The sequence below is a fragment of the Schistocerca nitens genome, chromosome 4 (assembly GCF_023898315.1).
Source record: "Schistocerca nitens isolate TAMUIC-IGC-003100 chromosome 4, iqSchNite1.1, whole genome shotgun sequence".
Classification (NCBI taxonomy): Eukaryota; Metazoa; Arthropoda; class Insecta; order Orthoptera; family Acrididae; genus Schistocerca; species Schistocerca nitens.
Window position 1 is genome coordinate 447,842,842 of NC_064617.1, and position 72,089 is coordinate 447,914,930.

Below are 72,089 nucleotides of genomic sequence, written 5' to 3' on the forward strand. Positions count from 1 at the left end.
GACTCTATTTTTTAATCACCGAAACTAAATCACGTAACTGCCACTTACACAGAACTACCACAGTGTACGATGCAGAAATTTAAATAGGAAGTGTTTCTTTCCTTTTGAGCAACTCTATTGCGCTATCTGTTTGTTGAAAGCGTCGTGCAGTGCAAAAGGAAAGCTTATAAAGGCACATTTGCATGCCGAGCGTGAGTTTCCGCGGAAACGCGAAATATTAATTAAATAAATAATCAGTGACTAATAAATAAAGCCTATGGCACACAACTGCAGCGCTGTGTCGCTGATAAAGACAAAAGAATAATTACGTTACTCTTATGTTTGATTAAGAGAGGGGAGAGCTCAGGTAGAAGTGGTGCGAGAAGCACGTATTTTATTTTATTGTCTGGCACACCGCCATATTTTCATGCTATAGAAGAATACTGCGAGTTGCAACCACACTAGGCACTCGATTCTGTAATGAATTTATATTTATAAAAGTAAGTAGGATTATGAACTGTAGGCTATTTCATTGAATATATCTGATTTAACTAACTGTGTAACTTTTTTATGTTTAGTAGACAATCACCTCTGTACGACGTATTGGCATGGCTGGCAAATCATTGTAATATTGAGATTAGATCATGAGTCCGTACCTACCGCAGCAGTCTTTGGAAACGATTTAATTACGAAGTCCGATTATTTCAGTTTTCTTTCACGGTCAACTACGAGTTACATTGCCTTTTCCAAATAGCCATTGTCAAGCGTCTGATACCGAATAATTAAACGTCCACATTCCAGATAAGCAAATACCAATTACAACCAATCATCATACATACAGAATAATTAATCATTAATATTTTATTCCATTTTATTTTTATTTATTTTATATTGGCGACTGCGTGTCGGACTTGCTATTTTGTCATTTGTTACATTGTTCTTTTTGTTTCATGTCAAAAATCAACTTTCTGGACCTGGACGTGAATGTATGAGAGATAATGAAAATCTGAAGATATTTTCCAATTCTAAAGTTTTGCCGGAAGACGCAATGAAGCTTCCAGCAAAATAAGGTAAGACGCAGTATCTTTGCATTAGCAGGCTTGACCAGACGTATAATTCAGTGTATTAGCTTTTCAGTAAATTCTGTAGTGTTTCTTTCGCGCATAACAGTTTTCAGTAACAAATTTCATTCTTAGCACTTTTTCCTAAACAATAACGTATCCAACAATACCAATACACGAGTGTACAATATGGCCGACTTCTGTAAGATATGATGTAACATGGCCAGCAGCCATTACCAATAATCTCAAATTCAGTTTATATTTTTAAATTAACGGGACAGCCATTGTTGCTACGAGCGATTCATGCTCAACTGCATTTCATTTTAAAATCAGTGTCAAATATTTTCTTGAAACATAAATCACGTGTGGCATGGTAATGACTAGAAATCAATACGCAAAAATGGAACAGCAAAGACGTACTATTCAGACACAATCCGACTCGGACGAGAGACAAATGTTAGAAAATGACTTTACGACAGCAACCGGTAGTGACGATTTATCAAACATTGACGCAAGTGTTGACGGAAATTTTGACAATAGGCCGTCCACCACAAAAATTTCAAAGTCTCAGTCAGAGCCCATGTTAATGCATGACGTCACGTCTAATGACACGGCGGGGGCACAGACGTTGCAAACGGTAAACATTGCCGACATTTTACAAATGATAATGAAACAGAACGCCGAAAACATGGCAACCTTACAGACACAAAATGACGAAATTAAATCTGACCTCATAGCACTCAAGACGAGTAATGACACTTTATGTAAACGTGTGGAACTTATAGACGCCACACTGACCAAACAGATGACTGAACTCAGTACTAAATTTTCCCAGCTTAATACGACACAAGAAAAGACTACAACCGACGTAGCACTTTTACAGACACAAGTAAAAAATCTTAATGTCACGTGTGAAGTTCTTACTGAACAAATTCAAACATATCCTTCAGTACACGACAACCTTGAAAAACGAATTACTGACGTACAGAATAAATTTGACAATGTTGAACAACACCTGACTGACATCTTACAATCTGATGCTACAGCTCATTTTCAAAACATTAATAAAGAATTTCATGATTGGGTAGTGAACAAAGACAAACATTTTGATAGATGCCTACGTGAAAATTTACCAACAATTGTGCACGACTCCGTAGCGCAATACATTACTAATAACAAACAGCTGATCAGTGACGCAGTACAATCCGTCACTGGACCAATGACACAATTCACCGATCGACCACAGTCTGAATGTAACGAAAATATCAGTCAAAATGTACAGTTCAGGAACCAATATACATTCGAGTATGACACACACATACCGCACACGACAAACACACAAGAACAAAACACACCACGACTACAACACATACCACGATGTACAAACACAAACACAAGCTATTATCATGGTAAACCACAGCAACATTATTGTAATTACTCGCCAGCTGAACATTGCAGTAATTACAGTGGAACAAATCCATATCACAATGCGAAGGAAGAAGAAAGCTTAATGAAACACAGGCAATTTCAGATTTTTATCCCAGAAAAACGAACCATTCATCCGGTGATTTTTCTTAAATCTTTTAGTAACGCATTTCCACGCACTTGGAGTGACCGGAAAAAGATTTCATATATTGTCGGTTACATCCAAGGCGATGCAGCTGTCTGGGCATACAGTCAAGCTGACGTATGTACCACGTACAGTGAGTTTGAGCGTGCTTTTCTGAACAAATTCTGGTCGCAATCCGTCCAGGAGCGACTCAGAAGACAAATTCTAGAACCTGAAACTTTTAACAGTAAAAATGGCAACTTACGCAGATATTTTGAAAAATACTTGAACATGGGACACTTTTTAGACGAACCAGTCGCAACACGCGATATACTCCGTGTGTTGAAGGCCAAATTGCCTTTCAACATTAAAGAAAAACTCCTACATATCCCGGATGACGATTCAGATTATTTTCTAACAGCTTTAGATTCGGTTGACATGTTACTTGAAGATCAGCGCTTCGCGCGGCAAAACAGCAGCCACAATGTTTACACTAGTGGAATGCAAAACATGCAGGCTTGCCAACTCAATTCTGGCGCGTCCACAGTTGGATACGCGGTACAACAAAAACAGCAAACTCACATGCCGTCTCAATACGGAAATCAAAATCAACACGCGTATTCCAATACAAACAATAGTTACAACAGTAATAACACTTCATGCGGCAATCCATACAAAAGGCACCGCGGTAATAACTACAGCGGTAACAACGGATACATAGGCAACAACAAAAACACAAACAGAAACAGAAATAATAATAATAACTACGAGCCAAGACAGCGTCAAGGCTGGACTCGTAACGATCAGTACTTTCATTCAAACACTGCTTTAACACAGCAGCCACCAGGACAAAATGGGAGCATACCTTATGACCGACAGGTAAGTTATAATGCGCAACAGCAACAACAACCGCAAAAGTTTGGAGATCACAATAGGCAATATCCGAATGTGAATATAATAGAAATGACACCTGACACACAACCTCAATCTGTGTCAGTACCTAGTACAAATGCTAATCCAACAAACTAGAAACAGTCACTTCTATGCCCCAGGTCGTGGCTGAGGAATTCTTGGGGGGCGACTTCAATGTTAATCAGTTATTTGGCACCACAGTTGAACATCAGAATAATGATATGCCGAATAATTCTAAACAAAAATTACCTGTTTTATTTATAAGATACAACCACAATAACAATATATCAGATGAACTTTTACAAGACAGTACACAATGTCGTTCAAACACAAATGAAATTGTTTTAGCATCTACCACTGGTGTAGTAGGTGGGATTCCAACTACTATTATTCTAGATACAGGTGCAGCTGTGAGCGTTTTGTCTTTTAATTTCTATAAAAAGATGTGTGAATTGGAACCTGTGCCTGAGTTTCCTGCCCAAAACTGTAAAATAACTACTGCACTAGGTAATAAGTCATGTAGGGTTACGAAGCAAGTTTTTGTAAACATTAAAATAGGTAATGGAACCGTACAATGGCCATTCCTGGTTGTACAAAACCTTGTGACAAATTGCATATTAGGAATAGATATTATGAGCGAGAAGGACTGCATTATAGACTTCTCCAAAGGTAAATGAATTTAAATGATAGAGGCAGTGTAATTATTATTGATTTGGACAGGAGAACTCTAAAGCATGACAAACACTGTACAGGGTACAAGGTTCAGTTAGTACTTGACAATGACATTCAAGACACGCACACACACTCATTCGACACAGAGCTAATGGACTTGAAAACATTGCTTGATCATAAGATAAATGAAGCTACAGCTCTCAGTGCACATGAACGTATAAAACTACAGGAAGTGTTATCCAAATATTTACAAGTTTTTGCCAAGCGAATAGGTGTTATCAACACGTATGCGTACAAGATTGAAGTTAAGCCTCACAAGATCTTCTACCACAAGACATATAACGTACCATTATCTCAACGACCTGCTGTGTGGCAAGAATTAAAACAAATGTTAGACTGGAAGGTCATTGAACCATCCACCTCACCTTATTGTAGTCCTCTACTTGTTGTCAAAAAATCAAATGGAAGCATCAGGTTAGTGTTAGACGCACGAGCAATTAATGAAATAATTTTACCAGTTCACACAAAACCCGAAAATTTAGAAGAGCAATTACAGAAATTTCTAGATGCAAAGTATTTTTCCACAATAGATCTCGCTAATTCATTTTGGCAGGTGAGTATCACTCCTGATTCTCGGAAATATACTGCATTTATGTTCGGGGGGCGAACCTATCAGTTTTGCGTTCTACCTTTCGGACTGAATGTCAGTTCTGGGGTATTCATTACAGCCCTGGATACCGTGCTTGGCGATGATTTAGTTGGGACAGTCACACACTATGTTGATAATATACTGATAGCTACACAGTCTTGGAATGAACACGTTGACACACTTCAAAGAATTTTAGAAAAATTTGCACAAGCTGGAGTCACAGCCAATCTTAGAAAATCAAAGTTTGGTTGCAGTGAGATAAAATATTTAGGACATATCATTAATTCACAGGGCATACGTCCTGATCCCAGTAAATTAGATGCTATCAGAAACCTTCCTAGTCCTCGAACTAAAAAGCAGTTAAAATCATTCCTTGGGCTATGTTCATTTTTCAGACGTTTTTTGCCACAACCACTTTTGAACAGTAAACATCTGCTAAATCTACTCAGAAAGAATCAAGTTTGGATCTGGTCGGAACAGTGCCAGAATGACTTTAATACAATTAAACATGCTTTAGTGAATGCAAACATATTGAGCCATCCAGATTTCAATTTAGATTTTTGTATGACTTGTGACGCTTCACGTACTGGTTTGGGATGTTGCTATTTTCAAGTTGTAAAGAATAAAGATAAGGAACAGATAAGAATTATTGGGTTTGCGAGTCGTACTCTATCTGAATGTGAGCGTACATACTCCACTACTTAGTTAGAAACACTTTCCATAGTATGGGCATTCAAGAAATTCAATTATTATTTATTTGGAAAACATACAGTAATTTATACCGACCACCAGGCCCTGACATTTTTGTTAACTTGTAAACTTGTACATCCTAGACTATCACGATGGGCAGTTACACTTCAGAACTACTCTTTTGAAATTAAGTACATAAAAGGTAAGGACAACACCATTGCCGACGCTTTGTCTAGACTTCCACAAGGTATGAATGAAACCAACAGTGACTTAGAAAATATAAATGACTACAGGATTCTCTTAATGCAAGACAAGCAGTATCACCAATATTATATTGATATGTGCAGAAACATGGCTAAATTACAAAAATCTGATCCTCACTGGTATAAGATAATAACATTACTGGTAGAAAAACACAATCATCCTTTGACTAAGTATTACAAGTTACACAATGATGTGTTATTTTATCACCGACATCCAAATGCTACTAACTGGTGTGTGTGCATTCCCAAAGAGTCTGAACGTAATCTAATTTGGCACACACACTTAGTTTGGGGTCATTATGGGACGAAGAAGTGTTTAGCAAAGCTCAGCACATACTGTTATTTTAGCAATATGAGAAGAAAAATTTACAGGGAACTGAAAACATGTGTCATATGTCAAAAATCAAAACCTCAGAATTTACCCACAAAGACAGATTTACATTCTATTTTACCCAGTAAACCCCTGGAAATTCTGTGTACTGACATCAGTGGACCGCATCCAGCAAGCTCTGGAGACGTCAAATATATCTTGGCTTTTTACGATATATTTTCTAAACATGTAAAACTTTATGCTTTAAAATCCGCCACTGCAAGTGCTATAATACGAAGATTCTCAAGTGATTACCTGACGCACGTGGGAAAACCTAAAGCAATTCTGTCAGATAATGCAGCATACTACTCTGGGTACAAATGGAGAAATTTCTTGAAGGACAATAACATTAAAAGTATATCTATTTCAAAGTTTAGTCCACAATGTAACGCGACTGAGAGACTTTTCCGAGAATTAAACCGATTCATGAGGACCTATATTTCATCAAAACATACTAATTGGGTGTCCTACCTAAGTCTTTTCGAAGACGTACACAATAACTTAAATATTTACGATACAAATTACACACCTAACGAGATCATGTTCAATTGCAAACAGAACGATCAGTGGATAGAACCATTACCTAAGTTGTCAGACAAGGAAATCACACCTGAACAGAAAATAAAAGAAGTTTTGACTACGCTGACACATCACGCACAGATACGAAACAAACATCACAGAAACATAATAAAAAGAAAACAAAAATTCGGGGTAGGAATGCTTGTACTACTTCGTACTCATCATAAATCTGTAGCACTCAAACGACGCAACGCTAAGTGGCGTCTGCTATATGAAGGACCTTATATAATTGTTAACATACCGCATCCTGGTGCGTATTTGTTACAACATCGTAGAACTAACAAAATTATTGGGCTATACGCACACCGAGATCTTAGAGCATTTCATGCGGAATAATGTCAAAGTCACATCCATCAAAACATTGCTAAGCAACTCCAAAAAACTCTGTTGCTACAACACAGATAGTAAGTAGTATAGAAATTTTCATTTCAGCGGTTCCAGTGACGCAGTTGAAGGCAGAAGAACTCTTCTTTCAGCGCGCGCCACCACCTGGAAGACGGAATATTAAAATAAAATTTATGTTTACGTAGCAGTGAATGATATATTAATTTTTTCACGGAACATTTGTGACTGTGGGTATCACTGACTTGGCGTGACACCTGACGAACCGACAGACGTCATCTGTGAAGCGAACTTTTACTTTGAGAAATAGATTAGACGCACATCTCTCAACACGAAAAGCATCTATCAGTAGTCAAGGCCACACAGACACTATACACACACGCACAAAACGCGAGGAATCAAACATTTTCTCTCTTACTATTTTGAATATTTATTGAGTAGTGAAAATGCCTGGTCTTGCCTACTCATGTAATGAATGTTGTGTCTAACCTATCTTAATTTCAGATGACATCACAAAATAAACATCGATAAAATCCCAGCAAAACCCTTAAAGAGGACGTAATTATCTGCAATTCATGTAATCAAATGTGACACAATGTAATAACCCATAGCTATGTAATAATGATGTAAACATGTTTATGTGCAACTGTATTATGTTTATGCTAAGAAAATATGTGACGTGTGTATGTATGATTACTTATATTTTTTTTTCTTCTCTTTCAATGATGTATAATGTAACTGTTACTATGTAAAAGAAATTTGAACAAAACGAGTGCAAAAAAGGACATTGCATAGTGAACCATTGTTCACGGACATTAATGAACATTACTAACTCTGTAACTACGCAGAAACCTATGTGAAAGAAACTGTTAATGACATTCATTATGCATCGTACCTATGTAAACGCGATGAACCATTTCTTTGATTAATAACTACGAACATTTAGATGAGCTATATTCAGCAAAAAACTGAAAATGTGAAGTGCATAATTCGTGCATCGTCTAGTGACAATGCTACAGTACCTAGCTTCAAGATGTTAACTGGATTAAACGGACACAAAGTGCCTGTCCAGAAAACAACACGACGGGTGGAAGAATTTTGGTTGGAACTTCAGGGAATGAAATGTTCTCGAAATGTGACGGACACTCTTACCTGGACTGTCCAAGGATCCACGCCAGCTATGTGCCGTCCGAGGTTCTGCAACCAAGCTTCCACGAAATGTAAAAAACGAACTGCACGTGGACCAATTACTAACGGGTCACGTCAGATCTGTAATAAACAACGAACTGCATCACAACGACTATAATGGAAATGGAAATGGACACGCTTATGTTTTAATCACGTTGTTATACAACGATGATACTAACCTGTGAAAAAATTATTGTGCAGCAGATGAATATGAACTGTAATAACGACACGATGTGAATAGGTCGACGCACCTGAAACATACGGACATTTTTCTTTGAAGTATTTCAAAACAATACTATGTAACTAAGAACATTCAACAATCTGAGTTGTATTGTGATATAACAAATATTGTAAATTTAAAACTAAGTTACCTGTTATAGAATGTAGTCTTCATATGTAATCTTGGTTGAATATTTTCTTTGTGCAACGACTAAGATACGCGCGCACACGAACAATATGAACTGCATTACTGTGCCGCGTGATCTAACTGTATGATATAACGGCACTGCCGGAGTCACACAGACGCTTCTGCGCATGCGCGCACTCTATCTGCCAACATAAGAACTTTTACGGCGCACCCGCGTCATTCAAATTTTGTATATAATGTGTATAATGTGTGTAATGTAAGTCATGTGAATAGTTGTAGATAACTTAGATTTTCTTGTGCCTTTAGGTGAATTGCTCGCCTGCAGGTGTGTCCTTTCGCCTCGCAATTCAGGGGGCAATATAAAGGCACATTTGCATGCCGAGCGTGAGTTTCCGCGGAAACGCGAAATATTAATTAAATAAATAATCAGTGACTAATAAATAAAGCCTATGGCACACAACTGCAGCGCTGTGTCGCTGATAAAGACAAAAGAATAATTACGTTACTCTTATGTTTGATTAACAGAGGGGAGAGCTCAGGTAGAAATGGTGCGAGAAGCACGTATTTTATTTTATTGTCTGGCACACCGCCATATTTTCATGTTATAGAAGAATACTGCGAGTTGCAACCACACTAGGCACTCGATTCTGTAATGAATTTATATTTATAAAAGTAAGTAGGATTATGAACTGTAGGCTATTTCATTGAATATATCTGATTTAACTAACTGTGTAACTTTTTATGTTTAGTAGACAATCACCTCTGTACGACGTATTGGCATGGCTGGCAAATCATTGTAATATTGAGATTAGATCATGAGTCCGTACCTACTGCAGCAGTCTTTGGAAACGATTTAATTACGAAGTCCGATTATTTCAGTTTTCTTTCACGGTCAACTACGAGTTACATTGCCTTTTCCAAATAGCCATTGTCAAGCGTCTGATACCGAATAATTAAACGTCCACGTTCCAGATAAGCAAATACCAACTACAACCAATCATCATACATACAGAATAATTAATCATTAATATTTTATTCCAAATTTTATTTTTATTTATTTTATAAGCTGTAACTATCTATCTCTCACAAGTCTACATCCGCCCATATCCATTATCTCACGACACTGTGGAATGCGGAAGTTCTGTAGGATTTGTTGTTGACTTGTTCACCAGTTTTATCTACAGTTCAGCTCGTAGTGTACTGGTAAGTATAATGCACTGTAAACAACATGTCGTGAGTTCAATTATATTCACTGGTACATTTTTTAAAACGAAATTCTGCTGTCTGCTGAAGTTATCAGTCTAATGGAACTTTGAACATAATTCTCTTCACTTCTCAACTCAAAATATTCGCGTGGGGAAAAAGGGCTAACTACTGCAACATTTTGTACTTTTCTGGTTTAATAGACAGCCAGGCAGCAGATGCATCTCGAAACTTTTGTATTATGTTGGGGAGGGTGCATCGTGCCAAAATACGTCAGAAAATAATTTTCTACATTAGCTGTCGTGTGGTAGTGGCATTTTATTCTTCTTCGAACCGTGTTTGACAGCTTTAATTCAGAACAAGTTTTCTACATGCATGTAATCAATAAACAGCATGTGCATTGTCAGACTGTTATACATAACGTCAGAGAATTCGCAAATATCGTTGACGATTAATTTCTCTCTCATGTTTACCACTGTTTAAACAACACTAAAAGAAACCGTACGAAAATTGTGCACTGTATTATAATAAATAAAATAAAACTACCCACAATAACCTTACGACGAAAGTCTGTTTTAATAAAGCTGAGTATCTGTACACAAGCGTGCCTCTATCGAACCGAAATAGTAAAATACTACTCACTTTGATTTCGACTGAGTCTGTGTTTAATTGGTATGCTGTGTCATACTCAAGAGGTATGCAAATGTAACATTTCATGAATAAAGTTATGTATTCCTAGAAACCCAAAATTTGCTTGTCAGCAATGGAAAGAGGCATTACCTGTTGTGCAGCTTTGTAAGTTTTTCACCACTGCACTATGAGCCGAAAGTATTTTCTTGCGTTTTCCTTATCGTTGTTTGATCTGCCTGCTTGCAGCTCTTTCACAGAAGGGATAAAAACGTCACAGTCAGCGAGGCTGGAACCGCGACCCAGGACAGACGCTTTTTTAGAGAGCAGCATGTTACCACAGAGCTAGCGAAGAGATATACCTCTGGGATTCCTATTACGAGGCCAATAGTGACAAGAACTCGTAAATCGCTATTTAAAGGACAAGATTAGTTGCGATTTCCACGTGCAACGACTTTTCTGGGCTGAAAACCGTAAATGTACAGATTATTCAATGGAAATGACAGGAAAAGTCAAGTGAACTTTGAGGCTTAATTCCGTGCACACCAGGAAGTAACTCGTCGGTCACAGAGTTGCCATACATACCTTGCCTTGTTGCCAAATCTCAGTTACTGTACCAGCAGGAAAGACGCACCGATGTGTTCCTACAGAGGGCTGGGAAGCGACCATAGCTGGCATCTCAAAGACGCGGCTGGCACGGCCTCGAATGTGTCTGATTTGCATTTCTGTAACTAGGTTTAACGACTGGAGCGTAGTTACTAATAATAATCAGAACTGACTGTAAACTAAGCATCATAAATCAGTAACTCTCATAGTTGTTTATATATTCCTTTCGTAAGTGTACTCAAAACTAAGATATTCATTCATGGACGTTTTTGTGCCTGGCTGATATTCGAGCACAACAAACAAGAAAAACAAAAAACAATGTGTGTGAAAGAGAGAGAGAGAGAGAGAGAGAGAGAGAGAGAGAGAGAAATATAAAAAAGAATGAGAGAGAGAGAGAGTAAATATTGTTGTAAAGAAATTGCATCATGGTATGTAAAGAAGTCTTTCATTAAAATGACATGTTCCACATTATTGCAATCTTTCGTATTCATGATCTATGGAACAAATATTAATCGAATCAAATCCAATCTAACCTTATCGTATTGCTTACTAGCCATCAAGAGTAATGAATTACCGAAATATTCGCCAATATCGTTAACCAATCTACACTTGAAAATAAAATACCACAGTTTTTGCAATAAACCGGGACTCCTATCAAGACCCTTTCGTCTCTGTTAACTAACCACGAAAGATGTCTGATATACCTCCATTCAGAAGTAACAAAGTGTGCATGCATTTAAAGATGGAACGCATGATGAGAAGTTCTGTGACGGAGATATGAAACCAACACGTAATCGGATTGTTAACTAAGTAAAATCAAATGTTATGTATCGGTTTTTCTTACCAGCTGCTAGGTGTCTAGGAATCTGAAATAAGGATACAAATTTTTGTGCCTGAGCGACAATCGAACTGCACACCTACCATCCTTCTTTATCATCCACGTATATGGCTTAAGTATCAATTGGTTACTCACCAACAGTAAGATGTGTGCGTGTCTGACCAGAAATAACGACACCTATTGGGAATTTTCACTAGCAGGCCGTTATGCACGTGATAGGTCTTGAAATGAAATTATGAATATTTTTGTACTGGATCTGTATTCAGACCCACATACTTACCTTTGGAGTAGACCTAGAGGAGACTGCAGTCTTGGGGAAAGGAACGAAATGACTGAACTATACTGTTCCGAGAGATTCAGATCTTCGAGAGACTAGATACGAATTCAAATCACAGTCCAGCACCAAATTTTTCTACGTCTGCAGTTCAATCAAGTAGAAATAATATAAGAGCCCTGTTCCTTTGAATGGCTATCGGTTCATCAAATAAAATAAAATTTTCTAACGTAAGTAAGTTTACTGGTGACAGTATTACTGTTTACCATTTCTTCCGCCTATGTCATTTTCCAACGTAAACTGGCTCTGCCCAGTTGGTAATGAAGGAACGTGATGTTTAATGTGGATTATGCATTTTAACGTCTTTCTCTTGAGGTTACCAGAGGTAAAGTAAATATGTTTGTGCCTCTTAAAAGTAAATTCCTGAACCCACGCATTGCACCTGAGATAGTTCGTTCCACCAGACCATTGTGGCCACATTTCCCAGCCCAAGGACTGTGCTGTAACGGATGATATGCTTAGCTTACAAAATTAGTCACGGTGGAAAACATGCGAGTCTATTAAATGGTTAAGTAGAAGCAATCTTCTGACACAGAGATTAAGCTGTTCTCATGTCAGCAGGATGTAAAGACTCTTCTGGGCATCATATCCTCGATGTGAAGCCAGTTTGAAATTTTCACTAATTCAGCAAATTTCTTAGTTCGAGAAAATCCACTGCGAAGTCCGAAGTTACCGGATAATTCGAATATTACCGTCGTTATTACTATCATTTGCTTCATACCGCTGCTGGAACACATGTGCTCGAACATTATTTTATTGCCTTTTGTTCAGTATAGAAGTAGTTGCCAGGAACAGGTTCTTTTCCTGTCTACGGAATTCTATTTATGGCTCTGAGCACTGTGGGACTTAACCTCTGAAGTCATCAGTCCCCTAGAACTTAGACAACTTAAACCTAACTAACCTAAGGACGTCACACACATCCATGCCCGAGGCAGTATTCAAACCTGCGACCGTAGCGGTAGAGTGGTTCCAGTCTGAAGCGCCTAAAACTGCTCGTCCACTTTGGCCGGCTATTCCTTTCATTTTAATATCAAATATCAGCAATTACTCGTAGATTACATAAAAACTGAAGTAATTGCTAAAGACGTCAGTTGATAACACAAACCCACTGTCTTTTTTCATTTACTTGCGCCTAGAAATGGCTGTCGAACACTGCCAAACCAAAAGCCAAGGGATCTTACTGCCTTCCGATATACGTCGCTGTCCGTTCTTCCACATGATTTGGTCCACGTGACCTGTTTCAAGTTGTGTATGACAGAGAATGTTTTAGAAAATCAATTACTTTCCTTTGCAATAAACAGAAAGTTTTTCATTCTAAACTACTGAAGTTCAAAATTGTAGCAATATCAGTACAAATTTAATATTCGCTTCTGTAATGTGGGAAAGTATTTCACAGTTGCAAAACCCGCATCCGACCCATCGACCTTACGCCTAGTCGCTGACCATAAATTCTAGCTCAGAGTGACACCAGTTTAAGTAACCTAATGTAGCGAAGACTAATCATAGCGTGTAGGCTTTCACGGCCGGCGTCTTCAGTAATTAAAACTTCCGGGCTAAGAGGCCGTGGTCCAATAGTAGAAATACTTCTCCCTGACGTTTCGTTGCCAGCTGCGGGCAACATCATCTGAGGTGAGTCTAAGAAGTATTTCTACTATTGGACCACGGCCTCTTAGCCCGGAAGTTTTAATTACTGTAGCGAAGACTGTTCGCCGGTGCTTTTTCTCACCGGAAAATACGCAATTAACCCATTGGGCTCCATAAGTACACTGTAACAGTAATTTCTGTGTGTATGCAATGTATACAGATTGTAAAATTTAGTGGTGCTCTCTCTTCCACTTCTATATACAATATGCCTGATCCAGACGGGCCTTTTGTCATCACAGGCCCTGGGCAGTGCGACATTATACTGACAACAGTAATGTGAAACTTCCTGGCAGATTAAAACTTTATGCCGGACCGAGACTCGAACTCGGGACCTTTGCCTTTCGCGGGCAAGAGCTCTACCAACTGAGCTACCCAAGCACAACCCACGCCCCGTCCTCATAGCTTTACTTCTGCCAGTATCTCGTCTCCTACCGTCCAAACTTTACAGAAGCTCTCCTGCGAACCCTGAAAAACTAGCACTCCTGAAAGAAAGGATATTGCGGAGACATGGCTTAGCCACAGCCTGGGGGATGTTTCCAGAATGAGATTTTCACTCTGCAGCGGAGTGTGCGATGATATGAAACTTCCTGGCAGATTAAAACTGTGTGCCGGACCGAGACTCGAACTCATCACCTTTGCTTTTCGCGGGCAAGTGCTCTACCAGCTGAGCTACCCAAGCACGGCAGTAATGTGCTTTTACTGACAACCACACTGTTCGTTTTACCTGATTTTGTAATCATTTAAATAAAACAACATGACCTTCCAGTGGGAGACATTTCGTCGTGCTTTTCCTTCTGTGAAATTTGTCAGTAAGCTTTTTGCCTTCCAACTAGCGAAATGCGGCAGAGTACGGTTGGTAAACGATCCACAAACCACGATTTAGTGCCGTTAAGACGATTTCTTTAAACATTGTCGTAGCTGAAGGAATTTAGTTTCTTCTTAAATCGTCCTATGCAGCTACGTTCACAGATATCTCAAATAGGAAAAGCTCTTTATCCAGGTACGAAGGTTGTAAAAGAAACTTCCCACAGTTTGTGTCAGGTTGATCTTTTCGTCTGATACCACTGCATAAGTATTTTGTCTAAGAGGTATCTCAAGCAGTGTTCATGTAGCTGTGGGAACCATTGGTTGAAAACGAGTTTAACACCAATGGGTGAAAAATGCCGAGTTGCACCGTGGTCTGAAAGCAACGTTAAACTGTAGGTTCCCCTATTAACTGTCTAGGCAAGTCGACTCAAAGGTCGGAGGAAAGCTACGGCATACCACCTCCAACAGGTCTGTGCCTATTAAAGCCCTGTGGTGTTCAAACCAGTCTTCTAACTGATGACTACTTTACTTTACTGTGGGTTCCAAAGTTAATGATCTTCAGGTTATTAACATTTTTGTGTTTTCATGCTTTAGCTTTGATACCAGTAAACGTAAGTAACTGGCTGAGCTCTGTCACCGTTCGAGTCGTCAAGGTGTTAGACGTCGATGCTGCCGACCCCTGTTACAATCTTGTTCATGGCTATGTTTCAGTCGAATACCCCTTTGTGCCTTTCTGTGTATTTCAAAATATACTTTTATACGCTTGGTACGCATCCACATTGATATCTGTTAGAGCTGTATTTAGCAACATGAATCAGATATGTTTTCCAAGCAATATATCAGACAACACGTCAGAACAGCGAGATTTCGTTTGTGTGTTGCGCATGGTGCAAGAAATATTTCTGTTTTGCTTGCTTTTGCCACCTTAAATCCAAATGAATATTTTAAATATCACTTTTGAACAGCGTTCACTTGTCTATTAACTAATGTATGGACCTCAAAACAAGTAATTTGCCTGAGTAGCTATAGAGCATGTTCTGAAAGGTATTGACACAATGTTTTGCTTCCATTTACCATAGGGAATCAAAGTAAATAACCAAACGCATTACATTGCGTTTACTCTCTGTGCCTTGACTAACACATATGGATCCATGACAAAAATAAATTATCTGAAGAATCTCCTGTGAAAGGAAAAAGAACAGGATATGACGCTTTAATTATAGTACACTGGATCAGGAACAATGAAATTAATTCTGTAGCACATTGATTTATTGCATACTAGTAAAATAAAACACTCATCAAATAAAAACAGTTTTGTACCTCTGTTGCTATCGAGTTTGAGACACAAATCGTAGACAGATTTTATGGGTCACCACTAAACAACATTAAAGCATGTTACACTGTCCAGAGTGAGGAGTGGAGCAGACGTTTTCAGCAGAAGGCGAGGCAGCGCAGTGCCTCAGGCCCCGTCGGTAGGTAGCAAATGGGCTCCAGAGAACTCAGACGCATGCGGTGTTCAGAGGCAGATGGCCGGCCAAGAAATCCCTCCCTAAAATAGTGTTGAACCTAACTGTTATTACCAATGTGACAGAAAGCGAAATATATTATAGATTCGCTTGAATTAAACTCATAGCTTCAGCACCGAGAGGAAGGGGTCAGTGAAAGTTTTGTTGACGGGTGCTTTCTGTTGCTAGATGTCGTATTACCTAGTCTCGTGTTTTACCTCAAGACTACGGTTGTAGTCAAGACTGATGAACTCAGACTGCAGTCAAGACTTCCTCCGGGAAGTGCCGCAGTCTTCAATGTTGCCAGACCGAACATATTCCTGGATATAGAATTCTGAGGGGAGCACGACTGTACTGTCCACCTTACGTGAATGACACGGCGGTCAATTTCTTTGTCTAAGACTGTATCTGCAAAACATATTGCACATTGAAGACCCAGAAGAATTAAAAAAAACAAAATTAGTTTGAGAGCAACGTTAACTATAGCGTTCGCAGTATTCATAGTATTGTATACGTGTGGGTAAATGTCTTCCAATGCCTACTCAAGGAAGACAAGGATACACATTCTAACTTCAATATTATAAATACGCTCCATTTTCTGAATGAACTAAGTCTTAGATTGATAATCATTTTGAATATTTAGCAGTACTGTACCCATTGGCGTTAAACTCGTTTTCAACCAATGGTTCCCACAGCTACATGAACACTACTTGTGATCATTCTTAGACAAAATACTTACACAGTGCTATCAGACGAAAAGATCAACCTGACACAAACTGTGGGAAGTTTGTTTTACAACCTCCGTACCTGGATAAAGAGCTTTTCCTATTTGAGATATCTGTGAACGTTGCTGCATAGGACGATTTAAGAAGAAACTAAATTCCTTCAGCTACGACAATGTTTAAAGAAATTGTCTTCACGGCACTAAATCGTGGTTTGTGAATCGTTTACCAACTGTACTCTGCCGCATTTTGCTGGTTGGAAGGCAAAAAGTTTACTGACAAATTTCACAGAAGGAAAAGCAGGACGAAATGTCTCCCACTGGAAGGTCATTTTGTTTTATTTACAAGATTACAAAATCAGGTAAAACGAACAGTGAGGTTGTCAGTAAAAGCACATTACTGTTGTCAGTATAATGTTCCACTGCCCAGGGCCTGTGATGATAAAAGGCCTGTTTAGATCAGGCATATTGTATATAGAAGTGGAAGAGAGAGCACCACTAAATTTTACAATCCGTATGCATTGCATACACACAGAAATTACTGTTATAGTGTACTGATGGAGCCCAATGGGTTAATTGCGTATTTTCCGGTGAGACAGAGCACTGGCAAACAGTCTTCGCTACATTAGGTTACTTAAACTGGTGTCACTCTAAGCTAGAATTTATGGTCAACGACTAAGCGTAAGGTCAATGGGTCGGATGGGGGTTTTGCAACTGCGAAATACTTTCCCACATTACAGAAGCGAATATTAAATACGAACTGATATTAGGAAAATTTTGAACTTCGGTAGCTTAGAATGAAAATCTTTCTGTCTATCGCAAAGGAAAATAATTGATTTTCTAAAACATTCTCTGTCATACACAACTTGAAACAGGTCACGTCGACCAATCATATGGAAGAACGGACAGTGACGTATATCGGAAGGCAGTAAGATCCCTTGGCTTTTGGTTTGGCAGTATTCGACAGCCATTTCTAGGCGCAAGTAAATGAAGAGTCTTTACATCCTCCTGACATGAAAATAGCATAATCTCTGTGTCAGAAGATTGCTTCTACTTAACCATTTAATAGACTCGCATGTTTTCCACCGTGACTAATTTTGTAAGCTAAGCATATCATCCGTTACAGCGCAGTCCTTGGGCTGGGAAATGTGGCCACAATGGTCTGGTGGAACGAACTATCTCAGGTGCAATGCGTGGGTTCAGGCATTTACTTTTAAGAGGCACAAACATATTTACTTTACCTCTGGTAACCTCAAGAGAAAGACGTTAAAATGCATAATCCACATTAAACATCACGTTCCTTCATTACCAACTGGGCATAGCCAGTTTACGTTGAGAAATGACATAGGCGTCGGTTCAGGCATTTACTTTTGCGATGCACAAACAGATTTACTTTACCTCTCGTAACCTCAAGAAAAGACGTTATAATTCATAATCCACATTAAACATCACGTTCCTTCATTACCAACTGGGCAGAGCCAGTTTACGTTGGGAAATGACATAGGCGGAAGAAATGGTAAACAGTAATACTGTCGCCAGTAAACTTACTTACGTTAGAAAATTTTATTTTATTTGATGAACCGATAGCCATTCAAAGGAACAGGGCTCTTATATTATTTCTACTTGATAGAACTGCAGACGTAGAAAAATTTGGTGCTGGACTGTGATTTGAATCCGTATCTAGCCTCTCGAAGATCTGAATCTCTCGGAACAGTATAGTTCAGTCATTTCGTTCCTTTCCCCAAGATTGCAGTCTCCTCTAGGTCTACTCCAAAGGTAAGTATGTGGGTCTGAATACAGATACAGTACAAAAATATTCATAATTTCATTTCAAGACTATCACGTGCATAACGGCCTGCTAGTGAAAATTAATATGCACTTTTTATGTCTGTTCATGTGTTGCCAACATTCCCAATAGGTGTCGTTATTTCTGGTCAGACACGCACACATCTTACTGTTGGTGAGTAACCAATTGATACTTAAGCCATATACATGGATGATAAAGAAGGATGGTAGGTGTGCAGTTCGATTGTCGCTCAAGCACAAAAATTTGTATCCTTATTTCAGATTCCTAGACACCTAGCAGCTGGTAAGAAAAACCGATACATAACATTTGTTTTTACTTAGTTAACAATCCGATTACGTGTTGGTTTCGTATCTCCGTCACAGAACTTCTCATCATGCGCTCCATCTTTAAATGCATGCACACTTTGTTACTTCTGAATGGAGGTATATCAGACATCTTTCGTGGTTAGTTAACAGAGACGAAAGGGTCTTGATAGGAGTCCCGGTTCATTACAAAAACTGTGGTCTTTTATTTTCAAGTGTAGATTTGGTTAACGATATTGGCGAATATTTCGGTAATTCATTACTCTTGAGGGCTAGTAAGCAATATGATAAGGTTAGATTGGATTTGATTCGATTAATATTTGTTCCATAGATCATGAATACGAAAGATTGCAATAATGTGGAACATGTCATTTTAATGAAAGACTTCTTTACATACCATGATGCAGTTTCTTTACAACAATGTTTACTCTCTCTCTCTCTCATTCTTTTTTATATTTCTCTCTCTCTCTCTCTCTCTCTTTCTCTCTTTCACACATATTGTTTTTTGTTTTTCTTGTTTGTTGTGCTCGGCTATCGGCCAGGCACAAAAACGTCCAGGAATGAATATCTTAGTTTTGAGTACACTTACGAAAGGAATATACACTCCTGGAAATGGAAAAAAGAACACATTGACACCGGTGTGTCAGACCCACCATACTTGCTCCGGACACTGCGAGAGGGCTGTACAAGCAATGATCACACGCACGGCACAGCGGACACACCAGGAACCGCGGTGTTGGCCGTCGAATGGCGCTAGCTGCGCAGCATTTGTGCACCGCCGCCGTCAGTGTCAGCCAGTTTGCCGTGGCATACGGAGCTCCATCGCAGTCTTTAACACTGGTAGCATGCCGCGACAGCGTGGACGTGAACCGTATGTGCAGTTGACGGACTTTGAGCGAGGGCGTATAGTGGGCATGTGGGAGGCCGGGTGGACGTACCGCCGAATTGCTCAACACGTGGGGCGTGAGGTCTCCACAGTACATCGATGTTGTCGCCAGTGGTCGGCGGAAGGTGCACGTGCCCGTCGACCTGGGACCGGACCGCAGCGACGCACGGATGCACGCCAAGACCGTTGGATCCTACGCAGTGCCGTAGGGGCCGCACCGCCACTTCCCAGCAAATTAGGGACACTGTTGCTCCTGGGGTATCGGCGAGGACCATTCGCAACCGTCTCCATGAAGCTGGGCTACGGTCCCGCACACCGTTAGGCCGTCTTCCGCTCACGCCCCAACATCGTGCAGCCCGCCTCCAGTGGTGTCGCGACAGGCGTGAATGGAGGGACGAATGGAGACGTGTCGTCTTCAGCGATGAGAGTCGCTTCTGCCTTGGTGCCAATGATGGTCGTATGCGTGTTTGGCGCCGTGCAGGTGAGCGCCACAATCAGGACTGCATACGACCGAGGCACACAGGGCCAACACCCGGCATCATGGTGTGGGGAGCGATCTCCTACACTGGCCGTACACCACTGGTGATCGTCGAGGGAACACTGAATAGTGCACGGTACATCCAAACCGTCATCGAACCCATCGTTCTACCATTCCTAGACCGGCAAGGGAACTTGCTGTTCCAACAGGACAATGCACGTCCGCATGTATCCCGTGCCACCCAACGTGCTCTAGAAGGTGTAAGTCAACTACCCTGGCCAGCAAGATCTCCGGATCTGTCCCCCATTGAGCATGTTTGGGACTGGATGAAGCGTCGTCTCACGCGGTCTGCACGTCCAGCACGAATGCTGGTGCAACTGAGGCGCCAGGTGGAAATGGCATGGCAAACCGTTCCACAGGACTACATCCAGCATCTCTACGATCGTCTCCATGGGAGAATAGCAGCCTGCATTGCTGCGAAAGGTGGATATACACTGTACTAGTGCCGACATTGTGCATGCTCTGTTGCCTGTGTCTATGTGCCTGTGGTTCTGTCAGTGTGATCATGTGATGTATCTGACCCCAGGAATGTGTCAATAAAGTTTCCCCTTCCTGGGACAATGAATTCACGGTGTTCTTACGTCAATTTCCAGGAGTGTATAAACAACTATGAGAGTTACTGATTTATGATGCTTAGTTTACAGTCAGTTCTGATTATTATTAGTAACTACGCTCAAGTCGCTAAACATAGTTACAGAAATGCAAATCAGACGCATTCGAGGCCGTGCCAGCCGCGTCGTTGAGGTGCCAGCTATGGTCGCTTCCCAGCCCTCTGTAGGAACACATCGGTGCGTCTTTTCCCGCTGGTACAGTAACTGAGATTTGGCAACAAGGCAAGGTATGTACGGCAATTCTGTGATCGACGAGTTACTTCCTGGTGTGCACGGAATTAAGCCTCAAACTTCACTTGACTTTTCCTGTCATTTCCATTGAATAATCTGAGTTATTATCGCTTGAGGTGTAACAAAAGTCTGTACATTTACGGTTTTCAGCCCAGAAAAGTCGTTGCACGTGGAAATCGCAACTAATCTTGTCCTTTAAATAGCGATTTACGAGTTCTTGTCACTATTGGCCTCGTAATAGGAATCCCAGAGGTATGTCTCTTCGCTAGCTCTGTGGTAACATGCTGCTCTCTAAAAAGGCGTCTGTCCTGGGTCGCGGTTCCAGCCTCGCTGACTGTGACGTTTTTATCCCTTCTGTGAAAGAGCTACAAGCAGGCAGATCAAACAACGATAAGGAAAACGCAAGAAAATACTTTCGGCTCATAGTGCAGTGGTGAAAAACTTACAAAGCTGCACAACAGGTAATGCCTCTTTCCATTGCTGACAAGCAAATTTTGGGTTTCTAGGAATACATAACTTTATTCATGAAATGTTACATTTGCATACCTCTTGAGTATGACACAGCATACCAATTAAACACAGACTCAGTCGAAATCAAAGTGAGTAGTATTTTACTATTTCGGTTCGATAGAGGCACGCTTGTGTACAGATACTCAGCTTTATTAAAACAGACTTTCGTCGTAAGGTTATTGTGGGTAGTTTTATTTTATTTATTATAATACAGTGCACAATTTTCGTACGGTTTCTTATAGTGTTGTTTAAACAGTGGTAAACATGAGAGAGAAATTAATCGTCAACGATATTTGCGAATTCTCTGACGTTATGTATAACAGTCTGACAATGCACATGCTGTTTATTGATTACATGCATGTAGAAAATTTGTTCTGAATTAAAGCTGTCAAACACGGTTCGAAGAAGAATAAAATGCCACTACCACACGACAGCTAATGTAGAAAATTATTTTCTGACGTATTTTGGCACGATGCGCTCTCCCCAAACATAATACAAAAGTTTCGAGATGCATCTGCTGCCTGGCTGTCTATTAAACCTGAAAAGTATAAAATGTTGCAGTAGTTAGCCCTTTTTCCCCACGCGAATATTTTGAGTTGAGAAGTGAAGGGAATTATGTTCAAAGTTCCATTAGACTGATAACTTCAGCAGAATTTCGTTTTAAAAAATGTAGCAGTGAATGTATTTGAACTCACGACGTGTTGTTTACAGTGCATTATACTTACCACTACACTACGAGCTGAACTGTAGATAAAACTGGTGAACAAGTCAACAACAAATCCTACAGAACTTCCGCATTCCACAGTGTTGTGAGATAATGGATATGGGCGGATGTAGACTTGTGAGAGATAGATAGTTACAGCTTATAAAATAAATAAAAATAAAATTTGGAATAAAATATTAATGATTAATTATTCTGTATGTATGATGATTGGTTGTAGTTGGTATTTGCTTATCTGGAACGTGGACGTTTAATTATTCGGTATCAGACGCTTGACAATGGCTATTTGGAAAAGGCAATGTAACTCGTAGTTGACCGTGAAAGAAAACTGAAATAATCGGACTTCGTAATTAAATCGTTTCCAAAGACTGCTGCGGTAGGTACGGACTCATGATCTAATCTCAATATTACAATGATTTGCCAGCCATGCCAATACGTCGTACAGAGGTGATTGTCTACTAAACATAAAAAGTTACACAGTTAGTTAAATCAGATATATTCAATGAAATAGCCTACAGTTCATAATCCTACTTACTTTTATAAATATAAATTCATTACAGAATCGAGTGCCTAGTGTGGTTGCAACTCGCAGTATTCTTCTATAACATGAAAATATGGCGGTGTGCCAGACAATAAAATAAAATACGTGCTTCTCGCACCACTACTACCTGAGCTCTCCCCTCTCTTAATCAAACATAAGAGTAACGTAATTATTCTTTTGTCTTTATCAGCGACACAGCGCTGCAGTTGTGTGCCATAGGCTTTATTTATTAGTCACTGATTATTTATTTAATTAATATTTCGCGTTTCCGCGGAAACTCACGCTCGGCATGCAAATGTGCCTTTATAAGCTTTCCTTTTGCACTGCACGACGCTTTCAACAAACAGATAGCGCAATAGAGTTGCTCAAAAGGAAAGAAACACTTCCTATTTAAATTTCTGCATCGTACACTGTGGCAGTTCTGTGTAAGTGGCAGTTACGTGATTTAGTTTCGGTGATTAAAAAATAGAGTCGAATGTATGCACTGGGTAGCCGAGGCATCTAGTTCATGGCGATTCAGTCAAGCAAGTTAATGAATGTACTGAACATACTGCAACCACCACAGGGAGCCTGTGTGTCAGAATTGTCATCCAGTGTGACGCAACGGCATTGCAATAGAAATAGAGTCACGGAGATACGTGTCTGGTGGACTGTTGGGTTGCTGAGAGGTTCGTATATTGAAAGTCTGAGTTCAATTCCAACTTTTACCGATGATTTTTGATAAGGAGAGACAGATTCTATTCTCTTCTGGCTACACCAAGTGAAGAAAGTATAATGGCATTGTGGTCTGAAATTCACATTAAACATGATATTCCTTCTCTATCAAGTAGACGTTAGGTTGAACCACAATAAAGTCAGGAGTGGCGACTTGTAGAAACTCTATCACCAGTAACCCTTCCTATACTAGTTATTTATTTCTAGCGACGAAACAAACGCTTTGTAGGGCCACAGGACACTTATTCCATCTTTTATTTGAGCTTTTGTATGTCGATAAAATTGGTACTGAACTGGGAATGCAACTCAGACTGCCCTTAACACGGAATTGGATACCTTCGTGACAATACAGCTCGACTACAATTTGTTGTTTGTGTGGTGTCAAGACACCACACTTGCTAGGTGGTAGCCTTTAAATCGGCCGCGGTCTGTTAGTATACGTCGGACCCGCGTGTCGCCACTAACAGTGATTGCAGACCGAGCGCCGCCACACGGCAGGTCTAGAGAGACTTCCTAGCACTCGACCCAGTTGTACAGCCGACTTTGCTAGCGATGGTTCACTGACAAATTACGCTCTCATTTGCCGAGACGATAGTTAGCATAGCCTTCAGCTACGTCATTTGCTACGACCTAGCAAGGCGCCATTATCATTGGCTATTTATCTTGTGATGCATGTACCGTCAGACCGATGTTTACCAATTATGGATTAAAGTTAAGTATTCCAGAAGCTATGTACTCTTTTTACTAGACTCAACTCCTTCAACTGTTCCAGATCTCACGCCAGCCTGCGTGAGCTTAAACGCGTGCCTTTCGGCTATCTCTTAGTGGCTTGGCTGTCTTGCCAAGTCACAACAGTTTGGCGACGAGGATTTTGCGTTCGTATTGATACCCTGATTTACTTGTCATGGCTTCGCCACCATCTCCAGATGTACTGTCCGAATTTTATCGCTTACAGAATCAGCAGACGCAGGCCTTACTGGATGCCCTTGGACAGCTCGTCCAGGGTCAACGTGCAATGCAAAACGATGCGGCCGCCGCCGCTCCACCGCTCCCGCAGCCACAACACGCAGTTGCACCACCTTTTCGTCCTTTTGATGCGGCACTGGAAAGCTGGACGGAGTGGTCACGCCAATTTGGATTCCATCTCGCCGCCTACAGAATTCAAGGTAATGAGCGGCAGCCTTTATTATTATCGTGTGTCGGAGTGACCACGTACCGTGTGATAGTGAAATTATTTCCCCGACGCGACGTAGCAACTCTGTCCTACGAAGAAATTTTGTCTGTATTAGATGCATATTTCCAAGAATCAGTCAATGTTGTTGCCAAACGGTATACGTTCTTTCGTACGAAACATACGGCCGGTGAGACTAATAGGGAGTGGGTTGCAACCTAGGGATTGTGCTTTTGAGTCTGAATGTGGACTTCCTTATTCAGATACTATGGTACGTGATCCAATTGCACAGAACGTTTCTGATGTTCGTGTAAGGGAACAGATTTTGAAATTAGTCAATCCCTCCCTTCAACAAGTGATGGACATATTGGATCGGCAGGACACACTTGACTTTGCTCAGGAATCATTTGAAACTTCGTCACCTGTGTGTCAGGTTAACCGGCCCACCGGGCGAGCTGCACGGAACAGTAAACAGTCCTCGCGCCCGGCCGTGTCAAAGCCGCCTGACCCTCCGCCACGTGTCCCACGTCGGCAAGCAAATGCAGTGCTATAATCATGCCCGCGGTGTGCTACTAGACATTCGTGTGAGTATTGCCCGTCACGCCAAGCTATTTGCTTTTTCTGTAATAAAAAAGGCCATGTTCAAAGTGTTTGCCAGAAAAAGCTCAGATCGGACACTCACATTCCAGGCCCTTTGCTTCGCACCGGAATCGGAGTCGAACCAAGAATACTCAGGCTCGTGAACCGTCGCCCATGGAAATTCATACAGTTCATTCCACTCCGCCCAGTGCCACTCTCTCTAACAGTGACTGTGTTCGTCCCACAAACAGTGTGCGTCGACGTCGCCGGAAATCACGTCAAGTCACAAGTGATTCTGTACCAGTGTCAGTTCACATTGCACGAGACAGTCGCTCTTGTCGTCAGCAGGACAATAAACTTTTTGTAGATTTGGACATAAACAGCAACGTGATACTTTTCCAGCTCGATACCGGAGCTGCAGTTTCACTGATCAATCAAGACATGTACAAACAGCTGGGCACACCTCCGTTGTGTGCCGCAAATGTTAAGCTAACTATATATTCAGGTCACGGGCTCCCTGTGTTAGGACAGTGCAGCCTTCTTGCAACATACAAGGGACAAACAAAACTTGTCATTTTACGTCCTTCGTTCTTCTTCTGCAGGGAACTTGTTTGGTTTCGATTTATTTCAGTTGTTTAACTTGTCTATAGTCAATCAGGTCCTCTCAGTGACCCAGACTGTGCCTTCAGCCAGTGGTTCTCGTCTATACATCACATTTGGAACTGAAAGTAAACGCGCAACCGAAATTTTTCAGAGCACGGAATGCTCCCCACGCATTGCATGATGAGGTCGCAAGAACATTACACAATTTGGAATCACAAGGTGTAATTGAACGTGTGCAGGCTTCTCTCTGGGCATCACCCTTAGTAATTTTGCAAAAGCCTTCCGGAAAATTGAGACTTTGCGTGGACTTCAAGGCAACAGTGAATCCCCAACTAGTGACTGCAACTTCTCCTTTACCCCGCCCGGAAGATCTTTTTGACAATCTGTGCCCGGGTAAATATTTTTCGAAGTTGGACCTAGCGGATGCGTACTTGCAAATACCGGTGGACGAAGAATCCCAGCGCGTTTTGGTGGTTAACACACATCTTGGTTTGTATCGATTTACACGATTGCCATTCGGGTGTGCATCCGCCCCTGCATTGTTTCAGCAATATCTACAAACTGTTTGTGCGTCGGTCCCTACTGCAGCAAACTATCTGGACGATATTATGATCTCCGGAAAGACGGAAGAAGAACATTTAGCCAATCTCAGAACATTATTTCAGGTCTTGCGACAAAATGATCTTCGCTTGCGGAAGGACAAATGTGTGTTTTTTGCTCGGGACTTACCCTATCTGGGCCATGTACTCAATGCCCAAGGCATACATCCCAGTCCAGAGCACCTCCGTGCCATACAAGACTTGCCTTCGCCGCAGAATTTGAAGCAGCTACAGAGTGTGCTGGGAAAAATAAATCATTATCATCGCTATGTGCGCCACGCCTCTTCCATTTCAGCTCCGCTTCATCGCTTACGCCGTAAAGGTGTTCCGTTCGTCTGGACGACGGAATGCGAACGCGCCTTTCGCCAGTTGAAATCGGCGTTGCTTTCCAATACTTGCCTTACGCTATTCGATCCCCGGAAGCCCCTTTTGTTGATGGTGTATGCATCAGATTTCGGGATCGGTGCTGTGCTTGCGCACAAAGATGGATCGCACTATCGCCCTATTGCCTTTGCGTCAAAATTGCTCTCGTCTGCGCAAAGAAATTATTCACAGATCGAGAAAGAAGCTTTGGCTCTCGTATTTGGTGTTACAAAGTTTCATGATTTCTTGTATGGTCGTCACTTTACCATCATCACAGACCACAAACCTTTGACATCGCTGTTTCACCCGACCAAGCCTGTACCTCCACGTACAGCGCAGAAATTCATTCGCTGGTCTATTTTCCTCTCGCAGTACCGCTACGATATCTTGTATCGGTCCACTGCTAAGCACGGAAACGCCGATGCGTTGTCCCGTTTGCCTGTTGCTGCGGATAGAGCATTCGATTCCTCCGAACTTGCTTACATGTTCATTGATTCGGAAACCGATGACGTGGTCGAATCGTTTCCGATTGATTTTCGTCGTGTAGCTACGGCCACAGCTGCCGACCCTGTCCTTGCTACCGTTCTGCGTTTTGTTGCTACGCAGTGGCCCTTGTCAAAGTCACGGATCGAGGATCCGCTGGTTCGCCGATTTTGTGCTCACAAGGAGAGACTTTTTGTACGACGTGGTGTTTTGCTGTTGCGTTCTGATAATGATCAGTCCAGGGTCGTGGTCCCACGTTCGTTATAGTCCTCTGTCTTACGGTTTCTCCACCAAGGACATTGGGGTATAGTGCCAACGAAACAACTTGCTCGTCAGCACTGTACTTGGTTCGGAATCGATGCTGCGATTACGCATATGTGCTATTCTTGCATGGCGTGTGCCGAACAACAATCCGCACCACCGCGGAATTTCTTTGCATGGCCGAAAGCCACTTCCCCTTGGCAACGCTTACACATCGATTTTGCTGGTTCATTCTGGAATGCTCGATGGTTGGTTGTTCTCGATTCCTTCAGTAATTTTCCTTTTGTTGTCTAGATGTCTTCTACGACGTCATCTGCCACCATCCAAGCGTTATCTGCTATCTTTTGCATTGAAGGTCTTCCACAGACTGTTGTTTCCGACAATGGCCCACAATTCATGTCCGCAGAATTTCAGTCATTCTGCAAGGCCAATGGTATTCAACATCTGACGTCCTCGCCGTTTTCGCCGCAGTCAAACGGTGCCGCTGAACGTTTGGTCAGGACTTTCAAGTCACAGATGTTGAAGCTGAAAGAGTCTCATTCTCGGGAGGACGCGTTATTGCTCTTTTTGTCCACGTATCGCTCTCAGCCCCGAGATGGTCGCTCGCCGGCTGCGTTGTTGCACGGTCGCCCTCATCGCACCTTGATGTTTTTGCTACATCCGCCGCATCAGGTTCCTGTGCAGCGGCAGACACCTGCTTTTGCCCCAGGCGACGTTGTATACTATCCCAACTATCGAGGTTCACGGCGTTGGCTCGCTGGGCGCATTCTTCGCTGCCTCGGCCGCGCTATGTATCTGGTTTTGGGGGCCTCTGGTGAGGTGCGTCGGCATCTCAATCAGCTGCGCCTCTGTCGTCGCACGGGTTCTGCCGCTCCCCGTCTGCTTTCAGCGACGGTGCCGTCCGGTCAGCGCCCTGGGGACCCATCTACTGGCTCGCCTCAGCCCCACGTGTTACCGACGCTGCCTTCCATTTTGCCTTATGGCGACGCGCCGCCGCCTGTTCTCCCGCCGGCGACGCCCGCAGTGGACGCGTCGCCGCAAACCACCGGGCGCCTCCCTGGGTCACGCGCCGCCGATCGCTTCCCGTTACCAGTTGTCCTCCGACATGGAACTCTTGCCCGCTCCGGACCACATGGCGTCTTCGCCCGTCGGGTGCCCCGCCCCGATGGAGGTCAACTCTTCGGCCCGCATGTTGGCGTGCACCCTGGAGTAGGTTTTCAGGCGTTTCCTAGCTCCCCTCGGACCGAATGACAGGGTGCGGGTAGCACGGCCTCGCCTGTTGTTAGGCTCCCCACCTCGTCGCATACGTCAACATGGGGTCCTCCCCACGGCGGGCGGAAGCCTTATAACACAACCGTACGCCGATTTGCGGGGGAGGAATGTGGTGTCACCGCCAGACACCACACTTGCTAGGTGGTAGCCTTTAAATCGGCCGCGGTCAGTTAGTATACGTCGGACCCGCGTGTCGCCACTAACAGTGATTGCAGACCGAGCGCCGCCACACGGCAGGTCTAGAGAGACTTCCTAGCACTCGACCCAGTTGTACAGCCGACTTTGCTAGCGATGGTTCACTGACAAATTACGCTCTCATTTGCCGAGACGATAGTTAGCATAGCCTTCAGCTACGTCATTTGCTACGACCTAGCAAGGCGCCATTATCATTGGCTATTTATCTTGTGATGCATGTACCGTCAGACCGATGTTTACCAATTATGGATTAAAGTTAAGTATTCCAGAAGCTATGTACTCTTTTTACTAGACTCAACTCCTTCAACTGTTCCAGATCTCACGCCAGCCTGCGTGAGCTTAAACGCGTGCCTTTCGGCTATCTCTTAGTGGCTTGGCTGTCTTGCCAAGTCACAACAGTTAGTTCAAACCCGCAGATTCCTCAACATCTCCACATATTGCGCCTGAATGGGTTCGAATCCTGGCCCGGCACTAAAGTTTTCATTATGTAATATCAAGCTCTGGTATGAGAACACCTATCTGCTGGTGGATAATAATTTTGATTTTTAGAGTATTTTCATTCGTTGTCTACACTAACGGTATCAGATGTTTGTGACTCCCAGTGAGACACAGAACTATTTCCGAGATCACTAAAATGGCTCTGAGCACTATGGGACTTAACTTCTAAGGTCATCAGTCCCCTAGAACTTAGAACTACTTAAACCTAACTAACCTAAGGACATCACACACATCCATGCCCGAGGCAGGATTCGAACCTGCGACCGTAGCGGTCGCGCGGTTCCAGACTGTAGCACCTCTAACCTCTTGGCCACCCCGGCCGGCCGCGCGATCGCTGTAAGTTCAAGGATGTTATTCCGTGCTGCTGGTGGAGAAAAATTCGGTAGCTGACGTCTCTTTGTGTGTAGTCAACAACGATATGTGTGGGGTTCGATTACCAGTCAGCACTGAACTCTTTGTCATATTATTTCTAGTTGAAACGTGTTGACATGTTGTTGCTGGTGTAACAAACCCACATTTAACGTTCGCTTTCTCTAGAATATGACAGCGATAGGTGCCGGGTTGGAGTCCTCGGCAGGAAAAAATTAATGTTTCGTCTCGTCATTTCAGTTAAAACATCTTGCTATTGCCGAGAAAATCCTATATGTCACAGTTCATTGTGCTTCGATAACAATCCGATTATGTTCAGGGTTCGAATCCCTGTCCAACACAAAGCTTTACCTCAAGGCATTTCATGTAAGTTACTTGTGAAGAAGCAATATTTAACATCTCTCGTAGTTCGTTAACAGGGACAACTGATGCTGGGTAGGAATTCGCGTCCGTTAATAATGTTTACGTTATGTAATTAAAAGTTGATATTTCCTAACTTATACTGTCTAAAATCGAGGTATATCATTCTCTGTATGCCTAGTCAGGAATGACTGTTAGTTTCCGTCAGTCACGAAATCTTTGCTTATTCTGCTTGACCTGGGTTTGAGTCCATATGCAGAAGGAGACGGTTCCTCGTGTCATTTGAAGTTCATACATATTCTCAACTAGCAGCTCGTGAATAACTTAAATTTTTGATGTCATTTTGTGTTAAATAATAAGTACGGTATGTCACTTTGAAGAGGAAGTCATGAATATGACGAACTTATTACGTGCGTTACCTATCTGATAGAATAATGACAGTGGTAACATTTCAGGTACGACATTTATTGTAATAAATGTGAGCTTACAAGCTTTAAGGACAGTCTTATCTGTGATAAGGTGTTCCATAATATTTGTAGTATCGTGTTACTACTTTACATCTTGAGTTATTGCGATATAGAGCAGTGTTTTCTAGTGGTTATTTGTTGGAACCATTTTCAATAGTCAAACGACTGTACCGAGGAGCGATTAGAGAACCTGCTAGACAGCTGCGTTATGAGGGTTGTATGCGAATCAGGCGAAATGCAAATCAGGTCGTTCGGATACTTTTTTTAGCACGACTGTACATTTGTAACGTGCTCAACGAAGTTGCGTATGTGGTACCGTGGGTGTTGCCGAGCTGGGAGAGGGGGGATCTTAGAAGGAGTCTTCGCTGTTTTATTCATGCACATGTTAATGTTGCATTGTAGCGTGATCAAATTACAGGAGGGATCTAAAAACATAAGTAGCCGTTGCTGCGTTGGTTGATGTTTAAATGTCGTCGAATAGATTTGAACAGTTCCTAATGGTTCCAAACTGTCCATGAGAACAGAAACTGCCGACACGCTGCTCTCCGAAAGCGTGCGATCACGTTCAGTGGAGATGCATGCCAACGATGTCCTTAGAGAAGTACTGGAACGTCCGACGGTGTCAGCAGAGTAAAGGTTGTCAAGAACATCTTCCTGTTGCTCATCGCACAGCGAACTGATGTTTGCGACCGCGAAATGTGTGAGAATCAACGTCCCAGGAAAGGGGGTGGTTTCATTGATGCCCTTCATGCCACCCCATGAGTCCTTCTCGTGTCGGTTCTGAGTGGCGGTGTGTCTGAAATGTTTTCCTGGGCCATCCATAAGGAAACCGCTTGGGTATCGCGTTTCTGACCTCCATCGCAAAAGAAGGGGTGAAATGTGGATAAGAGGGACCATGACGACCTTCTCATCGTGTTACACACCTGTGGTGGCGTTGGGCAGAATTGTGGTGAACTTTGGTGCCAATATGACATTAGTAACCTACCTTACAGATTACATGTACTTCCGAGCTGTGGCCTTTCTTCGCACGTGTCGACACCTTGCCGTTTGAAGCTCCGCCGAGCCCGAGGCTGAGTCGCGGGCTGCCACGCTTTCGCGTCATTACAGAGGAAGAAGTTAGGCATGAATGGGTCTAATTTCCAACTTAAATGTCCCAATGAAAAGCAATTACGGGGTTTCGGAAATAGTGAACTTTAATTTTGTTGCTGCTAGATTGGCCGAGCGGTTCTAAGCGCTACAGTCTGGCATGGATGTGTGTGGTGTCCTTAGGTTAGTTAGGTTTAAGTAGTTATAAGTTCTAGGGGACTGATGACCTCAGAAGTTAAGTCCCATAGTGCTCAGAGCCATTTGAACCATTTTTTAATTTTGTTATGCATTGTAGATTTCTGTTTACAAGTGTTAAAGCCTGCGTCATCTCTGACGAAGTATTTCCTGATATTTTAATTATTGTGGTATTAATTTGCATTTGGACTTGTCATACAGAGCAAAGATTTTTCGTGGTCTCTTGTAATAACCATTTTGTATAGTGTAATGACTCTGCAAAACAGTTACGTTACATGGGTTGCATGCAAATCAGGCGGAACGCTGGAGTCGTTAGGGTCTTTTGAACACGACAGTACGTCTAAATGAGGTCATGGCGTCCTATACTGGCACTGGCTCATTAGCTACCATCTAGTACAGTGGTTCTCAAGCTGAGGTAATTATTACCCTTGAGTGGTAAAACGAAATTTGCTAACGAGTGAAAGCAAAAGGCTTCATTTGTTTTTGTCGTGAAACTAAATTATTTTTAAAAGATCATGACTATTATCAGTACTTCGTAAAAATGTAACCAGTAACAGCTACAGTTTTCAAATACTAGGAATAATACATGACACGATGTGGTGGAGGTTACAGTTGTATCAGTAGACTAGGTGGCAATACAATCAGACATCTACAAAATGGTGACACATTAACAAAGTTGTCTACATTACACACACTTAATAATTGAGTTATGTATGACTTAGACTGCTGTAGGCTCTTCTGTGGTGCTGAGTTATATACAAAAAATAGTAATGTTCTTGATTATAACAAATGGTCTTGAATGCTGATACAAATATGTAAAAATGGTTCAAATGGCTCTGAGCACTATGGGACTTAACATCTGTGGTCATCAGTCCCCTAGAACTTAGAACTACTTAAACCTAACTAACCTAAGGACATCACACACATCCATGCCCGAGGCAGGATTCGAACCTGCTACCGGAGAAATATGTAAATCTCTGAATAATAATAACACTTACTATGTTATGATGCTTGGATGTAATGTGCCTCACTACAGCCTTCCACACTAATACGAGTATTCACAACTCTACAAATTCACTCTATTTGGGGCCGAGCTCTCAGTTGCTGCTGCTTAAAAGGACGCGCCGCGAGCCGGCTGCGGTCGGTCGGGACGCTGTCGACACCAAAGTTACAGTTCGTGAAACGGTCTGAACATCTTCCTCTCACAGTTCACCCATTACACATATACCGCGTACTTTGTCCAATGCATCTCTGACAGCAAGATTGAGACATAAGAGGTGTGACTGGAAAGTTTTAAGAATGGATGCGCTACTGCTTATTGGTTTGGCGGGCAGGTACACGGAGGGTGGGAAATGAGTCATTGCCTTGTCGTTGAACGCCATGTGACAGGAAACTGCGTTTCCTTTATTCAGTTCGTTGTGGCAGCTGGCTGAGTGCGCGATTGTTAGGTCTGCGTGAAAATGGACGTAAAAACGCAGCAACGAGTTTGTGTGAAATTTTGTTTTAAAACTGGGAAATCAGCTTCTGAGACTTACGAACTATTAAAAACAGCTTTTGGAGTGAATTGTACGAGCTAGTCAGATGTTTTTGTCTGGTTCAACAGATTTAAAAATGGCTGCGAATCATTTGAAGATGAACCACGGTCCGGCCGTCCTTCACCTTAAAAACGAATGAAAATGTTGTGAAAGTTCGTGACTTCGTGCGCTCTGATCGTAGACTTACAATTAGGGAGATTGCTGATGAACTTAATTTAAGTTTCTATGCAGTTCAACTGAAGATCTGAACATGCGTCGAGTGTCGGCAAAATTCATTCCAAAAGTGTTGTCAAGTGACCAGAGACAATACCGACTTGAAGTGTGCCAAGAGCTGATTAATCCGACTAAAAACGCCCCAGATTTGTTAAACAGAGTAATTACAGGTGATGAATCGTGGGTATATGGATATGATCCTGAAACCAAAGTGCAATCTTCGCAGTGAAGACTCCAGGTTCACCACGACCGAAAAAAGCACGGTAAAGTCAGTCGAAGGTGAAGACAATGTTGGTGATTTTTTTTTATTCTACCGGTATTGTGCATCACGAATTTACCCCTGGAGAACAGACAATTAACCAGGAATACGGCAAATGTGTCCTTGAGCGTCTGCGCGAAAAGGTGCGGAAAAAAAGGCCTGCATTATGGAAAGACAGGAGTTGGTTGCTACACGATGACAATGCTCTGGTTCATCATGCCTTCTCCATCGTTGAATTTCTGACCAAATTCAAAATTCCTGTGCTTCCACAACCGCCATGTTTCCCTGATTTGGCCCCAGCGGACTTCTACCTGTTTCCTAAAATGAAATTTTCACTGAAATGGAAGCGATGTGAGTCGATTGAAGGCATCCAGGCAAATACGGAGAGCGTCCTTAACACACTTCAGGAAAAAAATTTCCAGGAACGTTTCCAAAAGTGGAAACATCGTTGGAGTCGGTGTGTTCACTCAGAAGGGAACTATTTTGAAGGAGTTGCATCACAGTAGCATATAAGTACCACGATTGTACAATTACTAGCCCATTCTTAAAACTTTCCAACCACACCTCGAATATACGCATGAATATCTCATGAAAATGGCTTCTCCGCAATAGACTGGAAAATGCTTCATCATTCATTTCGCAACAATAAACGAACAGATCGACAGCGCAACGTAACATCAATTATGCCATGGCTACTACACTGCCGCTACGAGGGGAAGCCCGCTCTACAATGCTTTTTAATCTGACTCTTCAAGCAGCCATTCAGAAGCTTCAAATATCTGGTTACATAGCCACAAAGTCAACCCAGATATTTGCATAAGCTGATGGTGTAGCATATATTGGTAGAAAAAGACTTTCGCTAGAGAGAACAATAGATGGAATGTCCCATGCGTCCAGTTCCAACTAGTATTCTGTCTTTTAATTACCGTGGTGCGGTCGTAATCACGTCGGAAAACTTTTCACATGAACCACCTGAGTGCAGATATTTGCATATGCTGATGATGTAGCAGTTATTAGTAGAAGAAGAGAGAACAATAGATGAGTTGAAAGAAGCGACACTACCTATAGGCCTAGTTCTTAATGAAATGAAGACTGAGTACATGAATTTCACAACTACAGAAAATAGTAACTTGCATAAACTATCAGCAGGTGGTTTCAATTTTTAGCATTTACAGAATTTTAACCATCTGGGATGTAATGTTAATAGGACAAATCCCATGTCGACTGAAATAAAATAGCGCATCCTAAGTGGTAACAGATGCTTCCACGAGTTGAAGATATTTTTGGCCTCTAGGTTATTAAAAAGGCAGCTGAAACTTCAAATTTATAAGGCCACGATTAGGCCTGTTACAAACTACGGATGCGAAACATGGACGTTAACGAGTACTGATGAGCAACAGCTCAGGATATTTGAACGCAGGGTTCTGTACAAGATCTACGGGCAGTTCAGGATAACAATGTTTTCTAGAGATCTAGAACCGAATACTGAGCTGGATCGCCTCTTACAAGGAGCATCATAAGAATAAAAAGTAGGTGAATAGCTTGACTTGGACATGTCCTTAGGATGGATACTGGACGAACAACTAAAAACGTTTTTGGATGGAGGCCAACTGGAAGAAGACAGAGATGAACGCCACGAAAGCAGTCGATAGACGACGTGGAAGAAGAAATACAATCTCTCGTTAGAGGATGGCGGAGAATTGCGCTGAGTGGGCAGAATGGAGCAAACTTGAAGAGGCTAAGACGCTTGCAGGGTTGTACGCCATGAGAAGAATAAGATATCGTTTTCTGTCTGTGGAGTTGGAAAGAGCCTTCGAAGAAAATTACAAACACATTAAATTTGTCGATATGATCGAATAGTAACAAGACGACAGCGTCACGCAAACCACTGTTCCACCATCAAGAGATGTCACAACATATACGACAATCGAGAAAGTGGATATGGATTTCGCCGATTTCGAATGCAGCTATATATGCAGCAGCAGTTGGGTTGTTTGCTGCTAGGTATCCTGGTCGTGCCAGACACCCATGATATCTCTTAGTACGCATTATTAAAAGAAACTTATGCCGAAAGCGTGAAGAATAAATTACGAAATTACGCCAACGAAACAGAACAACTCATGACAGTATCGCAACTAACATTTTATCAACGGCAACACAAAATCCACATGTCACAACGACTAGCTTCAGTATGCGATTGGGATGAACCAAGTGAGTTTTACTAATGCACAAAATTGCAGCGCATTTAATCCTTTCCCCAATTCGACCCATCAACAACTCCGTGGCAGTGGCAGTGATTTTCAAAATCAGTTACAGTTCTCCGAATGTTTTCTACGAAAACTGCGAAGAACCACAAAGTTTCTATGCAAGATGATTACGAATGAAACATCGCTTTCTAAGTATGGGCAAATCAGTCTTCGCAATATGCACTAGCAGTGAGCTGAAAATCCACGATGGCTGGGAGAAGTGGGTAAAAAAAGACCTTCGTCTATCGACGTCTGGTGCGGGCTTTTTAAAATGATATCTGTTTCGCTGATAGAATCATAAAAAGCCACGACTATCTACAATTTCTGAAGGATACACTGCCGCAGTTATTAGAAGGCATATCACTGGACATCAGGAGACTTGTGTGGTGCTAATATGATGGGTGTACGTACCGCCCTTTCTGTACTAATAATTACAGACATCCTTAACAGAATGTTTTGGGGATCGTTGGTCGTTCGAGAAACATATAATGGCATGAACGCTCACCTGGCTTAACACTTCTGGATTTTTATCTGTGGAAAAATTTAAAAGTAAGAGGTTTACAACCATGACTCCCTAAATCATGAAATGCAGAATAACACTAGTCTGTGCTACGATAAGTCCAGATTAAATTCAAGTCCAGATTAAATTCAGCGTACACTATTGTCATGCGGAAACATTTTATTGCAAGTATATATTTTGAGCACTTGATATGACTGTCATAATAATAAAGACGCGAACCGTACCAGAATTACATATGTGCTTGGATTTGGAACAACAGGATACATGTTTATCTACCTTTTCTGATGACGGGACAGAGGTTTTGTTATTATTTGATGCAGTTTCCCACTTATATCATGACGCTGAAGTCTTCTTTGAGGGCTCACTCCACTGTCACGGAAAAAAATTATAGGGTTCCATATAAAATAAGGAACGTATCACCCAGCAGCTCTAAATGCTAAAAATTAGTCGCATACGTCATAAAATTGGCAACAATGTCCGCTGTTACTCAGCGAAAACCACACATCGATATATGTACTTGTCCTGAATGAATTTGGGGTGCTCTGTCTTAGCTGTCTCATCTTTTATGTGTATGTGCTGTGATACCATTCGATAATAACATTAATTTTTCTTATTGTGTCTATGGTGCGCTCGTGCTCAAAAATACCAGAACGACCGGAATGGTTTCCATCTGACTAGCGCGTAGCTCATATAAATACGTTTCTTGCAAGTGCAGTCGTTTGAATGTACGTAATGGTTATACAAGAGACCTTTAAGGAACACTGTTCTGTACGGTAATCAATCGACAAGTAAATTAATACCATAACATTGCGAATATCAGGAGATACATTACTAGAGATGATACTGTGCTTAATGCTTGCCAATAAGTGACAAATAATACCCATAACTCTACTATGTAAATTATTCAGTAATTCTTAAACTAATCTCAATTTTTTGTGAGTTAGATATTTTGCAAGACTATCTGAACTCCCGAAGTTCTATGATAATTCGAAGTTTTATCGCTCTTTAAAAAGTTTCCCAGCCGCCTGTTAACCGCCCATGACATAATAAGCTAGAAAAACGACGATTAGCAGTGCCAAGCGCTCTGTGGAAACATTAACAGAATATAACTAGTAACTTCACTGTGCGTGACCCCACGTGCAGTTCAAAAGTCACATACGGCCTTGTTATTTAACACAAAGTATTCATGAGTTGTCAATTGTGCACATATTTGCAATTTAAGTGACATGAATCATTTTATTTTGGATATGGATTCGAACATAACATCTACAGTCAATGTTAATTAAGAAAAGTGTTCATGCCTAACAAACCACTGATCGACTTTTCCGACGAGCCATAGTGAGACGTTTAGTATATATAGTTTTTGGCCCGTATCAGTTAAAAAATCTGAACTTGAAATTACGCGACGCATTTTTTGTCTTAGATGGGGCCTTGTCTCCATCACCTATTGTCTATGTTAACTAATCTCGAATGAAGTTGAAAATGTTATCATTAACAAGTAACGAAGTGTGCACATGTTCAAATTTAAATAATGTGACGTAAAGTTTTGTGTTGAATGGCGATTAGAACCCTTCACCCAATTGGCTTGTTCACTAAACACAACCGGATTTTAGATTTTTTTCATGAGTTGCAATTTTAACCAGAAACGACGAGACGAGTTTTTTCACCCTACCAGGATTCAAACCTGACACATATCGTCGGTTTCTTCTAGCCACGAATAGACGTTAAATATCCGTTAATATCAGTAACATGGGAAAATGCGCATGTATGATCTAGAAATGTGGAGAAAATTTCTTTGCTGAGTAGGAAACTAACCCCGTACAAATCGCAGTTGTTGACTACACATGCAGATACCCAAACCATCGAATTATTGTTTACCAGCAACTAGGAGTGGCATGTTTCAAATTAAAATGATGTGATGAAAAGTTCTGAGTCTGAATGGGAATCGAAACCGGCACCTGTAGTTATTGTTGACAACACATGAAGACGAATTAAAAATAAAATTATTTTCCTCCAGGAGTTAACAGTGCCCATTCTAGAGCTTGAAATGACATGACAAAAATTTTTATGCCGTTCAGGATTCGAACCCAGACACACGCCTTTCGTGGAGATCTTAAGACGTAGAGAAACTTGAGAAACAACGAAATGGTGGAGCTGTATAGTCCCAAACTGTCAAATTCCGGTAAAAGGAAGATTCGAGTTGCGATTCCATTGCAACACCAGTATTTTCAACATTTCAAGTTAAAACAAAATAAAATCTAAGTGCCTTGTATCTTTACATGACGATTGGTTCGTCATATATAACACCATTTCTTGTGTAAGGAAGCTTACTTGCCGCGACTTGTGCCTCTGTCATGGCACAATCTAAACTATCTCTATCCCAATCGTGTTTAATATGGATTTGGAACCACAGTGCAACCCTACGTTCTTCACTTGACACTGTCAGAGGTGAGTTAGGTCCGGTCATGCCTGTTAAAAATTGTCACATAAAGTCAGGTCTGGTCATGCGTGTTAAAAATGGTCACATAAAGTGGGTATCAAATCATGATCTCAGATGTACCGACATACCATCAATCCAACAGACTCAGAGTTCCACATTGGCCTATTTCATGATCGTTTTATAATTATGAATGCGCCACATTGGATGATACTTTTGATTTCCTGACTACCTGGGGGTGGATTACAGCCACGTCAATACATTTATTTCCTTGTTTGACGCCGCGCGGGGTAGCCACGCGGTCTTGGGCGCCTTGCCACGGTTCGCGCGGCTGCCCCCGTCAGAGGTTCAAGTCCTCCCTCTGGCATGTGTGTGTATGTGTATGTGTGTGTGTGTGTGTGTGTGTGTGTGTGTGTGTGTTGTCCTTAGCATAAGTTAGTTTAAGTTAGATTAAGTAGTGTGTAAGCCTAGGGACGATGACCTCAGCATTTTGGTCCCATAGGAACTTATCACAAATTTCCAAATTTTCCTTGTTTGACCGCCTCTCCATTCACCAGCTACCTCATCTACACGATTCGTACTTTCGTCTTTGTTTTGTACTAACTGAAATACAGGTACGTATCAGCTATCTGCATGAACTGGCAACACTGTGGAACGCGGAAGCTTCTACTTGAGTTATCTTGGTGCTATATTTGTCCGCATTGTAGTGGTGAAGGTCGTACAGTATAAAATACGATGCGAGGTATAGAGCACACTCGTTCCTTTAAATTTTAAATCACATTTCGTGTGTTTGCTTAAATTATCAGTCTGTCGGAAGCTCAGAGACAATTTACTCCATTTCCTAACCCACCAGCAGTAGAAAAACCTTCAAACCACAGTTTCGTGAAAGAGCTTTAGCTACCCAGTAAAATAAAGACAATTAAACCCCGTGAGTTTCCAAGCGTCAGTCAAAAAATTTTCGAGACTGTGGAACATTTTGGATTACCTCTAGTGATAGAATTTAATTCTATTTAGCATTTTAATGCTAACTGAAATGAGACCTGACTTATTTAAATATGGATTTACACGGAAAGAAAAAAAAAGGTAAAATTCTAACATGCAACGCAATAACTTCAATCTGCCTACACAGTAAGTGGAGGACTAACAGCAGTGCGTGGCTGAGCTGATGCCACTTCCAATTCTACCTGTTAATCTTACCTGCCATTACCTATTTCGCAGTTGTTCATACGTTGTGCTCCTGTATGTGAAACGTGATTCCACTTTACTACAACACAACACTCCAGGAGAGGTTGGTACACCATCAAACAAAGAACCAACTAATGTAATAAAATCGTAATAAATAATGCGGTCCTATATCCTCCAATTTAGCTAGTATAAATGCGTTACAACAACAAAGTTACGCAACCGAAAACTGTTCTCAATGCCGAAGGCCCATCGCCTGCAACGAAATAGTTACTCGCCTACAAAATGCCACTGTGGCACTACATGCCACTCAGTTTCTGCTATCTGCAGTTGAATTTCTGCTCTCTGTCACATGGGATTTGGGAACGAAATGCCAAGACAGCTTTGGCTGTGTTGGCAGTGAGTCATACGCTATTCTTCAAGACCCAAAATAATCTTAGCCCACATTCGCGACCAGAAGACCATCAGCGACGATCAATTGATAACCCTAAGATACACAACTGGACAATCAATACCGTAACTTACCAACAGTGGTTTCAATGTTAGCTCATCACGCAGAAGAAACTTTGTATATTACACTAACATCGACTAAGTCTGCAAAATAATGTCACCATCAAAATAATATCACATCAACACCAATTACCAGCATTTCCTATGTGACTGTACTTAATCAGATACTGCAAACTCACAACTAACAAAAACAAAGCATATTACACATGGGAGGTGGAGCTGCCATTTGAAACACACCTTACCTTGGCCAACACCTGGAGCGTTTTCTCAGTAGTCCCTCAGTCCTACTTCTTTCATGGACTATTCTCACATCAACCAATCCAGTTCACAAATATTTCTATTTTTGTAAATATAGATTCCTACATTGGTCCCTCCACTAGAGATCCTTATATGGGGTGATCCTGCTGCCCCTATATATGGGCTTTATGCAACCTGCAACAGCTTCAAAAGCCACAGGCGAGGTTTTCAAATTCGAAAATTCAGCCTCTAGCAAAAAAGTACATAGTACAAAATTTAACTACATTAAATGTCCTACAAAGAGGTCCTGTTCATTTTTTCTCTAGGGCTAATAGTTTGTATATAGCGAGCAAGACAAAATTTGCATGAGGTATTTGAATGTGTTGCAGATTGCATAAAACCCGTAGGTAGTGGCAGCTGTATCATTATGTATAACGATACTTGAAACTATTTCCCATCTAAGTTAACTATTATGTAATGTAATTTTCTGGTGGACTAATTTTAGTTCACTTAGCTGTGCAGTCTAAGACAGCTCCAATTGTTCAGTGCCAAGGGATGTCTGCCCCTTCAACTGTGTCAGACTTTTATCTGTTGCCCCTGTTGTACTCCTACACTAGCCTTCCAGTTTTTTTGACGCCACGTTCTGAAGCCCACCACAACGACTTGACTTTTTCAAGTTCTCTGCTGCAGCAACACGCGATAACGGCTGCTTTGGGTAGTCGCCCGCTACCGTCAGTTTTGATTATAATGCTCAATCAAAATTCAAATATCTTGTAATCCCAGTTTCAGATCACGATGCGGTTTGCACCTCTTCCTCTTAAATAAAAACCCGCACCCTACAGCTTATGTTCCTGATTCCCATCTTAATTAACTACTATAAGTCCACAACTTTGGAACTTTGAAATGAGCGGAGTCAGTGAGTGGACATATCACTGCCACATATCATATCGCTTCCATTTTTGAAACTCTAGTAGTTATGAATAACAATATCTTGCGTGTCTCTTTCTGACCACACTGCAAAATACACTCCTGGAAATTGAAATAAGAACACCGTGAATTCATTGTCCCAGGAAGGGGAAACTTTATTGACACATTCCTGGGGTCAGATACATCACATGATCACACTGACAGAACCACAGGCACATAGACACAGGCAACAGAGCATGCACAATGTCGGCACTAGTACAGTGTATATCCACCTTTCGCAGCAATGCAGGCTGCTATTCTCCCATGGAGACGATCGTAGAGATGCTGGATGTAGTCCTGTGGAACGGCTTGCCATGCCATTTCCACCTGGCGCCTCAGTTGGACCAGCGTTCGTGCTGGACGTGCAGACCGCGTGAGACGACGCTTCATCCAGTCCCAAACATGCTCAATGGGGGACAGATCCGGAGATCTTGCTGGCCAGGGTAGTTGACTTACACCTTCTAGAGCACGTTGGATGGCACGGGATACATGCGGACGTGCATTGTCCTGTTGGAACAGCAAGTTCCCTTGCCGGTCTAGGAATGGTAGAACGATGGGTTCGATGACGGTTTGGATGTACCGTGCACTATTCAGTGTCCCCTCGACGATCACCAGCGGTGTACGGCCAGTGTAGGAGATCGCTCCCCACACCATGATGCCAGGTGTTGGCCCTGTGTGCCTCGGTCGTATGCAGTCCTGATTGTGGCGCTCACCTACACGGCGCCAAACACGCATACGACCATCATTGGCACCAAGGCAGAAGCGACTCTCATCGCTGAAGACGACACGTCTCCATTCGTCCCTCCATTCACGCCTGTCGCGACACCACTGGAGGCGGGCTGCACGATGTTGGGGCATGAGCGGAAGACGGCCTAACGGTGTGCGGGACCGTAGCCCAGCTTCATGGAGACGGTTGCGAATGGTCCTCGCCGATACCCCAGGAGCAACAGTGTCCCTAATTTGCTGGGAAGTGGCGGTGTGGTCCCCTACGGCACTGCGTAGGATCCTACGGTCTTGGCGTGCATCTGTGCGTCGCTGCGGTCCGGTCCCAGGTCGACGGGCACGTGCACCTTCCGCCGACCACTGGCGACAACATCGATGTACTGTGGAGACCTCACGCCCCACGTGTTGAGCAATTCGGCGGTACGTCCACCCGGCCTCCCGCATGCCCACTATACGCCCTCGCTCAAAGTCCGTCAACTGCACATACGGTTCACGTCCACGCTGTCGCGGCATGCTACCAGTGTTAAAGACTGCGATGGAGCTCCGTATGCGACGGCAAACTGGCTGACACTGACGGCGGCGGTGCACAAATGCTGCGCAGCTAGCGCCATTCGACGGCCAACACCGCGGTTCCTGGTGTGTCCGCTGTGCCGTGCGTGTGATCATTGCTTGTACAACCCTCTCGCAGTGTCCGGAGCAAGTATGGTGGGTCTGACACGCCGGTGTCAATGTGTTCTTTTTTCCATTTCCAGGAGTGTACTTGTAGCCTCCAATTTCTGTATGTGGTCTCTTAACTAAGATTCTTCTAACATCTAATATCTTTATATTTGGCTGATTAGCAGGTTTTTTTCTCTTACTAACTCATTTTAGGTCACATCAACCATTAATACGCATGGATTTCCGATAAAACAACAACAATTAACAGTTTCCATACTCTCTGACACTCTAACCTCTGGCTGTTGATATACTTTCCGGGATGGAGGTCGTGGACCACGACCTCACATTCCGGAAAGTATATCAACAGCCATGTCACCCGGTCGTGAAAGCCTTCATTATACACTCTAACCTCTACTTCATCACTCAACACACTGAAATGTTAAGCTTATGATCTTACAGACTGTTGGGGAGTAACTAGGGTCCTCCACAGTGAGGTCGTATAAAAGTCATGGGACAGTAAGAGGTGCTTCTACACACCATATACCTGCTATGACATCGCCTCCTGCCTCGTAACTGCTGCTGTCCGCTCTGACCCCTAAACTGTGCCTCTCTTTGACAACTGTAGGCTGCGTTCATAAGCCTTAGACCTTGGCCTAGCAATGGTAACTTAATGTCATCAATTGTCTATCTATGTGACAAAAGATTTGATTCAGCGTAGAGACAGGTTATTTTTTCTGGCTGCATCACCAGGATATTTTTGTAATACTTTATGTCAGAACCATGAAAACGTTGGAAGCATGCAACTAGCTCTTACCAAGTTTTCTCTGCAGAATGAATACAATTCTTGATTCCATCGGCTTTATTCCTTCAACTTTTATAATGAAATATTTTTTTTCAACTCATTATCGTATTTTCTTTAGTTTCTCACACGTTTACCTCGGTTTCTACACTATGTGCATGAGTCATTCACTCCTTGTTCTAGCACTCACAGATGCTAATTACACACTTTACGCAAAACGATGAAACTAATCACAAATTGAAAAAAATGTCACTACTCTGGCTCTCTATACAGCTCAGTCTCTAATTTACCCATAAACATGAAAAATAACTTCATTCCTAAATTTAGCATTACTCATGGCACTCTAGGATGCTCAGTCTCATTTTTCTTAGTCTACTTAGTGCTACTTAATAATTATTCAGTTGGCTGTTGTGAAAAATGACATCTCCTTAATGGAGTAAACTTGATATAACCACCTCCTACACTTCATATTGTTGCCTCAACACCAAATTTCATTCTAGCTCAAGCTTTAATTCAGTTTTTTAACTTAAACCATTTCAACATTAATCACTCTGGGGACAGTCATTTTATTTTATATTCTATCTTCTTATCTTCTCGGCATGCAATACTCACATTTAATTTAGGTGGCACATTCTCTCTTGCCACTTCAATATCTTCGCACCAACTACTTCATTGAACAATGCATATCAACTTAATTCTAGATAGACAAAAAGAAAGCTGATTAGGAAAGAGGGAATTGTTCTAAACAGCTCAGGTGCACTCAGTTGCCCAACTGCGAAGTGTCTCAAAGCACGGAAAATCTCCTAAGTCTTTTTTTCATCAAGATAACATCTGCTCCACTGAAATTCTTCCTCCTACCTCTGGCCCAAGACTTTCTTGTTGCTCCTCTAACCGGATATACTCGAGCCATCACGATCTTACTGTCTCTCTCTTCTCCAACTTTGGACATTAATTAGTTTACTTCTTTGCATTCCCTCCATGTTTTCTTGATACTTCCAAGGTCCTCACAACGTCATCCTTCCACTTCACAAATAACCACAGGCGCCGACTCCATGGGGCTTGAGGGGGCCCGAGCCACCTCAAAAAATTCGTGTACCTTTTAAAATACATTAGCCTTTAAAATACATTCAGTAATGGGTTAAAACAAATAATTATTACAGTAGTAAGCAGGTTAACTGATAACGAGTGGTGTGAATCATGATAGTGTTACAGTGCTGCGGGCACACTTAGAATCTGTTCCGGTGCGCGAACCTTTGGGTACGTCTGGAGCCGACGGGTCAGCGCTGCGGCCGCGACGACATCAAAAGGACTAAGGCAGAAGCGCCTGGAACCCTCCGCCTCGAATCGCCTTGACGCTTCGAGATATTACGACACCGCGGCTGTATAAAGCCCATCCTACTGTCGCAGTCATTCAGTGTGGATAGTTTCGTTCAGTGCATGCTGCAGATGTGTTTAGTGTTCCGACTTTAGTGTCTAGCGGACTATTTTATATGACTATATTTTATTCGTTTACTTTAGTCTCTTAGTGTATTGTGAATTTAGTTTGCAATGGATAAATTTGTTACCAAAAAGGAGAGCTTGGAAGTTGATGATACTGCAAGTCAACCTACAACAATTATTGTGTCGTCAATTGCTTTGTTGCCTTCAGGTGAGAACCGTTCACAGCCAAAAGCTGGACAATCCGTTAGGGGAAGATCATTTCAGAAGTCTTGGTTGATCAGATATACATGGTTAGAATATGAAGCATCTACCAAAAAAGTTTTTTGCAAAACCTGCAAAGGGGCAGATGCTAAAAATCTATTACAATTTTCATTTTGCATTTAATTCTGTAGGGTTTTCTAATTGGAAAAAGGCTTTGGAAAAATTCCGTCTTCATGAAAATACGTTTACAAATAAAGGAGGTGTTCTGAAAGGAAATGCTATCACCAACCGAAGTGTGGCCTCCCAATTGAATGAACAGTTAGATAGTGATATGAAGAAAGGTCGTTTAGCTGTTGATACAATTTTTGCTACTGTGCAGTTTCTATGCCGACAAGGACTAGCAATTAGAGGGCACGAAGACGTAAACTGAAATTTTTTTCTGTTGTTGGAACTCCGAAAGAATGACATACCTAAGTTTAAAGATTGGTTAGGGCGTTCGAGGTGTAAGTGGGTGTCCCATGATATTCATGATATTCAAAACGAGATCATTGATTAAGTAGGAAAGTATGTGTTGAGAAAGGTATTGGCTTCAATCAATCTATTACTACTGAGTACATATATACTGGGTATATATCTGTCCAGTGCATAGTCAATTTGAACCATAGTTCTTCTACATCCTCCAGTCCTGTGCTGAAAGTTTCAAGTTCCTAATTGAGATATGACACTACTGATATTTTATCTAGTTTACTGACCATATATATGTTTCTGGTTGTTTTAGTTGTCCTTTGCACTTCGGTAATCATTGTTACCACAACCGCATCATGGTCGCTAAAACGAGTTTCGATGTAGACGTCCTCAATGAGGTCTAGTCTATTTGTTGACATTAGATCCATTGTATTTTCATCATGAATAGGGTTCCTAACTATCTGTTCTAGATCGTTTTCAGAGAAGTCATTTAGCAATCTTTCGTAGGATGTCTTATTATGCCCAACACTAAAAAAAAAAATAATTTTCCCAATAAATTGTTGGATGATTTAATTCTTCACCAATGACTACAGTATGACTGGGGAACTTACTTACAAGTGAACGTAGGTTTTCTTTAAAATTTTCAGTTACACCAGAAGATGTATATGATGGGGGATAGAACTATACAATTATCATTTTATGCTCATCCCTGATATTGAGTCTTGCCAAAATAATCTCTCATACAGCTTTAATTTCTATCTCGGTGGACATGAGTTTCTTGTCCACTGCGACAAATACACCAGCTCCACTTCCCATTTGCCTATTCTTTCGATGTACACTTAAATTTTCCCCAGAAATCTCACTGCTGTCAATTTCAGTTTTTAACCAGCTTTATGTACCTAGTATTATGTGTACTTCACTGTTTTTCAGGAGCACTTCAAAATTTGGCACTTTGTTGCAAAAAAAAAAAAAAGACATGATAGTATGGCATTGCTGGCCAGGTGACCCCATCCAGGGAAGTTCGGCCGCCTAGTGCGAGTCTTATTTGAGTAGACGCCACATTGGGCGACTCGCGTGCCAGCAATGAGGATGTAATGATGATGAGGAAAACACAACACCCAGTCAACGAACGGAGAAAATCTCCACCCCGACCGGGAATCGACCCCGGGCTCAAATGGTTCAAATGGCTCTGAGCACTATGGAACTTAACTTCTGAGGTCATCAGTCCCCTAGAACTTAGAACTACTTAAACCTAACTAACCTAAGGACAACACAAATATCCATACCCGAGGCAGGATTCGAACCTACGACCGTAGCGGTCACGCGGTTCCAGACTGAAGCGCCTAGAACCACTCGGCCACTCTGGCCGGCTACCCGGGCTCGCTGCATGGGAGGCAAGCACGTTACAATTCAGCTTTTTTTTAAACTACTTAAACCTAACTAACCTAAGGACATCACACAACACCCAGTCATCACGAGGCAGAGAAAATCCCTGACCCCGCCGGGAATCGAACCCGGGAACCAGGGCGCGGGAAGCGAGAGCGCTACCGCACGACCACGAGCTGCGGACAAAGTCTTGCCAAAATAATCTCTCATACAGCTTTAATTTCTGTCTCGGTGGACATGAGTTTCTTGTCTACTGCGACAAATACACCAGCTCCACTTCCCATTTGCCCATTCTTTCGATGTACACTCAAATTTTCCCCAGAAATCTCAATACTATCAATTTCAGTTTTTAACCAGCTTTATGTACCTAGTATTATGTGTGCTTCACTGCTTTTCAGGAGCACTTCAAAATCTGGCACTTTGTTGCAAAAAATAAAAAATAAAATAAAAAAATTAGATATGATAGTACGGCATTGCTGGCCGGGAGGCCCCATCAGGGAAGTTCGGCAGCCAAGTGCGAGTCTTATTTGAGTCGACGCCACATTGGGCGACTCGCGTGCCAGCAATGAGGATGTAATGATGATGACGACGACATAAAACCCAGTCCACGAGCGGAGAAAACCTCCAATTCGGCCAGGAATCGAACCCGGGCTCGCTGCATGGGAGGTAAGCACGTTACAATTCAGCTAAGCAGGTTCATCTAAGCAAATGCTTCAGCAGTTAACTGTTAGGATTTAATACTCTTACCTGTGGCTGCTACCTCTGGATCACGGGGTCCATGGTTCGATTCCCGAACGGGTTGGGGATTTTCTCTGCCCGGGGACTCGGTGTTTGAGTTGTCCTCATCATTTCATCATAATCCTCGTCATTCGTGACAATGGCTAGATTGGACTGTGAAAAAAAAATAGACTGTGAAAAAATTGGGACTTTGTACGGGCGCTGATGACCGCGCAGTTGAGCCACCCACAAACCAAACATCATCATCGTCATCATCATCATCACCAGTAGCAGGCATTTCCTTTGATGTTACGCTGATTCTTTTGAGTTTCCTGCAGCTGTCGCTATCTGGATTGAATGAAGAGTCGCCTAATCTAAAAAGTCTTTGTGTGCACCCCGCACACTGTCAGCTACATGATTAGCAGCCGCTGACGTGTAGTCTCATTTAGAGAGACCTTACAGTTCTCAACCCTATGGCGCAAGTCCAGGAAATCGCAGCTTAGCTTGTCACAGAACCTTCGCCGTCTCTGGTGCCAGCAAACATAAAAAATTTAGTTGCAAATAAAGATCAGTTTAAAAGGAGCCTGAAAGACTTACTAGGGCCAACTCCTTCTACTCCATTGCTGAATTTTTTAATAGAAACAAATGATGTATATATTCATACTATTAGTATTGTTATTTCAGCTTTAAAAATAATTGACATGTTCCACATCCACGAGGATCTCCTCAGCCCGGATCTATGGAAAGAAAAACTAATCTAATCTAATCTCAGTCCTTTCACTCGACTCAGAACCAAAGGACCATGGTAAATTCTAAGGACAATGCTACCACTTGTGAGCTTCGTTGAAACTCCATCTCCATGCGCAGGGCTGGTGTTTTCAACGCTCTCTGCCAGTCAATGGCCGAAGTATGACCTCGGAGCCCAGACACCAGGCATTCTTCGGTCTAACGTCTGCCACAATCTGTAGTTGGTTTCACCTGTTCCGTCAATGGCTGCTGGAATAGCTTCCTCAGCATGTTGAATGAGGCTCCCTGAGTGCACCTGAAGTCCTTCCTTGTCCCTTGCTGCCATTTCCCTAAGGGGTACCATCATTCACTGTACGTTTGAACTGCCGTCGATTAATAGACCCCTACCTCTGTGGACAACTCTGTGAAAACTCTTCTGCCGGCCGGGGTGGCCGAGCGGTTCTAGGCGCTACAGTCTCGAACCGCGCGACCGCTACGGTCGCAGGTTCGAATCCTGCCTCGGGCATGGAAGTGTGTGATGTCCTTAGGTTAGTTAGGTTTAAGTAGTTCTAAGTTCTAGGGGACTGATGACCTCAGAAGTTAAGTCCCATAGTGCTCAGAGCCATTTGAACCATTTTTTGAATGTTACATCTTGTTTTCAGCTGCTTGCCTATTTTCGACATATAAAAGATGACGGACTGAAAGAAGAATACTGCGATGGACTGGAAGGTGTGGCTCCAGTGGAGGGCAGACCTCCAGTCATACCCCGCTATCTGGTCTTCGCTCTGGCGGAAACGTCCCCCAGAAAACGACCAGAAGGGTACGCGTCCACCTCCTGAGGCCCATTAACAGGATGCAGAATGCTTTGGCTGCTGCATGTGGGCGGGTCCAGCTCCCTTGGTAGGACGAGAGGAGGAAGAGGAGGCGAAGGCTCCGTCTACATGAGGTCGTCCCGCAGTGTCGTGATACCACCCTCTGGCGGTTGCTGTGGCAGCGCTGTCCTCGGGTTCGGTGAATCTGGGGAAAGAGATACAGAAGGACCACCATCACATTGGCTAATTTGACGTGACGTCGGCGCTGCAATCCGTCTGGGCCTGAAATGAGATACATGGATGCACCAAGCCGACGAAGGATCTCGCCTCGCGTCCCGCCGTCTGCTGCCGCTAAAAAACCCTGAAAAATACAATATCGTGAGGCATGAACCGATACTTGCGGCCTTCTTTCGGCGCCAGATGCTGAGGAGAATGGGGCAGGTGGAGCAGTGTACGATGGCAGCGGCCGTGAAGCAATTCCGCCGGCGACGGTCCACCTCGTGGATGTGAACGATAGGAGGCGAGAAACAGTAGCAATGCTTGATCCCTGGTGAGTGTGGTGCGGAGTTTAGCCATCTGCTGCTAAAGGTTCTGACAAAACGTTCCTCATCGCCGTTTGACTGTGTATGGAACGGTGCACCAGTTAGAAGATGTATGCCATTGCGTTCACAGAGTGTTTCAAATTCATTTGACGTGAACTGAGGGCCGTTGTCCGACATAATGACTTCAGGCAAACCTTCGAAGCAAAAAATAGAAGACAACACCTGAACTGTGCTACTTGACGTCGTCGACTTCATTGGCACAACAAAAGGAAACCCGCTATAAGAGTCTACCACAATCAAACATCGAGTGTTCCCAAAAGGTTCTGCAAACTCTATATGCACACGTTGCCATTGTGCTTGCGATTTAGGCCAAAGCACAATTTTTTTGTGGCACAGGGGACTGATTTACCGCGCATGCCTAACAGAGAGACGTCATCTGTTCTAGTTGGTTGTCCAAGCGCTGCCAAGTACAGTGTCGACGTGGTAACTGTTTCGTACGAACAATCCCCCAGTGTCCTTGGTGAAGTAACTGCAACACTTCTTTTTGCAATGCTTTGGGGATCAACACAAGTGATTGTCCTCTGCCTTTTTGAATAAGAATCAAACCTTGCTGTGTAGCGAGGCTGTGCCGATGTGCAAAGTGTCGGCGCATTAAAGATTCAAAATGGTTCAAATGCCTCTGAGCACTATGGGACTCAACATCTGTGGTCATCAGTCCCCTAGAACGTAGAACTACTTAAACCTAACTAACCTAAGGACATCACACACATCCATGCCCGAGGCAGGATTCGAACCTGCGACCGTAGCGGTCACGCGGTTCCAGACTGAAGCGCCTAGAACCGCACGGCCACACCGGCCAGTGTGCACTGTAGAGTTCTTGATGCTATGCAGTGAGTGAGGCCAAGATGTGCCAATGTTTTTTAGCAAAACATTCAAATCTGAATCAGCTTCCGTGGCCTGTGCAATTTTCCTATAGTCAACTTTCCTATAGTTCAGAGGAATGGTTTGAAGCAATTCAGAATCGTGAGCATCGATGTGACAAGATTCAGTAGAAGCGTCAAAGTCTGTATCAGGGCGAATCAGAAGACGTGATTAACATGTTGAGCTGTCAGACGATACACAATCTCGTACTGGTATTGAGGCAACAACAAACCCCCTCCTTGTCGCCAAAAGCTGAATCCTGTCTAGTCGTTGAATTTGAGGTGTCTAGCAAACCTGCTTTCTCGGATCGCTAGACAACAATTCAAGCAAATCGTATTAACGAGTTTTATTACAAAAATTAAATGACAATACTTAACTTTGAGAATTACATAGATGTGTCGCAAACAAAGGGCGACATTCGAAATAAACAATAAGTAAGTTCTTTCAGTATAGACAATGCTACATAGTAAAAGCGAAATGACTAGCCTTGAAGCTTCTCGTAGAACTGGACCGCGACCAGTCTGACACGGCGCTTATATCCTCTTCGCATAGACGCCGCTGCTGTGTCGTTGTCGTCCTGGAGAGGGATCGGTCAGCGTGCAATTGGCTGACGTCTTGTCACAGCCCGACTGGCGTGCCGGATCTCGACTTTACGCCATAACAATGTCAACATTGCACAACACATTACGTGGCAAGGGAAACAAGTGGTGGCCAGGATAGCGGCATCTTGTTTACGTACTAGAGAGCGACGGAGATAATAAAAGACTTAAGCCTTGTACGCCCTAGGTCGTAAGGCCGCGACTCACTGTCGCAGAGCTGTTTGGACTGCAATTCAAGTGAATCCGCGCCATTGTGTCTTGAGTCGGTGACACTGGATCTTGAATATGGTGCTTCCACAACAGTATTTCGCTGGCGTTTTGAATCCTATCCGAAATGGATGCTAACTCACAGCAATTAATTTCACTACAAGGTAAACTACTTTTAACAACAGTAAGCACTCCATAACCAACACTGTTTAATCCATCCTTTCTGAACATGGCTAGATTCTTCGTAAAAATCTCAGCTGAACTTACCTCTAGCTTTAACCAGCTCTCCGTACCCATGTGTGAAAGATCGCAGCATCCCACATATTTCAGAAAGGACTCTGCTCGCACGCGCGCTGACTCAGTTGGTGTTGTGTTCACGTTGCGGAAATGTGTTGTCATTAAGCATGAAATGGAATTGTAAAGACAATACACGACTTGTACGAGCTGCGGAACCCTAACGACAATAATTACCACATAAAACAGAAACAAAACTGATGATTCACAATTGGTCACGCGTGGTGTTGGCAGCGAACTCAATGAAGCGATAAACAACATGCAAACTTCGATAACAATCGTTGATACGCTTTGAATATCTCGAAAAGAAACATCTAACTCGTAAAGAAATCCCCAGATGCCAGAAAGTGCAGTTATTGTCAGGAATCAGCTGTACAATTTGTGTCCATTATTCTTTGTTCAGAGACAACAGATGCTCAGAGTCTACAAACAACATTTGATAAAAAAAAGTAACTGTCCATTCTTGCCAGCAAGCAGTTCACTGCAAAGATTAAAAAATGGTTCAAATGGCTCTGAGCACTATGGGACTTAACAGCTGTGGTCATCAGTCCCCTAGAACTTAGAACTACTTAAACCTAACTAACCTAAGGACATCACACACATCCATGCCCGAGGCAGGATTCGAACCTGCGACCGTAGCAGTCGCGCGGTTCTAGACTGCGCGCCTAGAACCGCGAGAACACCGCGGCCGGCCTGAAAAGATTATTTCTGCCTTACTTTTTAACACCGTTGTTACCCTGTTTCAAATAATTGTACAGCACAATAAACGCGGCATTTGCAATCCTGACTCACTCCAGCTGCAATGCAGCAGCTCGACGCAGCGTTACTCTGCACAGATTTGCACGGTATCAAACAGCCCCGTCCAAACAGAGCGCGCGCAAAGGCCCCGCTTCCTTTGACATACCGACAACAGGCGTAAGATGCTCGGCCTAGCGCGCTCTTCGTGGATGCGTCGTAAGGCATACAGATATTATTTGTCTGGACACTTCCAAGTTATCGTAATACTCTTAAATGACTCTCCACTGGCGAGAAAGAGATATAACTCTTTTACGATCATGAAAAAAATTACTTCGATACGTTAACTACATCTCACACACAACAATCTAAAACCTAACGTACGCCAACCGAAAAGTAGCAGAGTTGCTCATTAACTTTAGTGGATTAATGAGCTTCATAAAGAAAGTAACAGACATGAACACAATCTTCTTGGCGCCTTAATAATGAAGAATGGAATAGGATTCATAAATTACTTGCAGATTACTGCATAAGATTTCAAATGGCTTCTAGAGATTTTTGGGAGATTCATTTAGTAAAAAGATACAATTTCAGACTGTCAATTTCTGCTTCCCTCCGATCGGCAGTTACACTTATAATTCACTGCAAATTCTTATAGCTACGGGCAGTGAACTACTTAACTTCGAGATATCGCAAAAAAGTGACCAATAACGAAAAAACAGCCACTTTTCCATCGATCTGCGATGCGAAAAATCAAATATTACTGCAAATAGTTCCCGTGCAGCTGTTTGAGAAAGACTGCATAGTGAAAAAGTGCACACTCAAAATCGGTGATTTTTAATTTATCCCCTATGCTAAATTTGACTCAATTTTGACATGTTCAAATGGTTCAAATGGCTCTGAGCACTATGGGACTTAACTTCTGAGGTCATCAGTCCCCTAGAACTTAGAACTACTTAAACCTAACTAACCTAAGGACATCACACACATCCATGCCCGAGGCAGGATTCGAACCTGCGACCGTAGCAGTCGCGCGGTTCCAGACTGTAGCGCCTAGAACCGCTCGGCCACCCCGGCCGGCTTTGTCATGTTGAGAAATCAGAAGGAGCAATCTGTTTTACTTGGGAAAGACTTTCAAAAGCCAAGGTTTTCTTTAATTACAACAACCGATTTCGACAGACTTTGCTGTCTTATTTAGGTCTTCAAAAATTTTTATTGTAAAAAGTGTTCATTTTGAGTTAAAACTTCAAGCCAAGTTGTGATGTTAGTGGATGTTTTTTATACCTTTTGTAACATACTGTTTTACTTTCAAGAGTTCTACTTTTATTTTGGAATTTGTTTTCTAAATTGTTAGAAAATATTTCTGCTATGGTTCCTGCTATCCAGTTTCCGATAACTACGCCATACTGCTGGTAGTAAATCTTATTATTGAACTGGAAATATATGCCAGAGAGACGTCTGACAGTACTATTAACTGTTGTAAGTATATTTATGCGACCTTGGCTATATAAAGTTTTCATTATGCAAAAAGTAAAGCGTTTCACGAAAAACTACTTCAAAGAGGGATGCAGCTTCGTTTCGTTTCCATCAACAATTTTATAACAGCGCAGCAGGTGACTCACCTGTCAACTTTCTACTTTCTTTGATATCGACACTATAGCATAGCCTCCGGTAAAAAAAAAGAGTATAAATAAGTTATCAATATTCAACAATGGAAGCGTGACCTGCGCTCTCAGATTAGCAATTTGTATTATGATCTTTGTCCCTTTGGAGAAGAAGAATGAGTGTATTTTTCGTTTCATTGTCTTATCGATTCTGATGTTCTAGCTGACGAATGCTTGTTGCTCACTGTCTGTAACTGATCTGTAGAAATAATACCATTTTGTTCAATATATATGAAATGGTTTATAGTAATATGTGTTTTTGTCAGTAGCGAGTACCTATCCTACATATGATTCAGTTACGTAATAATTAAATGTTGCCCTGGCCATTTTGTGTAGGCTCATTATTGTAGCGACGCCATATAAGTTCTTTTAACGGTCACTGCGAAAAGTATTAAAAAGAATAATCTCAATAATCTGAAAACGGCGTCTTGAAATATTTTCCAGTTCATATTAGGCCAGAGGTACAGTTTTTTTTATTAATAGTAATATCTATAGATGTGTACACTGCCATTGTACACAGGCATCTATCCTGGAGCATCAAGCCCCACAGAAAAAATAATTAAGCATTGTGTTTCATAGATTATCGCGTAATATTAAAGAAAGATTTTTAATCCATCGTGAGTAGGGCGGATGTCTTCACGTTGGGATACTGGGATACATATGATATTTCTGGCGATAGCGCCCTGAGAAAAATTAGCAGTGGCTTTTAACAAACATTTCATACAACTGGAACAACGGCACAGTTATCGTTGTATGAAGCAGTATTCAATTTAAATTCATTTCAAAAGTTACGCGATGCCAGAGAGACGTCTAACAGAAATATTAATTGTAAGTATATTTATGCGACCTTGGCTATAGAAAGTTTTTATTATGCAAAAGGAAAGCATTTCGCGAAAAACTACTTCAAAAAGGGATGCAGCTTTGTTTCGTTTCCATCAACAATTTTTTAACAACGCTGCAGGTGACTCAGCTTTCTGCTTTCTTTGATGTCGATACGATTCATCGCGTGGCAGGGCGAAAAACGCTGCTACAAAGAATACGCGACAAGGAATTGCGGCAACAGTCTGAATAATGGATCAGTACATACTAAAATCTTTACAAGAGGAATGGTGTCAGCGGCTACACGTGTAGACCAGACGTATTCAGGAGACAATTTGGCGAGCACGAGAGTCGTTACAAACTGGGGCGTGCAGAGAGCGGTATGTGGATCAAATACTGCGCTGCATTTCGAGATACGACCAGATAATAAATTTATTGTTGCCTTGGTCGTAAATAAAACCATTCACCGCGCTGTGATAATAGCGAATATTGTATTATAAGTTAAGAACAATATTGTGGCAAAATACATCTCATAGATTTCCATAGGGATTTTCTTCACCCTAAATTTGCCCAACTTCCCAAACTTAAAATCACGATTATGCCCATTTTTAAAAGCACAGACATGTATGTGCAACTTTTATTTTGCAGTGAAACTGTGGTGGAGTAATTTTTAGATTGTAATCGTCTACGTAATATGGTGATCGTTTTAACATTGCTGCTCAGTGACACAACAACTGCAACAAATAGGAAAGAAACTCACACGCCTACTTACATCTTACCAACTTAGCTATTCAGCTATTTATGTCCAATAGTAAACGAAAGACAGTGCTGTAAATTAGCAATTTGTTACCTTAGAACTGACACTTGAGTAGGAAAAATTTCACTCATGTGCTTCTGTTCCTCGTCTAAAGGTTAGTTACACGACGACACTGGGTTGCGCCTCTCGTTGCGTGAAACGAGTTACACGCAAACAGATTCATTTATGAGTCTAGACACGGCGACAAATGTTCATTTCAAATTTGGAAATTTGTGGTAAGGTCTTATGGGACCAAACTGCTGAGGTCATCGGTCCTTAAGCTCACACACTACTTAATCTAACTTAAACTAACTTACGCGAAGGACGACATCACACACACACCCCATGCCCGGGAGAGGACTCGAACCTCCGACGTGGAAAGCCGCGCGGACCGTGACAAGACGCCTCAGATCGCTCGGCAACCCCGTGCGGCTATTCACTTCAATCTCGTCGTTTTGTGAGTACTGTCGTCGTGTCTAAAAGAAATTTTTGGCAGCTGCACAAGTTGTGGCGGAGTTAATGCCTGTTTCCGTGAAATCGCTGCATAAGAAAAGAAATAAAGAATGTATTTATGTTCGTGACTGAATAAAGAAAAGACGACAGCTCGGTTTGTCAGAGATCTTGCTAAAAGAAACTGTAATAAAAGATCCTAGAAGTAGTGTTAGTTTTCTTAGAATGCTGCCAGAACAATTCACGTTCCTTGTAAACAGTTAATACTGCAGTAAGAAAGAAAAGAAATGTAATGCGTGAAGCATTGTACCCAGCACTGAAATTACAAACCAGGGTCCAGAACTCTCGTCCTGCTAGAAGGCTCAGTTTTGTTGACGAGGCATTCACATTAACACCATATTTAATTAAGCCTTTTTGAACACATGGTCCTCTGAGTTTAAAAGAAGAATAGGCATATAGCTCACTGTGTTATGAAAAATTCTAGGGGACTGATGACCTCAGAAGTTAAGTCCCGTAGTGCTCAGAGCCATTTGAACCATTTGAAGGGTAGAGCCACGGGTCGTAACACATCTGAAATGTAACGTCCACTGTTCAAAGTGCCGTCAATACGAACGAGAGGTAACCAATGGCACCTCATACCATCACGCCGGGTGATACCCAGTATGGCGATGACGAATACACGCGTCCAATGTGAGTTCACCGCGATGTCGCCAAACACGGATGCGACCATCATGATGCTGCAAACAGAACCTGGATTCATCCGAAAAAATGACGTTTTGCCTTTCGTGCACCCAGGTTCGTCGTTGAGTACCTAAATCGCAGGCGTCGTTGAGTACACCATCGCAGGCGTTCCTGTCTGTGATGCAGCGTCAAGGTAACCGCAGCCATGGTCTCCGAGCTGATAGTCCATGCTGCTGCAAAAGTCGTCGAACTGTTCGTGCAGATGGTTGTTGTTTTGCAAACGCCCCCATCTGTTGACTCAGGGATCGAGACGTGGCTGCACGATCCGTTACAGCCATGCGGATAAGATGCCTATCATCTCGACTGCTAGTGATACGAGGCCGTTGGGATCCAGCACGGCGTTCTGTATTACCGTCCTGAACCCACCGATTCCATATTCTGCTAACAGTCATTGGATCTCGACCAACGCGAGCAGCAATGTCGCGATACGATAAACCGCAATCGCGATAGGCTACAATCCGACCTTTATCAAAGTCGGAATCGTGATGGTACGCATTTCTCCTCCTTACACGAGGCATCACAACAACGTTTCACCAGGCAACGCCGGTCAACTGCTGTTAGTGTTTGAGAAATCGGTTGGAAACTTTCCTCAATTTCAGCACATTGTAGGTGTCGCCACCGGCGCCAACCTTGTGAGAATGCTCTGAAAAGCTAATCATTTGCTATCACAGCATCTTCTTCCTGTTGGTTAAATTTCGCGTCTGTAGCACGTCATCTTCGTGGTGTAGCAATTTTAATGGCCAGTAGTGTAGGTTTATTGATTCGTCTGGAATGATGAAGGCTAATCATCTAAATGCAGACGATCTGTGGGTGACTGATAGCAAATGGACAGAAATATTCAGGTTCACTATCTAGATTCGCTTTATTCTCAGATATCTACTATTTGACGGCAAGTTAACAAGACGCGAAACACTTAACTATGACAAGGTGGTTCCAATATTAAACATTTTCGACAAAAATTGCAAAACAGCGTAGACTCTTTTCGAATAACTCAAAATTGACGAGAAGTTACAGGCATTTCGAGGCACCCATCGGTTTAGGCAGTATACCTCGGAAACCGCACAGATATGGAATAAAAGTATTGGTCCTACGTGGCGCCAGGATGTGTGATACTACGAATTTGGAAGTGTTTGTTGGAACAAATCCAGTGACGTAAGTAATACTGCAGCTGTTTTATTTCAAACGCCTACCTCCATCGATGGAACTGGCAGGAATATCACAGAGGATAACTGGTTTACCAGTCTTCACTTGGTTGAAACACTGAAAAATGGTTTTCGGATAACTTTATTAGGAACCAGACTTTAAAAAAAAGAATGGCATTTGAGTTCACGAACCCAAGTAAGCTTCAGAATGTTCAAATATGTTTGCCTTTAGAAAATATTGTACTCTTGTATCATATATTCCCAAGAAAGGTAAAAATGTTGAACTTGTATCCAGTTTCCACCAAGATCAGTGTGTTGACGAAGAGATGGACGAAGCTGAAACGACAGTTACATACAAGAGGAAGCGTAGACGTGTGATAAGTTGTGTTCTGTCTATAATTGCAAAAGACACACTCGCCAATGACCTGTGGTCGTATTTTATTCCCTACTGAAAGTTGGAAGTATCAGTTTTTTACTAATTCATGCTGTTGCCAAACCAACTGCACTCGAAGAGGAGATTTTCTGCGCCTGTTGCCTAATCAACTAGCTTCACATGGCTGACGTGAGTAACTTACCATTTAATATTCTTTCAAGGGTTTGCTGCGAAACTTCCCTCACTGCACCGAAGGGAAGGCTCCATGAACATCCTGGCAAACAGAAGGTGCGCCGTGTGTGGTACGACAGGTGGATGAAGAGTCTAACAGAAACAGCTGCTGAAAATATCTCTGTTTGGAGCACGTAAGTGTTGTTTGTTCAGTACACTTACAAGGGAACCTCACCATCGCACCCCCCTCAGATTTAATTATAAGTTGGCACAGTGGATAGGCCTTGAAAAACTGAACACAGATCAATCGAGAAAACAGGAAGAAGTTGTGTGAAACTATGAAAAAAATAAGCAAAATATACAAACTGAGTAGTCCATGCCCAAGACAGGCAACATCAAGGATAATAAGAGCTCAGGAACGCCGTGGTCCCGTGGTTAGCGTGAGCAGCTGCGGAACAAGAGGTCCTTGATTGAAGTCTTCCCTCGAGTGAAAAGTTGACTTTCTTTATTTTCGCAAAGTTATGATCTGTCCGTTCGTTCATTGACGTCTCTGTTCACTGTAATAAGTTTAGTGTCTGTGTTTTGCGACCGCACCGCAAAACCGTGCGATTAGTAGACGAAAGGACGTGCCTCTCCAATGGGAACCGAAAACATTTGATCGCAAGGTCATAGGTCAACCGATTCCTCCACAGGAAAACACGTCTGATATCTTCTATACGACACTGGTGACGGCATGTGCGTCACATGACAGGAATATGTTGTCGACCCACCCAACTTGTACACTTGGCGAATGGGCAAAAAGGTTCTTCTACCTTGCCCGATTTAGGTTTTCAAGTGGATGTGATAATCACTCCCAAAAAAGTGATGAAAACATGTGTTTGTCACTTAACCTGCAACAAATGAGTGCAACAGTTTCACAGTCGCACAGTTTTGCCTCTGCTCTGTCAAAACATATGTTTTTAACGTTTTCAAATTTTTCCGTGTGTAGACCGTCAAATCCTGCATATTTCCAAGCAAATCTGAACATGTCCTGGAATTTTGGAGAGCTAAGTTGATTATGTGTGAGTGCCTGAACTTTGATAATTGACACACGATCACGTAAACAATACTGCTCTGTGTACCTGTGCAGCTTCTCAAAATCTTAGAATCACGGACACTAAACTTATTACAGTGAACAGAGACGTCAATGAACGAACGGACAGATCATAACTTTGCGAAAATAAATTTTTCACTCGAGGGAAGGCTCGAACTAAGGACCTCTCATTCCGCAGCTGCTCGCCCTAACCACAGGACCACGGCGCTCCTGATCTCGCGCATGGACTACTCAGTTTGTATATTTTGCTTATTGTTTTCATAGTTCCACACAACTTCCAGTTTTCTCGATTGATCTGTGTTCAGTTTTTCAAGGCCTATCCACTGTGCCAACTTATAACTAAATCTGAGGGGGGTGCGACGGGGAGGTTCCCTTGTCAGAAAGGGAAGACTGACGGAATTGTATAAACTGAAGACATCCTATTGTTCGTAAATGTCCGCCTCCATAGCGTAGCGGTAGCGTATCCGCCTCCCACGCAGGGGGCCCGCGTTCGAATCCCGGCAGCGGACTGACCCGCAAGTGGCCGAAGTGGCGTCAATTAAAAAGGACTTATAAAACGGCGGCGGAACTCCCCCGCATGGGGCCTCCCGGCCAACAATGCCATACGCTCATTTCATTTCATGTACGTGAATATGAATCATTTTTAACGTATAAAGAAATTTACAACAGTGGAAATGAGCAGAATTTATGGATTCGTGAGAGGTATGTACTTAGCACATTAATATTTAAAAATAGTAAATTATATATTTTCAGGAACTTTGTTGGTTTTTCGCTTATAAATTTTTATTTATCTCTGTAAGAAACATGGTACGACTACTGTAGGATTAAGAAATGCGTACTGACACCTTTTTAACCCTTAACTCGCAATGTGCAATATTTATCACAAAAAATCACTTTGTTTTTGCAGTTTTTTAAATAGTACACAGAAAAGACCTGTTAGGGAAGTGAATTTTACATTCTGAAAAATTATAGTATCTCTGTATCAGTTAAATTTTCATATAAAACTAAATGACACAGTTTAAACTTGTACGTCAAAATTGCACTCCACAGATAGAAAAAGAAAATCTGCAAAACTGACATTCAGAGCTGGGGTCTTTATATCACCACATATAACACATTTTATTTTAACTAAACTGCTATGTTTTATTGGAGAAACGGGAAGGTCACCGTCACAAATGTCCTGAAGTTTTTCCTCTTAGCGATCCTCCGCTAGCACACTGCGATCACTGGTTTTTGAAAAATCGTGATCTTTTGCGTCTATTTCTTAATCTACGCCACTGTCTTCTACCTGCATCGACCGGTAAGCAATTTCATTATACTCGGATCATTAAAACTGACGCATTCCTGAGAACAAATACCGTACTGTACTGAAGAAAACAGGCACGCAGTTCACGAGGCGCTGTTCTAGAAGACGCCAGCACATCTCAATAACAACAAAGAATGCGATAAATGCAACCAACAACAAAATATTGTAGGGCAGACGATTTAAGGAGGGTAGGGAAGGTATAGAAGCCACAACTGTTCTTACAGAAAGAGTTCGAAAATTTTCTCGCAGTCTGAGAGACCACACCTCGTGAGTTAGATTTGTGTATTGTTGTAGGCCCTACTTCCATCCGATGTATGAAGATAATGTCTAATGGAATTGTTTTACTAATTTAAGCAAAAGAGATGCTATGCGCATTGAGTTGTAAATCAATATCTGAGGAATATATTCCACATCATTCGGGGCACTACACCTACTCATGACAGCCTCCACATATCAAGGAAAGGTCACTGTTTATGAATGACTCTCTCCATAATAAAACTGAAACATAACTTTTGGATCAGTACGCTGTGTAAATCGTATATACTGAAACTGACCAAGTGCCCAGTGTGTTCTTGCTGCTGTTTTCACTAACACGCGTAAGCGGTATGGCTAAGGTAACAACTGCCGGCCGCGGTGGTCTCGCGGTTCTAGGCGCGCAGTCCGGAACCGTGCGACTGCTACGGTCGCAGGTTCGAATCCTGCCTCGGGCATGGATGTGTGTGATGTCCTTAGGTTAGTTAGGTTTAAGTAGTTCTAAGTTCTAGGGGACTGATAACCACAGCAGTTTAGTCCCATAGTGCTCAGAGACATTTGAACCATTTTTTTAAGGTAACAACTGTTCCTGATTTTTACCGCCGTACGATTTACCACCGACAAATAGAATTGAAATTTACCTGACGTTGCAGGTCATTACTAGGGCCCGGATTTTAATGAGAAGTCATATTTTTTTCTGAACTTAAGAGTGAATTTTAGAACAATTTATACACAAATCTAGGCATTTTAGTGTCGAAAAATTTATTTTGATTGTGGACATAAAGTCATATTTCAACAAATTTTAGTAATAGGTCATATTGCGGCTAACTTTTAATATAATAGGTCATATTTCCGTCAACTTTTGACAAAAATGCATATATCGTTTTTCTCGTATCTTGCGGGACACACGAATAAGAAAATGAATATGTTGCTCACGAGACAATATTTAACGTGCTATTATTAAAAAATAAACAGATAAATTAGAACACAGTTTTATTTCTCAGGACAGTAGCAGAAAATCGGTGTACCACAACAGTCGTTTCGCGAACATAAAACATTGTTGCGCAGAGTCGACAATACGCTCTCAGAGCCAACAAAGGCGGCTTCTGCCGTAATAATCATCGAAGTCGCACAGGTGTTCCCAGTAACCAGTTTGAATACAGCCTTTGCCTTGTTCAACATGCCTGAATCAAAGTGCTCCGCCGCGCTGGATTAGCCGAGCGGTCTCAGGCGGCTGTGCGGCTGGTCCCGGCGGAGGTTCGAGTCCTCCCTCGGGCATGGGTGTGCGTGTGCTTGTCCTTAGGATAATTTAGGTTAAGTAGTGTGTATGCTTAGGGACTGATGACCTTAGCAGTTAAGTCCCATAAGATTTCACACACATTTTTTGAAAGTGCTCCGACAGCGTGAAGTTGCGAGGATATGTTCGAGAATTTGGAGAGTAGTTCTTTAGTACTGACGGGAAAATATTGTTTTGTGAACTATGTGAAGTTAAAGTTAGTGTAGAAAAGCGCTTTAATGTGCAACAACACTGTAATACCGCTAAACACAGCAGCTGTGTGAAACGAAGTGCTGAAAATAACAGCAGGCAAACGCTGTTACTTGAACAGACAGGTCAATCTTCAACCGTGCAATCATTCTGCAAAGATTTGTGTGAAATGATGGTGCCCTGCAGCATCCCGTCGGAAAAGCTGAAGAATCCACGCTTCAGGCGGTTCTTGGAGAAGTACACAACACATACAGTTCCAGATGAATCTACACTGAGAAAGAACTATTTATCCGTATGCTACAATTATGTGCTCAACAAAATACGAATTACTGCTGAGCTGTATTACTGCATCTGGCTGTCGATAGATGAAACTATGGATATTAGTCGGCGATATATTGCAAATGTTGTTGTTGGTGTTCTAAAAGTTTATGGCCCTGGAGATATGTTCCTACTAACGTGTGAAACTCTCGATAGAGTAAACAATTCGACGATTGCTATTTTGTTTGTCAACTCTCTGAAGCTACTGTGGCCGAATGGTGTGAAAAGAGACAACGTTTTGCTGCTTGTAACAGATGCTTCATAAATGGCTAAAGCAGCCAAAGGGCTTCAGATTCTCTACCCCAGTATGGTGTACGCCACTTGCCTTGCACATGCGTTGTACAGAGTTGCCGAAGAGGTGCGATCAAATTACCCTGACGTGGACAAATTAATTTCCTGTGGCAAGAAAATCTATGTGAAGGCTCCGCTACGGGTGCAGAAATTCAAGGAACAAGCACCTTCAACGCCCCTCCCTCCTAAACTTATCTTACACGATGGGGTTCTTGGCTTAATGCTGCTGAGTATTATTGCACCAACTACACCCAAATAAAGACAATTTTCTGTGATCGTGATAGCGATTAATCAAGTGCTATCAAAATTGTGAAAGACGTTTTTACAGGTACATTGTCTTGAAACTTGGCATACATCAACGCTAATTTTTCAGTGATATCAAAAGCCATCAAACGACTGGAGGCTGTTGGCACTTAGTTATGTGAGGCCCTGAGTATTGTGCAACATGTGCAGAGTGAGTTGGGTCGAGCTCGTGGTCATGTGGCTGACAAAGTGAAGACCAAATTGCAAAGTGTTCTCCAACGGAATCCTGGATATTCTACACTGTGCAAAATTAGTGACACTCTTTCAGGGAATGCCGCAACATTTGAAGACACTGAAACAAAGCTGAACTCCAGTGGCCTGGCTGCCTACAAATACGCTCCAGTGTTGTCTTGTGAAGTGGAGAGGAGCTTTACCAGGTACAAAACTATCCTCAGCGACAACCGTAGATCTCTGACAATGGAAAACCTGAAAATGCACCTTGCGATCCAGTGCAACTTTGCAGATACTGAAGATTGACATACGGTATTAAATAATGCGAAACGCTTTAAATACTGTGTAGAAATAAAAACATTGTTTTACTGTTTCAATAGATGATCTTTTCACTGTACTTTGTGTTTAGAAGATAAAACATTTAGACATTCAAAAAATAGGTGCAAATTAGCCGCAAACCCTACAGAAAGAAAGAACTATACTTACAATATTTTGAGAAGTGAATTTTGTATTACTTTATGGTGAATAAAAAATTAAATAAACAAACAAGAATGCTTTAAATAAACTTCTATTTTTAAGGTCATATTTATGTAAGTTTTAGGTCATAAATGCTTGCATATTTCACTGTTTTTTAGATAATTAAAATCTGGGCCCTAGTCATTACTAGTAGCGACTGTCTTTAAACTGTTTTTTTTATTGCAGCATTCGTTTAAAAAATCAGCCGTGTTGTAATCTTGTACAATTTAGAACTTTGAATACTACAATATTTCGCAAAACCGTGCATAGTTCTGCGCCACACAGTAAAATGTCGGGCCACTCCGCTTGGTGTAAAGGCATATCAACAAATGAGTTTTATGTGAGCTCTGTTAATAATGTAAAGCAAACAGTGTCAGTCAACAATATTGTGACGCAAGTATGTAAAAATGCACAGCAGACAGTGGCGGAACAGAGCATATAACAAAGCTCTTGTAATATGTAAATCATCTTTTAACAATATAAAACTGTGTCGAATGTATTATTCAAGACCTTAAGATAAGCCACTGACAACGTAAGCCGTCATTCCAATGCGTATGAACGGTCATGGGTACAAATTGTGCACAGGCTGAATATGATTCGTTCAACTCAAGGAACCCACGCTGAAAATTTATGGTTGTTGCTGGAAAAGAAAAGTGACACTTAGCAGTTGTGGTGTGAGTTCTATGTTGATACAATTTCTTCTTTGGGTTCTACAACATAATAAAATTAGGGCTTTATGAGTCGGACACATTGTATATTATTGGTAAATTTTCGCGTACTATTCACTTCGGGTAAGCACCTACCACGGCTATAACTGCTGCGAACATTCGCTTCGGCCGTTTGTGTAAATTCATTGCTCTGTTATCTCGAATCCCCGCTGCGACACTCAAGCAGTCTACAATCTGAGTACCCACACGTGTCACTCGAATCGTGGCTCGTCAGTAACAGCAGTGTCATTTCCTCTGCCGTCAGCGCTTATCAGGGAAGTCCAGCAAATAAACCCCGCCAGTTCTTAATGGCCTTGGGAACAAGGTGATGTTAGCTGCGGCGGCTAAACGCGACAAGAAAAAAATATTACAACAGTGGGTTGTAAAGTTACGTTTAAAGAGGAACCGAAGTGTTCTTTTGTCCTTTGTACTGACCTCCAGGTAAGTGCTTAGAGGAGAACACTACGAACTTACACCAACGCAAAATAAAACCTAAATTATACGCTCTAGACCTCTTGGATCTTTTACAGCAGAATTCTAGAATATTTTGTGTTGAAACGTAATGGACTACCTGAACAAAACCATCTTCCCATGCAAACGCGCACTGATATCAAAAACGCTGCTCACATTTCTCTGGGCCCTTACACTCTCAGAACTGGCCAAGTACACCACAAGAAGCCTCCGTTTTCATCTGTGCGAATAACAGGAACGTCCATAAATGTGGACAAAAGTTTGTCCCAAATGATCTACTATAGGTACAATGAAGATACGTTTCAACACAACTATAAATGTGGCCTTCAAAGGCATTTTTCGTTGTTTTCCAGTAATATGCCAGTTGTCGCATCATAAAAAACCAAAACTTCGCCAAACTTTTCCTATTTTCTGGAATTAAGTTTACGATCAGCACAGATGTAAGAATAGTGCACAAAATCTACTATATCGAATGCTTCAGGAACTGGTCCACGCAACAGAACTGTTCAGCTGACACATTGGTATCCACAGAAATTTCTCCAAGAGGGAGCAAGATTGTGAAATTACCTCTTCCGATATAACTGATTCGGTGAATTTGAAGACAAGGAGTACACTTATTTTACTGTATCTTGGCTCAAATGGTTCAAATGGCTCTGAGCACTATGGGACTTAACATCTATGGTCATCAGTCCCCTAGAACTTAGAACTACTTAAACCTAACTAACCTAAGGACGTCACACAACACCCAGCCATCACGAGGCAGAGAAAATCCCTGACCCCGCCGGGAATCGAACCCGGGAACCCGGGCGTGGGAAGCGAGAACGCTACCGCACGACCACGAGATGCGGGCTACTGTATCTTGAATTTTGGTATTTATCTACTCAACATACCTTTCATCAAATTACTTTGACACCTAAACTGGAAGCATATTTCATTAGACTACACAAAATTGTTAACACTGGTATCACTATGTGTGTCACCTTTTTTGAATTAATGTTATGAAATTACGTCCTCAGATTGTTAATCCAACAACACAGAAAAATATAGCCATAAAATATCTGCATAAAATATTTGTATTTATATACTTGTTTGTTACGTTGACTTTGAAAATTAATAATCATAAATAGAAAAGGAGCCAGAACGACACATAAAATCTTGCTGAATAAAACCAAAAGCAATCAAAAAGAAATTCCATTGGTTAATACTATTCAAAGTGTAGAAACAAAAAATAAACTTTAAAAAATCGTTTATAGAGCTTTTGATGTAGTTTATAGTAATTTGTTTATTTACAGAACTTCAGATTGTGTCATCTTAACCGATTTATTCAGTTATTGTCAGGCATATTTTTTTTATTGCGGTCTCATAAACTGACATACGGCCGGGAGAGCGGTGTGCTGACCACATGGCTCTCCACATCCGCATCCAGAGACGCCTGTGGGCTGACGATGACACGGCGGCCGGTCAGTACCGTTGGGCCTTCATGGCCTGTTCGAGGAAGCTTAGTTTATTTGTTATTGTTGAAAGTTATAATTAAAGTTGAACACAATGTGCTATGAAAACTACATTTTTAGGTTGCTTATGTAAAGTGTAACCCAGGTCCAGCATTCGACTGAAAGCTCCTCAAATGTGCTGAGAGATTGGTTTAATAACCTAGGACTGAACCAAGACCGTCCTCGTCTCCCCAGTTCGACATGTTGTCGTGCGACCGCACCAGTTAGGTTGCAGAATTCGTAACTGACTGAATGTATCACTGCGTGTGGCCGTTCTTTGAATACGGCAAGATGCATATTCCTGAAGTGCTCATCCTTCCAGACCTTGAAATTTCGCATTTACTTTCTCTTTTCTATTCCAGAAATTTGATTTTTCTGTTTCTGACGATTGCATTTGGATCCACACACGAAGCGCAGATCAGCATACACTGGTCAGCCAGAACATTATGACCACCTACCTAATAGCCGGTAAGTTCACCTTTGACGCGTCGTGGGAAAGAAGCAATGAGGCGTTCGTGGAGCACTGGAGAGAGTTGGCACCACATTCTGATGCCATGTTCAGTTGCATCCCAGATGTGTTCGATCAAGTTTAGGTCTGTCGTGTTGGGTGGGGTGGGGAGAGTGGTGCAGCACATCAATTGGAACTCGCCACTGTACTCCTCGAACCACTCCATCACAATCCTGACCTTGTTGAAAAATGCCGTCGCCGCCATCGGTAAACACGAGCGTAGTGAAGGGATGTACGAAATTCCGTGGCCGTCATTGTGCCTTGCACAAGCTCAACTGGATCTACGAAAGCCCACATGAATGTTCCCCAGAGCATAATAGAGCCACTGCTAACCCTTCCATCATACAAAAAAGGTGTCAAGAAGCTGTTCCCCTGGAAGAAGACGGAGTCATGCCCTCTCACCGGCATGATGAAGAAGTACAACGCTCTGCCATTGCGCCAAAGTCCAGTGCTGATGGTTACTTGCCCATTTAAGTCGTAGTTGCCGATGTCGTGGTGTTAGCATTGGCAATGTGTGGTTGTCGGTTGCGGAGGACCATCGTTATAGAGTGTTCAGAGCACTGTATGTGCAGACACACTTGTACTCTTCCAGCACTAAAGTCTGCTTCTGGCACAGTTCGCCACCTGTCCTGTTTTACCAGTCCGCCCAGCCTACGACGTCCGGCATCTGTAAAGAGGGGTGGCCGCCCAACCCCACGACGTCTGGGCGTGGTTTCACCTTGGTTTTCCCATGTGTTGAAGATACTCACCACAACACTCCTCGTAGACCCGAAAAGTCGTGCAGTTTCCGAAATGCTCGTGCTGAGCTTCTGGGCTATCACAGTCTGCCCTCGGTCAAACTTAGACAGATGGCGCACCTTCCCCATTGTACACACGGACAGCTCGCTCACTGATACTACATTGAAGAGCCAAAGAAACTGATATACCTAGCACCGCGAGCACACAGGAATGCCGCAACACGATATGGTATGGACTCGACTAAGGTCTGAAGTAGTGCTGGAGGAAATTGACACCTTGAATCCTGCAGCTGTCCATAAATCCGTAAGAGTACGAGGGGGTGGAGATATCTTCTGAACAGCACGTTGCAAGGCATCCCTGATATGCTCAATAATGTTCATTTCTGGGGAGTTTAGTGACCAGCGGAAGTGTTTAAACACAGGAGACTGTTCCTGGAGCTACTCTGTAGCAATTCTGGACGTGTGAGGTGTCGCATTTTTCTGCTGGAATTGCCCAAGTCTGTCGGAGTGCACAATGGACATGAATGGATGCAGGTGATCAGACACCCCCTACAATCTAAATAATAATAATAAGAGTTACGAAGAAACTTCACTCGATATACTTCGAGAGAAAAAGGAAACTGCTCCATCAATGGATGACCCTGCAACACATTTTGTATTGTCTCTTGTACCTATGCTGAAGGCAATATCCACACGCCGAATGATCGATGCACAAATTGAGATTCTTCAGGTAATAAGACATTTCCGGAATGCGTATCTATCAAATGACACACGTGATAGTTTCAGTGGTGGCGTTCGATATTCTAGCTTCTCCACCCCTGCGCGAGTGTTTACTGCAACATCTATGTTTGACAATCAACCTACGGCTGGAAACAGCTCGTACACCGCTCTTGCTTCTCATGATTGCGGCAGTGTAAACTCAAACTTGAATAATTTTTCTGTGCGTTCAGGTGGATCAGAAACTATTTATGATGTCACTGCACGCAACAGTGTTTAAACTTTATACCTGCACTCATATTCTGCCGTTCCAATCAGTTGCTTTGGATATATTTTATTTATATTTTATACAAAATGTAACGATTACTGTTATTATCTGGCTTTCTCGAATAATAATATGAAACTAAATAAAAAATATGTAATTTCATGCAACCTACCTTAATGTAACACCGAGTCTTTCTTCTGGTGGAATCACCAGTCGCATATTTGCATTTTAGTAGGTGATGGCAGGTCCCAGAATTGTGACTAGCTCGTCAAATGACGTTACACTCATGCGGAAATAACTGAAGATTTCTCTGGGTAACATCTTAGCTCTTGAAATATTAAAGTGTATTTCCCTTTATTTCAGACATAAGCGGGTGAATCCAATACTTCCCTTTCCGTTGTTTTGTCCTATGTCGAATGATAAGAGCACAGACCACTTGTGTCTCAAAACAGTCCATCTATGTTGACTGGTAGACTGAACTACAAAAACCCTTGAAAATGGGTCCGCTGTCAGGAAACAGTTGCTCATCGTGTGCGAGCTCTCAAAAACCGAAGCAACAGGAAAGCAACAAAGACGAAGTGGTTGCGCCACAGTAGGTCTCCCACCCTTAGAATGAGTTACATTTGGCGCTCTAGCAAGCTCCTTAATCATCCATTAGAGGTGACAATGCACAGTCAACGACCGCTTTGACATGTATTTTAGGTCTGTTCATTGTTTCAACATTCCCAAAATAGAATTTTTCTTTTTTTTCTTTTAGAACCAAATTGAGAGCAAGTAGGTTTTGCAGTTACCAGCCATTTGTGAACATCCACAAAACTGCCGTCCACTATCTTCGACATCGATTTGTTGTAGAATCTAAGAACATATTCCTAGTTCAGAGGTATCTTGAACAGAATGATCTCCTCCATGCCAACCAGCATGAACTCCGAAAGCACTGACCATGGGAAACCCAGCTCGCACTTTTCTCACATGACATACTCAAAGCTTTGGTTCAAGGCAGTCAGGTGGACGCAATAGTTTTTGATTTCTGAAAAACATTTGACTCAGTACCAAACCTACACCTATCATATGCGGTATAAAGCGAAATTTGACAGGATTGAGGGCTGGTTGTTACGGGGGTCATAGCTTGTTATCTTGGGTAGAGAGTCATCGTCAGATGTAGAAGTAACTTCGGGTGGGTCTCAAGGAAGTGTGTTGGGACCCTTGCTGTTCATGTTGTACATTAATGACCTTGTAGACAATATTAATAGTAATCTCTTTGCGGATAATACAGTTATCTACGAGGTGTACAAAAAGTCTCTCCGCAGTGCCGTATGATTGATTGTTAGTCGCGCGTGCCGTATGATTGTTCACCTGCCTGGGTTACTTCCCTTCAAGTAGACTCTCCCAACATTCCACTATTTCGTTTATCTCAGCCAGCGGCAGTAGTATCGTTGGTGTACGTCATTACGTGTTGACATGAATGTTTAGTTCCTTTGTTCGTTTGTATCGTTTTTGTCACTGTTAAAATGCTAAGCATTGTAGAACTTGTATTTTTAGTCGAACAAGTGTTCAAAGCTGACGCTAAATACACAGTTCCAGTTCGTCAAACATTTACTTCCGTTTTCCCGGAGGCAACACTCCCACATCGCGACACTGTGCGAGATTTGATTAACAAATTTCGAAGTACGGGTTCAGTGATAGATGCACCGAGAAGTGGTCGTCC